We start from the raw sequence: 55,707 nt of genomic DNA, 5'->3' as shown, positions 1-55,707 counted from the left end.
GGGATTTGATCTTACAACCTTTCAGTTACTGGCCCAATGCTCTAACCACTAGTTTTGGCCAACTCAAAAATGTGAATTCATTGCAACACTTGAAATGAAACACTTGTGGAATTGGTTATAATTTTGTTGAGTTAGGCCACCTCTATTTTTTTTTTTACAGTATGTAGAGGAGCTACCCCAGCCAGCTTGATAAAATGATTGCAATATAGCTGTCATGCCATCATATTCAGTATCTCTAATAAAAATACAAATAAATAGTGCTGCTGGAAAAGTCTATGGCAGTTCAGCTAGTCGCCAAAAAAATGGCGAGGATAAGAAGTTTAACGCAGCGGTTCGGTGAGGGATTTTTAAGGAGTCAGATTTCCATGTCCATGGGCCAGTGACTCACTGAAGAACTGAGAATGTCTTTGTTCGATTGGTGGGTTTACTCCAGGCTGTCGGAGAGAGAGAGAGAGAGAGAGAGAGCTTGAGAGTGCACTCAGTCGCAGGAGATGCAAAGGTCCGCAGGAGACAGAGCGCGTGAGAGAGCAGATTCCAACTCTAAGGACCATTTTGAATTCTTGGATTTTGCAAATCGAGCCCACAATGATTATTCGGTAAGGGTGTTTATTTTCATGTTTTGTGCTTAATTTTGAAGACCAAGAAAGATTCGGGCTAACTCACCTAACATCATTTGCTTATCTCCAGCCTGTCCAGGTGGTCTCTGGTTATTCATCTCGTCCTGCTGTATCACTTTTCTACTGCGGTTCAGGTCATTGAAGGTAAGACGTTTTGAAATGTAAGTATTCATAATTAATATAGGTCTATTTGATGTATTTTTTTCGGGGAGATGGGCTACTTGGAAGAGCTGTATGTGATTCAAAAAGCCTAGGCTATTGACCTGCTACGTGTACCGCGGTAAAGAATGTCTTGACTCTGACTACTCTTGGAATGAACATTGGCTAATTGAAAGACAAAGTAGCTTATTTTCAAATAGCCTTCTTTATGTGAAATTGGTTACATACAGTATGTCAAATTGATAAAGGCTATATGATCACTTTGCGAGGAAGTTGATTTAAAGCTTGAATCCTTAGTTGCTAAATCGATTTTTGGACCTATAAATTAATGTAATACTCTATACCCATTGATTCTTGAAGACGATAACGTATAAATGCCTCATGAGCTTAGTTCAACTGTTGTACCCCATCAGAACCAATCATATAAGCTTGTTTTACTCCAATGTTTGTAAACTAAATGTAAACACACACTGTGTAGTCTCAAAACATGATTAAAACTCTAATTTGGATGGCCAGTCCTTGCATCCATAGCTCTGTCTATGAAGTTGATAGTGGTTACATTTCTCCAGGCCATTCCTCAGCTTTTTACCAAAACAGAGGCTGGGCAACTGCTTTGTTATTGTTTCAATTAAAGGCACAGTGCAGTCAAAATTCTGTTATTCCTGTGTTTTATATCATATTGTACAACAGGTGATGAAACTGCAAAAGTGTGAATAAATGTAATCAGTGTTATTTCCTGATACATGCGTTCAGAAAGTATTCACACCCCTTGATTTTTCCACATGTTGTTGTGTTACAGCCTGTATTAAATGTGGATACAATTTAGATTTTTTTTCACTGGCCTACACACACTACCCCAAAATGTCAAAGTGGAATATGTTCATCCAAATTAATTAATAATGAAAAGCTGAAATGTCTTGAGTCAATAAATATTCAACCCCTTTGTTGGGGGAAGCTTAACTAAGTTCAGGATGAAATATGTGCTTAACAAGTCTATATCCCTCCCCCCTTAACAAGTCTATATCCCTCCCCCCTTAACAAGTCTATATCCCTCCCCCCTTAACAAGTCTATATCCCTCCCCCCTTAACAAGTCTATATCCCTCCCCCCTTAACAAGTCTATATCCCTCCCCCCTTAACAAGTCTATATCCCTCCCCCCTTAACAAGTCTATATCCCTCCCCCCTGAAACAAGTCTATAAGTTGCATGGACTGTGTGCAATAATATGGTTTATCATGATTTTTTGATGACTACCTCATCTCTATACTCCACACATCCAATTATCTATAAGGTCCCTCAGTCAAGCAGTGAATTTCAAACACAGATTCAACCACAAAGATCAGGGAGGTTTTCCAATGCCTCGCCATGAAGGGCTCTTATTGGTAGATGAGTAAAAAAAAATCTGACATTGAATATCCCTTTGAGCATGGTGAAGTTATTATTACACTTTAGATGGTGTATCAATACACCCAGACACTACAAAGATACAGATGTCCTTCCTAACTCAGTTGCCGGAGGGAAGGAAACCATTCAGGGACTTCACCATCAAGCCAATGGTGACTTCAAAACAGTTATAGAGTTAAATGGCTGTGATAGGAGAACTAAGGATGGATCAAAACATTGTAGTTTCTCCACAACACTAACCTAATTGACAGAGTGAAAATAAGGAAGCCTGTTCAGAGTACAAATATTTAAAAAAAAAATGCATCCTGTTTGCAACAAGGCACCAAAGTAATACTGCAAAAAATGTGGCAAAGCAATTTACTTTTTGTCCTGAATACAAAGTGTTATGTTTGGGGAAAAACCATTATAACACATTACTGAGTACCACTCTCCATATTTTCAAGCATAGTGGCTGCCTTATGTTATGGGTATGCTTGTAATCGCTAAGGACTGAGGAGTTTTTCAATATTTAAAATAAATGCAATGGAGCTTAGCATAGGCAAAATCCTAGAGAAAAATCTGCTTCAGTCTGCTTTCCACCAGACAATGGGAGATTAATTCACCTTTCAGCAGGACAATAACCTAAAACACAAGGCCAAATATAAACTGGAGTTTCTTACCAAGAAGACAGTGCATGTTCTTGAGTGGCAGAGTTACAGTTTTGACATAAATCTACTTGAAAATCTATGGCAAGACCAGAAAATGGTTGTCTAACAATGATCAACAACCAATTTGAAAGAATTTTGAAAAGAATAATGGGCAAATGTTGCACAATCCAGGTGTGGAAAGCTCTTTAGAGACTTACCCAGAAAGACTCACAGCTGTAATCACTGATAAAGGTGCTTCTAAAAAGTATTGACTCATTGGTGTGAATACTTACTGTCACGGCTGTTATAAGGAGCGGACCAAGATGCAGCGTTTGTGTTCCACATATTTATTATAACCGTGAAACTGAATGCAATACATAAATAAACTTAATATATCAAAACAACAAACCGTGACGCAGAGAGGACAACACACTACTCAAAAGATAATCACCCACAAGGACATGTGGGACAAACATCAACTTAAATATGGCCTCCAATTAGAGACAACGACAACCAGCTGCCTCTAATTGGAGGTCATGCCAAACAACGACCAACATAGAAATACAAAAACTAGAACTGAACATAGACATACAAAAACAGTCACGCCCTGACCACTCTAACATAGAAAATAACAACTTACTATGGTCAGGACGTGACACTTATGTAAATTAGATATTTCTGTATTTCATTTTCAATAAATGTGCAAACATTTCTACAAACATGTTTTCACTTTGTAATTATGGGTAATTGAGTGCAGACTGGTGAGAAAATAAATCACTTTAATAAATGTTGAATTCAGACTGTAACACAACAAAATGTGGAATAAGTCAAGGGGTATGAATACATTCTGAAGGCACTGTACTTGCTGGTTAAAAATACAATCTACACAGGACCTTCTAGTCAGCAGGTTTACATCGGCGGGTGACATCACCATGCTATAAATTAGTTAATAGACCAATAACAAAGAGAGTACCAAATCTCGATACCAATAACAGTGATTTTTTTGGTTTTTCCCTCCCCACTCAGACCACTCCCAGACAGTTGCTAAAAACCTACTTTTGCCCATTTTAATGGTATTATATTACAGTACGGTACTTAATTGTTACCCAGAAATGAAATGATTTGAGGTTGATGTAAAATTGGCTGCATTGTGCCTTTAAGGACTCTGGCTTTAAGGTGTGAGATGTAAGCCTATGTAGTTTTATCTTAGTGTACATTATATTGGACCACCCAGGCTGCAGATGCTTTTCAAATGACCTGTCAGTGGAAAATTTCACCTGCACTCTGAAAGTTGAATGCAACTGTTTTATTGTATGAATAGCTGAAGGCATGTTTTATTCCATCACGTAGATTGTCATGTGCAATAAAGTAGCATTTGATAAACAGATTCAGAGCTAGTCTGAGTTATATGATCATCCTTATGTGGACCTGCATTTTTTGCACATGTATTCAAAATAGTATGAGTCACATACAGTACAATACGTGTAAAGGAACACTTTTTAGAGTGTACATATGCCCCCCCCCCCAATTTAGCATGTCTAATTTATTGAATTTGTTTCAATATGTCCTCATATACTGTGCTATAGGATGTGGTTCTATTGTTTGTTTGATGGGACATGGTTTCCTCCCCATCCTCATGTGTACACAGTGGACCTGGAAGCAGTGGTCTGGTTAAACACAGCACCTGGGTGTGAACTGGTGTGGTCACTTCTTATGTAAATTAGGACTTCCCTCTTGTCCACATGCTTGTAATGCTGACCACACCCGTGTGGAAAAGTGACTTTGAAGTGGGAGAGGAGGAAAACACTCCCATCCCATTCTCTCTATGGGTTTTAGACAGGGACGTGAGAGGGAGGGCTGATATTGGGGTGTTTCTCCCACCCTGTGTGACAGGGTTTAATACGGTCTCTGTGTTTACAGAGCTCCACCTTCACTGGGTTTAAGTCCAACCAAGAAAGCCAAAAACATCCCCTCTGGCTACAGACTAATGTTGATTGAGTTGGTGAGCAGATATGATCCATTTATGCTTCAGCTTGTCATCTCAGACAAGTGCACTATTGTGGCACCTTATGAAGTAAGGTTCACTAGGACATTGTTATTACCACAGAGATAGAACTGTGCTGTTATCTAAGGTTGTTACTTTATCATTAACCTGACTCTGCACAGTACCATCTGTTGAACACAGACGTGGGCTATTCAGAAATACATATTTCCTTTTCAATCTGCTGTCTAATGGAGTGGCTCTGGAGAATATCATGTTAACTATGCCTCGAATCAAATTAGAATCAAAAAACACCAAAAGCCTGTATAATAACATAATTCTGATTCGCAGTTTTGAGATGCCTGCATTAAAACATGGGAATGTGTGTATGTGTAGGAATGTTGTAATTCTAAATATAATCATCACTCGATTACCAAAACATCTGGTAATTAAGATGTGAAAGGCAACAGGGATTGTGTCGTCTTCCCACAAAATCCACTGCTAACTGAGGTTGAAATTTTTATGACTGAATACTTCATCATTTTACAGTCAAGTCTATTTCACAGATTTATACATTTTTTATTGGGGCGAATATTACTGCCTTTCACATTTGATTTTAGTTTAGTTCAGTTCCTCACAAAGGAACTCATGTTTGGTCAATAAAGTACAGTGAGGTGACCCCCAGTGGGAGTTTTCTTTCGAAGCCCAGTTAATATGTTGAACAATTCACAATATTAACCTTATTCACAGATTTATGGGCTAAGAAATTCCCTCCACTTCTTGGAAAGGGTCCCAGTCAGCTCCATTTACAGTATATTGCCATGAAGAACAGAAGTGTGTTTAAAGACCAACTGTAAAAGTTGTCACTGAGCTATAATGTAACGGTTAGCTTTAGTTTTTAGGAGAAAAGCCATTCAATGGAAAGTTATTTTACTTTTTGGGACGTTGACGTGAATACAATATTTTCCATGTGCTCAAAATGTGTTCTTTTGTAGACGTGAGGTTTCCTCCTTGGTTACATCTGTTGAAAAGGCTAGTAAGTACAACCCTCATCTACAGATTATCCACATTTGAATGTGAAGGCAATCTTGTATCTGCCTTAGGAAACTGTAAGTGACATGAGTTCATAAGAGAACCATATCTGATTACAATCATAGAGCAATCTTAGAGTGAAATGTGTTTTTAGACAAACAACACATGAAGCTTTGAATTCACTAGAATTCGTTAAAATCATGTCCGATGAGGAGGTCAAATGAAGGGGAACATACAATACATTGTTCCTGGAGGCTCCATGGGGGGCACTCAGCACTCTCTCTCTCTCTCTGTCTGCCGCTGCTCCGTCCTGTAAAGTTGTGGAAACACGCCCAGTGAAAGGGAAGCCCTGGCCATTATGCAGCTGTGTTGGGGACGACCTGACACAGATTCATAGAGAGATTACACAGGCATGGAGAATGAATGACTACATGTACCTCCTGTCAACACCTCACATTTAGGGTGTATCCCAAATGGCACCCTATTCCCTTTATAGTGCACTACTTTTGACTAGGAGAGTGTTATTCCTTCTGGGTGGTGTCTTCTCTCTCAGCTGTGAACTCTTGCTCTGATTGGTCTGCTTGTTTTTATGCTGCACAAATCACCTATTGTTAGATTATAGCAGCATCTCACCACCTTATCAAAGGGTTAGAGTGCTGTCTCATGAGAACCATTGAATGAACTAGACCAGGTGACACATTTAACATCCCACGTGTGTTCAAACTCTACACTGTTCTCGTTGTTAGGTAGAGGTTAACCAAACGTAGCAGGTGTAAAATAAAAACTGTCAGGAGAGGTTCTCTTCTGCACTGTTCAACCAATCTAGGAGCAGGAGTTAAGATGTCGCCTGGTTAATGTTAAAAAGCAGAAGTCGTGTCAGAGGCTCTCTTTCCATTTCCCCTGAAAACTAGAACATCCGGTTGTTGGGGACTCTAGAGGCTAGTTAGAGGTTAACATGTGCTCAAAATGAACTTGTGAGATCATAAATGCTGCTGGCATATGGGTGAATGTACATAAAATGACTCCAGTCTTCTCCTGTGAGACCATAATTAGAGCAGAGTGTGACAGTGGGGTTACAAATCATTGAGATACCAGTATCAAATCAAATCAAATGTATTTATATAGCCCTTCTTACATCAGCTGATATCACAAAGTGCTGTACAGAAACCCAGCCTAAAACCCCAAACAGCAAGCAATGCAGGTGTAGAAGCACGGTGGCTAGGAAAAACTCCCTAGAAAGGCCAAAACCTAGGAAGAAACCTAGAGAGGAACCAGGCTATGAGGGGTGGCCAGTCCTCTTCTGGCTGTGCCGGGTGGAGATTATAACAGCACATGGCCTAGATGTTCAAATGTTCATAAATGACCAGCATTGTCAAATAATAATAATCATAGTAGTTGTCGAGGGTGCAACAAGTCAGTAACACAAGAGTAAGTGTCAGTTGGCTTTTTCATAGCCGATCTTTGAGAGTATCTCTACCACTCCTGCTGTCTCTAGAGAGTTGAAAACAGCAGGTCTGGGACAGGTAGCACGTCCGGTGAATAGGTCAGGGTTCAAGCAGGTCTGGGACAGGTAGCACGTCCGGTGAACAGGTCAGGGTTCCATAGCTGCAGGCAGAACAGTTGGAACTGGAGCAGCAGCACGGCCAGGTGAACTGGGGACAGCAAGGAGTCATCAAGCCAGGTAGTCCTGAGGCATGGTCCTAGGGCTCAGGTCCTCCGAGAGAGAGAAAGAAAGAAAGAGAAAGAGAGAATTAGAGAGAGCAAATTTAAATTCACACAGGACACCGGAAAAGACAAGAGAAATACTCCAGATGTGACAGACTGACCCTAGCCCCCCGACACATAAACTACTGCAGCATAAATACTGGAGGCTGAGACAGGAGGGGTCAGGAGACACTGTGGCCCCATCCGATGAAACCCCCGGACAGGGCCAAACAGGTAGGATATAACCCCACCCACTTTGCCAAAGCACAGCCTCCACACCACTGGAGGGATATCTCCAACCACCAACATACCATCCCGGGACAAGGCCGAGTATAGCCCACAAAGATCTCCGCCACGGCACAGCCCAAGGGGGGGCGCCAACCCAGACAGGAAGACCACGTCAGTGACTCAACCCACTCAAGTGACGCACCCCTCCCAGGGTCAGCATGGAAGAACACTAGTAAGCCAGTGTCTTAGCCCCCGTAATAGGGGTAGAGGCAGAGAATCCCAGTGGAAAGATGGGAAACCGGCCAGGCAGAGACAGCAAGGGCGGTTCGTTGCTCCAACCTTTCCGTTCACCTTCACACCCCTGGGCCAGACTACACTTAATCATAGGACCTACTGAAGAGATATGTCTTCAGTAAAGACTTAAAGGTTGAGACTGAGTCTGCGTCTCTCATATGGGTAGGCAGACTATTCCATAAAAATGGAGCTCTATAGGAGAAAGCCCTGCCTCCAGCTGTTTGCTTAGAAATTCTAGGAACAATTAGGAGGCCCGCGTCTTGTGACCGTAGCGTACGTGTAGGTATGAACGGCAGAACCAAATCGGAAAGATAGGTAGGAGCAAGCCCATGTAATGCTTTGTAGGTTAGCAGTAAAACCTTGAAATCAGCCCTTGCCTTAACAGGAAGCCAGTGTAGGGAGGCTAGCACTGGAGTAATATGATCAAATTTTTTGGTTCTAGTCAGGATTCTAGCAGCCGTATTTAGCACTAACTGAAGTTTATTTAGTGCTTTATCCGGGTAGCCGGAAAGTAGAGCGTTGCAGTAGTCCAACCTAGAAGTAACAAAGGCATGTATTAATTTTTCTGCGTCATTTTTGGACAGAAAGTTTCTGATTTTTGCAATGTCACGTAGATGGAAAAAAGCTGTCCTTGAAACAGTCTTGATATGTTCTTCAAAAGAGAGATCAGGGTCCAGAGTAACGCCGAGGTCCTTCACAGTTTTATTTGAGACGACTGTACAACCATCCAGATTAATTGTCAGATTCAACAGAAGATCTCTTTGTTTCTTGGGACCTAGAACAAGCATCTCTGTTTTGTCCGAGTTTAAGAGTAGAAAGTTTGCAGCCATCCACTTCCTTATGTCTGAGACAAAGGCTTCTAGAGAGGGCAATTTTGGGGCTTCACCATGTTTAATTGAAATGTACAGCTGTGTGTCATCCGCATAGCAGTGAAATTTAACATTATGTTTTCGAATGATATCCCCAAGAGGTAAAATATAGAGTGAAAACAATAGTGGTCCTAAAACGGAACCTTGAGGAACACCGAAATTTACAGTTGATTTGTCAGAGGACAAACCATTCACAGAGACAAACTGATATCTTTCCGACAGATAAGACCTAAACCAGGCCGGAACTTGTCCATGTAGACCAATTTGGGTTTCCAATCTCTCCAAAAGAATGTGGTGATCGATGGTATCAAAAGCAGCACTAAGATCTAGGAGCACGAGGACAGACGCAGAACCTCGGTCTGACGTCATTAAAAGGTCATTTACCAACTTCACAAGTGCAGTCTCAGTGCTATGATGGGGTCTAAAACCAGACTGAAGCGTTTCGTGTACATTGTTTGTCTTCAGGAAGGCAGTGAGTTGCTGCGCAACAGCTTTTTCTAAAAATGTTGAGAGGAATGGAAGATTCGATATAGGCCGATAGTTTTTTATAATTTCTGGGTCAAGATTTGGCTTTTTCAAGAGAGGCTTTATTACTGCCACTTTTAGTGAGTTTGGTACACATCCGGTGGATAGAGAGCCGTTTATTATGTTCAACATAGGAGGGCCAAGCACAGAAAGCAGCTCTTTCAGTAGTTTAGTTGGAATAGGGTCCAGTATGCAGCTTGAAGGTTTAGAAGCCATGATTATTTTCATCATTGTGTCAAGAGATATAGTACTAAAACACTTTAGTGTCTCCCTTGATCCTAGGTCCTGGCAGGGTTGTGCAGACTCAGGACAACGGAGCTTTGGAGGAATACGCAGATTTAAAGAGGAGTCCGTAATTTGCTTTCTAATGATCATGATCTTTTCCTCAAAGAAGTTCATGAATTCATCACTGCTGAAGTGAGAGCCATCCTCTCCTGGGGAATGCTGCTTTTTAGTTAACTTTGCGACAGTATCAAAAATACATTTCGGATTGTTCTTATTTTCCTCAATTAAGTTGGAAAAATAGGATGATCGAGCAGCAGTGAGGGCTCTTCGATACTGCACGGTACTGTCTTTCCAAGCTAGTCGGAAGACTTCCAGTTTGGTGTGGCGCCATTTCCGTTCCAATTTTCTGGAAGCTTGCTTCAGAGCTCGTGTATTTTCTGTATACCGGGGAGCTAGTTTCTTATGACAAATGTTTTTAGTTTTTAGGGGTGCAACTGCATCTAGGGTATTTCGCAAGGTTAAATTGAGTTCCTTGGTTAGGTGGTTAACTGATTTTTGTTCTCTGACGTCCTTGGGTAGGCAGAGGGAGTCTGGAAGGGCATCAAGGAATCTTTGGGTTGTCTGAGAATTTATAGCACGACTTTTAATGCTTCTTGGTTGGGGTCTGAGCAGATTATTTGTTGCGATTGCGAACGTAATAAAATGGTGGTCCGATAGTCCAGGATTATGAGGAAAAACATTAAGATCCACAACATTTATTCCATGGGACAAAACTAGGTCCAGAGTATGACTGTGGCAGTGAGTAGGTCCAGAGACATGTTGGACAAAACCCACTGAGTCGATGATGGCTCCGAAAGCCTTTTGGAGTGGGACTGTGGACTTTTCCATGTGAATATTAAAGTCACCAAAAATTTGAATATTATCTGCGATGACTACAAGGTCCGATAGGAATTCAGGGAACTCAGTGAGGAACGCTGCATATGGCCCAGGAGGCCTGTAAACAGTAGCTATAAAAAGTGATTGAGTAGGCTGCATAGATTTCATGACTAGAAGCTCAAAAGACGAAAACGTCGTTGTTGTTTTTTGGGGGGTAAATTTAAATTTGCAGTAGACACTAGACAGTGATGATCACAGTGACATTTCATAGTTTGAGGGCACATTACTAAGTTATCTCATCTGTACTTTTGACCTCTTTCACTCCTGTACATTTGACCTCTTTCACTCCCTACAAAGGGAGATTTATGAATGAACTCTGCTGGTGCTGAATCACTGCTCAGTCACTGTAACAAATCTGTCTCAGTCTGATCAATAATCAATAGAGGTTTGTTTTAGTGGACTGTTTTCCTGTGTGGACATAATGTTGCCACATTCTGTTATGACGTGATGCCACCAGCGCTGTATGATTTCTGATTTTTTGAGTGAGCCAGTGAAATGGCTAGATAGTCTTTATAGAGCGGACTGAAAGACAAAACCAGACCCAGAGGCATTGTGTTCTCCTTACCTGCCAAAGTACGTGTGTCTGTGTCTGTGTGTTAGCGCATGCATGTGTATACTTGTTGTTTTTGGATAGGGCTTGCTTGTCTGAACCCTGATACCCTGCTAACTCTTCTGTCCTGTTGTGTGTGAAGGGACCCTTGGCAGACCCAGAGAGACGGCCCAAGCCCTCCTCTGTCTGACCCAAATAAGCATGAGTGGCAGACCACACAATGCATCTCAACAGGTCTCTCTGCCCAGCCATTACTACTAATTGTGGGAACAGCGTTGCAGCAGAAACGTCCCTAGTGAACTGTACTGTACTCCCAGATGTTATTAGGAATCTAGTGACTCTATCAGACACTTTATCAGCAACCTTTCCTTTTTAGTGGATTTGGACATTAGGCCACTTTAAGCACTTAATGATCAAGGACAGTGTTATTTTGGCATGGCATCATACAATATAAGAAACGTATGTTCTTAAACAATTTATTGCATTAATGGTACTGTAGTACTTTAGCTGACCTGACCTCCCACTCAACTTTACTCCAGGTTAGAAGGTATTCATTTAGAATTAGGTAAATAAACTAATCTGATGCTCATTACCGAGCAAAACAGGTAATGTTTCAGAAAACGTTCCTGTTAACTGCACTGATCTTTAAAGGTGTGCCCTTAAGGCTGACCCTGAGCTCTGTTTGTTATTGCTTCCAATGAGGACACTGAATGAAATATGGCCGTGTTAGCCCTTGTAGTGCTACTGTACTGTAGACCTGTGTTCAGGCCAGCCCAGCCTCTATACAGCCTGTGATAGCCCAAATGTAAATAGTTACACCCAAGCACAGGAAGACATGGCCATGAATGAACTATTCTCAACTGAAACATGATGTAGAGGTGTTTTAGAGGTGAATAGGACTGGGGGGCATTTAAATGCAATCACTTAGATTGTAAACAGGAAAGGATATATTATATTTTATGTCTTGCTTGGAAGACCAAAAAGTGACACTATTTACAGTTGAAAGTGGCATGAAACATTTCATAATTTCAGTACTAACAGTACTCTGTGAACATCCTGAAACCAAGAAAATGTCAGCGACTAGCACCTGACCCACCCTCCATCACCACCCCCCCTCCAGTGAGAATGGGATCTGAGGATTTACACTTGTGCTCAAGAGATTCAAAGTTTCAAGATTTTTCAGGCTGAGAAGTTGTGTTTAGATAGTGACTTACAGCTGGGCAAACAGTAGGACTGGCCACAGAAGTGTCTCCTAGCCAACCCCCACAAATGTCCATAGACAAGAATTCAATAGAATTCTCCCATTCAAACTCATGTAAAATCCCACATTTTTTGGGGCATTTGAGCTAGGTCAAACATCTACACAATTGACAATGGGAGTGAACCTACAAGGCCACCACAGACCAAATGAGCTCATAAAGAGAGAGACCACTTGTTTATAGGACTTACCACATTGACTCGCCTATTCAGCTCTCCCAATTATCTGGGGCACGCATTACCCAATGGAAAAACCACATCAATGAGCACATGGCCCTCCTCTGTCCCCTACCACGCTTGTCTTTAGGCGATGGAGGGCTTGGGGTGAGGGTGGGGGTGAGGATAAACAATAAAAACGGAGTCTACTGTATTGCAGTGGGCCAGATGTCAAGATTGACCAAGGCTTAGCCCCGCATGCCAGGCTTAGTATTGTCAGAGGACACACAGCTGTTGAAAGAGACTTGGACATTCAAGAGTTAATTGAAGTTAATACTAAAAGGTTGCTCAAATGTTTCATGCATTGTATTATTCAATCTGTGGACATTAGTGTACACATCGTACAACTGAATGATTCCTGATCAAAATCACATTGTATTGATCACATACACATGGTTAGCAGATGTTAATGTGAGTGTAGCGAAATGCTTGTGCTTCTAGTTCCGACCGTGCAGTAATATCTAACAGGTAATCTAACAATTTCACAACAACTACCTTATACACACAAGTGTAAAGGAATGAATAAGAATATGTACATGTAAATATATGGATAAGCGATGGCCATGCGGCATAGGCAAGATGCAGTAGATGGTATAGAGTACAGTATATACATATGAGATGAGTAGTGTAGGGTATGTAAACATTATATAAAGTGGCATAGTTTAAAGTGACCAGTGATACATTTATTACATCTCATTTTTAATTATTAAAGTGGCTAGAGATTTGACTCAGTATGTTGGCAGCAGCCAGTCAATGTTAGTGATAGCTGTTTAACAGTCTGATGGCCTTGAGATAGAAGCTGTTTTTCAGTCTCTCGGTCCCAGCTTTGATGCACCTGTACTGACCTCGCCTTCTGGATGATAGTGGGGTGAACAGGCAGTGGCTCGGGTGGTTGTTGTCCTTGATGATCTTTTTGGCCTTCCTGTGACATCGGGTTATGTATGTGTCCTGGAGGGCAGGTAGTTTGCCCCCGGTTATGCATTGTGCAGACCTCACTACCTTCTGGAGAGCCTTATGGTTGTGGGCGGAGCAGTTGCTGTACCAGGAGGTGATACAGCCCGACAGGTTGCTCTCGATTGTGCATCTGTAAAAGTTTGTGAGTGTTTTCGGTGACAAGCCAAATTTCTTCAGCCTCCTGAGGTTGAAGAGGCGCTGTTGCGCCTACTTCACCACGCTGTCTGTGTGGGTGGACCATTTCAGTTTGTCCGTGATGTGTACGCCGAGGAACTTAAAACTTTCCACCTTCTCCACTACTGTCCCGTCGATGTGGATGGGGGGGTGCTCCCTCTGCTGTTTCCTGAAGTCCACGATCATCTCCTTTGTTTTGTTGACGTTGAGTGTGAGGTTATTTTCCTGACACCACACTCCAAGGGCCCTCACCTCCTCCCTGTAGGCTGTCTCATCATTGTTGGTAATCAAGCCTACCACTGTAGTGTCGTCTGCAAACTTGATGATTGAGTTGGAGATGTTCATGTGTTATGTGCTCTGATAACTTCCAAAATAACTTGCATTTAACATAGGTTTATATTATTGACCTCACTGTAATGCATTTAATACAAGTCATCCCACTCAATCAGCCAATGCCAGACACTGCATATCTTCTTTACTCAATTACGAATGGCTGCAGGCAACTGCTGTCCACCATCCCTACACGGTTGTCACAGCACACAGCCACACGCTTTAGGCCATTGTCTGTGTCTGAGGAGAGGAGAATGTCTGAGGTTGGGTAATTCTCCTCTCATGACTTCCTTTAAAGCTAATAGAATTGGCTGGACGACCTGCTCTGAACATCTCAACCACTTTGGTCAAAAGAGACCCTCTGTACTCACTCTGTAGAGCGCTGTGTCGCTGTACCCACTAAGTTCACTCAAGGTTATCTAGAGCCAAATCTAGAGCCAAAACTCTGGATTTATGGCATAGAGGCATATCCTCAAATACAAGGCGCCTTTGGGATATTTTAATTTGCTGCTGAGCCACGTTACTGCTCTTCACAGTTGTGACAAAGCCGAAGTGCAAAGTGCTTTTCTGTATAAGTTACCCACTGTCACGACTTCCGCCGAAGTCGGTCCCTCTCCTAGTTCGGGCGGCGTTCGGTGGTCGACGTCACCGGCCTTCTAGCCATTGCCGATCCACCTTTCATTTTCCATTGGTTTTGTCTTATCTTCCCTCACACCAGGGTTTAATTCCATCAATTCCATGTTGTGTATTTAATCCTCTGTTCCCCCCATGTCCTTGTCCGGAATTGTTTCTTGTAGTGCTTGTGTACGTTATGCTGGTGGATACCGGGTTTTGTTTGACCCATTCATTGATTGTTCTGTTTACGGTGGTTTTTATGTTTATTAAACGACACCGTTGTAAATCAGTTTTCGCTCTCCTGCGCCTGACTTCTCTGCCGCCAGTACGCACCCCGTTACACCCACTGTCAACTGAAGACTTGTAAGTAAGCAGTTCGATTAGCCAACATACTCACTCAAGGACATTGACTGTCTATCAGTAACAATCAAGTACTTGGAAGACACCCTCAACATCAGGTTTAGTCTAATGCGACACTCAGTCTGCACTCTGTGCTTTACACAAAATAGGAGGGTCACCACCCAGGCTTGGGTGATGAAGAGTATTTTGGAAATATCGTTTTGTATCTCAACCTCATAGGTTGAGGTCTCACAAGGGTCAGATATTGCTGTGCCTTAATAATCCTTTGTTGGCTTTTCATTCTTTTTCTGAGGACATTCTAGAACAGGCATTCTTATTGTGAGGTCAGCTTTCTGGCCACCCCCAGGTTAGGTAACAACACACCCTCTCATAGGCTCTATCTTCTCTCTGTTTTGGGCCTTTTCCCACCATACTTAGTCTGTCTCCTGGGACCCCTCCTCTCTTCCCAGCCCAGGTTAACTGTGATTGATCCCTGAGTGACAATAGAGGAGCTCCCTAGTTCTAAAATAATTGATTGATGAAAATGCATTCACTCCCCCCCCCCTTTTCACCTGCAGGTGGTCACTGTGTCTTTAGCTGGGTGTTGGGGAGACAGGAGGTGTCTTCAGCTCTAGCATTCTTTACATTCTCTGGATTTCCCCTTCCCTGAGGGAGGCAGTCTGCATCACAATAAGGATGGGCAGGACTGGCCTTAGCCCTACCTAATCACAAACAAAGCCTATGTCAAAACCCCTTAGGGCGGATTTACACACATGGGGTGGCAGGTAGCCTAGTGCTTAAAAGAGCGTTGGGCCAGTAACTGAAAGGTCGCTGGTTTGAATTCCTGAGCCGACTGGGAAAAGATCTGTTGATGTACTCTTGAGCAAGGCAGTTAACCATGTAAATTGCTCTACTTCCACTTTTAATCCAACCCCACATACATAGGTTTTGGCGAGGTGAACTGCCACACTGGGAGCTGTTGTAGGGGTTAAGCGCCTTGCTCAAGGGCAGGACTTTGGCATCTAGGATTTGGGGATTTTTTCCTATTGCTGTTTTCCTAGTAATAGGAAAACAGACCTGCAATCGAGGCTGCATTGAGTTGGATCGCTAGGACGGAGAGTGAACTTATGTGTCTATGTATGGAGGGAGAGTTTAAAAGTGAAATGTTCTATTATTACCTGTCCCAGAGTGGAGAACAGTCACACACTGTCTACCTCTCCACTGGTCTCTACCCCTAGCTCTTATATCTAGACAGGGATTGGGATTTTATGTTCCTCTGACACAATAAATACATTGGCTACCGTATGGACATCCTACATACTCTGTCCTCAAAGTGGATTGGTCTAACTGTAAATTCAAAGGGATGTTTTATGCTTTTTATGTCAAGTTGGCATTTTGTCCATAGTAACACCCTTTTATTTGAATGTCATGTGGCAGTTTTATGCCGTTGAGATTTTATGTCATTTTATTAAAGACATTGGCCAGCCCTCAGATAAAATTTAGGCTGAACTGAATGTATACAGCGCATTCGGAAAGTATTCAGACCCCTTGACTTTTTCCACATTTTGTTACTTTATTCAGCTGTGCTTCCCTTTGTAGTCTGTAATAGTTTGCAAACCCTGCCACATCCGACGAGCGACAGAGTTGGTGTAGTACGATTCAATCTTGTCCCGAAGCCCCTCCTGCGTTGTCTTGGCTGTGTGCTTAGGGTTGTTGTCCTGATGGAAGGTGAACCTTTGCCCCAGTCTGAGGTCCTGAGTGCTCTGGAGCAGGTTTTCATCAAGGATATCTCTGTACTTTCATCTTTCCCTCAATCCTGACTAGTCTCCCAGTTCCTGCCGCTGGAAAACATTCCCAACAGCATGATGCTGCCACCACCATGCTTCACTATAGGGATGGTGCCAGGTTTCCTCCGGACTTGACGCTTGGCATTCAGGCCAAAGAGTTCACTTTTGTTTTCATCAGACCAGATGATCTTGTTTCTCATGGTACGAGAGTCCTTTAGGTGCTTTTTGGCAAACTTCAAGCGGGCTGTCGAGCCTTACTGAGGAGTGGCTACCTTAGTATTTAAAATAATGTATTTCTGTTTTTTATTTATAATACATTCACAAATAATTCTAAACACCTGTTTTCACTTTCTCATTATGGGGTATTGTGTGTAGATTGATGATGAAATGTTTTTATTAAATCCATTTTAGGATAAGGCTGTAACGTAACAAAATGTGGAAAAAGTCAAGGGGTCTGAATACTTTCCGCACTGTAAACAACTGGTGAGGATAGTTACTGGAGAAGGGATCTCCTGAATATCCTAATGTCTGGTGGCATACTAAAAATGTATTATTTAGCAAGGAAAATAATATTCAAAGAAGAATAGAAAATCAGAATGTTTGTCTTGCTACATGATGGAACAAATCTTTTTTTGAGAAAGAGTCTTAGACCAGACTGGACTAGAGGCCGGTGGGCCCACGTGTCTGACTAAATCACCCCAATAAAACCAGACTGCTTTTGATCTGCTGCCCATAATAATGATACAATATTTGAGGGCTCTTGATGAGAGAGCTTCCCAGTGATGGTGATTTAATGTGGCGAAGCTCTGTTTTTGTTCACCCATGAAGCCTCCATGCTCTTCTCTTTAGTGAGACCTGACCCCTACTGACATCACATTGGTCAATCTAAAGTGACAGCGACTGCTGTGATTGGCTGTGGGTTGTATCTCTGTATCCCAAATTCCACCCTATTCCTTGTGTAGTGCATACTGTTGACCAGGGCTTTGGTTAAAAGTAGTGTACTATAGAGGGAATAGGGTGCCATGTTGGACGCAAAGGACGCAGACTGTGTATACAAGGCTGTTTTCATAAGGGAATGAAGTTTTGTCTGTGATTCTAGATATGACCACATGGTGGAGCTAGAGGACCACTGTGTGTGTAGTAGTTTTAGACTTCTCAGCATAAACACTGAATTTACGACTGCTGTAAGCTATAGACATATAGTCCCAGTCGGTGTTCATGTAATATTAAGGAATTCCCCTTGACCACGCCCACAAATTGGGGAAAACGAACATTCTTTCCCATTGACCCCCACTGTAAAAGAGGAAACATCGTCGTTGATTTTTTTGTTATACAGAAATAACAAAACATGTAGAAAACACAGCTATGGTGTTGTTCAATGTACATGTAGACAGGTAAAAAATCACGACCTACGGTTCGAAATGCTCCAACGTAGAGAAAAAGAGCCTGCAAGAAGAGCCCTGTGGCTTCAGGCTATTCGGTGTTGGAGAGGAAAATGGGTATACGGGAAGACCAACAATATAACTTTTCTCTAAGTAGTGAGAACGTTAGGGAGCAGGCAATGTTAAAAAGTCATCATTAGACATATTGTACTCTTCTTAAATGTAGTTTTGTAATTTACTAAAACAAGCAGACAACAGGAATGTTTTTGCTATGAGCCAATGGGGTAACCTAGGAATCCATCTAATACCGACTGGGTCTATGCTGATTGCAATTACACCTGTTACAAATTACACAGTTACCAAAAATCTGAATTCTTATATTAAACACAGAGACATTTTCTGCTTCAAAGAGGTTCCATCGCCATAGTGAAATTGACAGGAGTTTATTACAGATTTGAATGGGTATTCAAACCCATTTTTTATAGTTAGGCTTTATATGTGCTCAATATTTATAGCATCAGTCCATCACTTTGGGCCAAAGCTCTTCTAGACATGTGATGAAGTTGCAGGTGTTACTATATTACTATATTACCATATTGTCAAAGGTCTTGTGTGCTGTTTCCCTTTGGAAAATTACAGTCTCATCTCTGTGTGAATAGATTCACAAAATGCTTCAGCTGATGGCTTGTGACAATAAACCAATTAATGGATGTCGTGGGGCATTGAAGTGAGACTGAGGTTAGTGGTTACCTTCCCTGGCCTCCTAGCCCCCTGCCCCCCTGGCCTCTAGGCCCCCTGGGTAAGACTGGGATTAGAGGGGTGCAACACGGAACCCCAGAACACCCTTACATAAAACACTACCACCAGGGGGCAGGCTAACCAGGGCTCATCTGGTCCATTTAGCAAACATCCAGTCCCTCATTAGGACCACTGTAGCACCAGTGTCCAGTCTCTTTAGTATGGAGTCCATCCATAGCACCACTGTGAATTGCTGTGAAATGATAATGCACTGTCAATTCCAAGTCCTGGTCGAAATATCCAAACATGCACATCACAGTAACAGTTAGTGTTCAATGGATGATTGTGTATAGGTAATCGTACTGTGCATTTTAATGGGTACTGTTACTGTTAATGATACAATATCTGAACAGTGTGTTCCTCTGTTACTTATAAATGATTGGTCCGGAGTGGGCTCATCCTCCTCTCTGTGTGTGTGTGTGTGTGCTGCTGGCAGGGCTGTCAGGACCTGTCCCTAGGCCCCATCCTCATCCCCTCAACACACAACACCAGAGCCATGAGTACTGAGTAGCGGAAGAGGCTTCTCTTTGTCACTACCTTTGCCTGTGTCTCTGCCCAGCCCCTCTGATCACTGAACTGTGCAGGCTTGGCAGAAACCCATCTCCTCTCCTCCTTTCCTCCGTGCCTTGTTTCTCCTCCCCTCTTTTGTCACAGTCCAGCTTTTCACTCTCCCGTGTCAAATCAGTGTCCATGGCCCCTCAAAGTCAGACAGCCACTGATTGGCAGATTCCTGGCCCTGTACTATTTGCCTGAGTTGAGCATTTATGTCAATAATTTAAAAAACTGTGGAGATGTACCTCTACACCTGTACTTCTATTGAGTTTATTAATGGACATGAATGCAACTGACTGAGGATAGGTAATATGTTAAATGCCAAATGTTGTAGAAACCGTTAATGTTACATTTAATTATTTGTTCGTTTGTGGTGCCTTTTTTACAGAATTCTTTTGAGATCTTGTAGTCCTGATTTCTGTCCCTGGGGGATTGAAAAATGTGTGCAGTGCTCACCATGTCCTTATAAGCAGGAAATATCTCATCCAGGAGCCTAGCCAATGTCGCAGTGCCCATTATTGAACATTCTTCCAACTGACCACCATTTGTTTTGTAAGCAAAGACCAGTGATAGACAGTTCCTTCATGTTCAGTAAGCTGTAGTAGAGTTGGTGATGGTGGTATACGGAGGGGGATAGCATTACTCAAGAGGGCTGTGGCTTACATGCTCTTAACACACCCACTGTGATGTGAGCCGGACATAGTGTAGAGCTGCTGCTGTGCCGCCTGTGAAATACCTAAGTCTGCATGGTGCTGAGGGGGTCTGGAGCAGGGGTCACTGCTAGACACTGAGCAGAGCAGAGGAGGACCAGGAAGGGAGAGAGAGAGGAGAGAGATAGGAGAGCGAGCGAGAGGAGAGAGTGGCTCACAAACATACACACACACAAAGAGAAAGAGAGAGAAATAGAGAGAGAGTGCATAAAGTGAGAGAGTTAACATAGACAGAAGCAGGGAAGAGAGGGGAGGCTGAGAGCTGAACTGTTCTGCTGAGAACATACATCTTGTTGAAGTTTTGAGTCAGTACTTGGAGCATCAGGACAGGATGGCTCTCCTGCGTCTTTATAGTCTGCTGCTGCTCATGGCTCCTGTTCATGGCCAGTGGTGGAGTGCTTTCTTGGGGAAAGCACACGAGATGACCACACAGCCCCCCGCCACCATCCCCCCAACCACCCAGGTATTGTGGACCACAGAAGGGACAGAGGTGGGCCAGGTGGGGACTCAGACGGAGGTCTTCACCACTGCACCTGTTCAGAGTACCCTGCTACAGCGCATCCAGGAGCCTACTGGTGCTGGAATCACAGAGATCAAGCCCAAGGCTAAGAAAATATCTCTGAAAATGTGGAAGAGTCGTGGTGAGTTAGTCTGGAGTGTGCTGGGTGATGTAGTTGTTTCAGTTTTATTTCCGTGGGGGGATTCTGTCCAAAAAGTTGTCTTTATGTTGTGGTTAAATAGCAATCAGTTCTGTTACTGGTTCTGCACATTAGTTGTTTGCACTTTCAATGAAAGAGGACCAATGCAGTAACGATTTAGCATAATGCTCTGAAAACTCTTTCCTGAAGGAATCTGAACACACTGACATGTGGCAGCTGTGGAGCTCATGGTGGTTCATTATTTTTGTTAAAGTAGTCTCAAGCTGATACTTGTAGTGGGATCATGACAGGGATTAGTTAGTGTGTTCCCCCACAGCTTGAGTGCGGCTATGCTTTTTTAACTTGTCTAATTGAGGCTGTGAGTTGTCGAGGGGAGTAGGCTTGTGGTTTCCTGCTAGCCCCTTGGTTTCCAATGTTAATCCCTATCACATGATATTATAATAATAGGATTAGGGCCAGGAGACTTCCTGGAACCTGGAGAAATTGGGGTCTGAGCGTGAGCATTGTTTCAGAGCCTCCCGCTGGTCTGGGTTGTGGGGTGAGAGAAAGAGGGGGGGACAGACGGGTGTGGGATGGGAGGGCTGGGATACGGGGTCTGGAGATATTATGTGTACCACAGGATGATGGTCCCGCTGGGTTGTGGGGTGAGAGAGAGAGGGGGAATCAAGGACGAATGGGTGAGTGATGGGAGGGAGGACTGAGATCAAGAGGCTGGGGATGAGAGGAGAGATACAACATGTTTATCATTGAGATGGATGGTGCACCAGTTATAGGGAAATCAGTTACCAACATACCAAACTCAGCAAAAAAAGAAACGTCCTCACAATAAACTGCTTTTATTTTCAGCAAGCTTAACATGTGTAAATATTTATATGAACATAACAAGTTTCAACAACTGAGACATAAACTGAACAAGTTCCACAGACATGTGACTAACAGAAATGGAATAATGTGTCCCTGAACAAAGGGGGGGGGTCAAAATGAAAAGTAACAGTCAGTGTCTGGTGTGGCCCCCAGCTGCATTAAGTACTGCAGTGCATCTCCTCCTCATGGACTGTACCAGATTTGCCAGTTCTTGCTGTAAGATATTACCCCACTTTTCCACCAAGGCACCTGCAAGTTCCCAGACATTTATGGGGGGAATGGCCCTAGGCCTCACTCTCCGATCCAAGAGGTCCCAGGCGTGCTCAATGGGATTGAGATCCGGGCTCTTCGCTGGCCATGACAGAACACTGACATTCCTGTCTTGTATGAAATCACGCACAGAACAAGCAGTATGGCTGGTGGCATTGTCATGCTGGAGGGTCATGTCAGGATGAGCCTGCAAGAACGGTACCACATGATAGAGGAGGATGACAACAAGCTCAGTCAGATGATGCTGTGACACACCGCCCCAGACCACGACAGACCCTCCACCTCCAAATCAATCCCGCTCCAGAGTACAAACACTCATTCCTTCGACGCTAAACGCAAATCCGACCATCACCCCTGGTGAGACAAAACCGCAACTCGTCAGTGAAGAGCATTTTTTGCCAGTCCTGTCTGGTCCAGCGACGGTGGGTTTGTGCCCATAGGCGACGTTGTTGCCGGTGATGTCTGGTGAGGACCTGCCTTACAACAGGCCTACAAGCCCTCAGTCCAGCCTCAGCCTATTGCGGAAAGTCTGAGCAATGATGGAGAGATTGTGCGTTCCTGGTGTAACTTGGGCAGTTGTTGTTGCCATCCTGTACTTGTCCCACAGGTGTGATGTTCCGATGTACCGATCCTGTGCAGGTGTTGTTACACGTGGTATGCCACTGCGAGGACGAACAGCTGTCCGTCCTGTCTCCCTGTAGCGCTGTCTTATGCGTCTCACAATGCGGACATTGCAATTTATTGCCCTGGCCACATCTGCAGTCTTCATGCCTCCTTGCAGCATGCCTAAGGTACATTCACGCAGATGAGCAGGGACCCTGGGTTTTTCAGAGTCAGTAGAAAGGCCTCTTTAGTGTCCTAAGTTTTCATAATTGTGAACTTAATTGCCTACCGTCTGTAAGCTGTTAGTGCCTTAACGACCGTTCCACAGGTGCATGTTCATTAATTGTTTATGGTTCATTGAACAAGCTTGGTAACAGTGTTTAAACCCTTTACAATGAAGATCTGTGAAGTTATTTGGATTTTTACGAATGATCTTTGAAAGACAGGGTCCTGAAGAAGGGCCGTTTGTTTATATGTCTGATGTCTTAACTGACTAGAAGAATGATCGTCCAGTAGACTCTTAAGAAAATCACAATTCAAAGAGGACAAGCTCTCAGAACAAAATGTGTTGTTAGCATTTATTGTAAAAACATGAGCTTCATGATGAAGGCTCTCCTGTCTATTCCTCTGTCTGAGCTGTACTGTAGGTGTGATGCCCTGACAGCTTTTCTCCACCATGGTAATGTACAACAGCTGTCTGTCGCTCCAGTCTACATAAACAGTAGCTCTGCTCCCAGATGTTCGCTCACTCAGTATGACAAGCTACTTAAAGAACTTTACACAGGTTCACACCCTTCACCTGTATGTTATTAGCATTACTCTGTTGATATACTAAGGCAGTGTCCTCATTGAGGACATTGGATGTGCATGTTTCGATATATTTCAACCAAACTGTTATATATGAAATTCTAATGGATCTCTCTCTCTCTCGCTCTGATCCCACTTATAGATGGGCTTGTCTGTGACAGTCTGGGTTGTGTGACTCAGTCAGTGTTTGTGTGAGGCTGCATGTTGTGGGAGGCATTCGTTCCGAGTGGAGGATGTTCAAACACTACCACCCTTCTCCCTAATTGTCATGTCTTTTTCCACTTCGCTAATTTGATGAATTACAGACCCAATCAGAGACCCTGTCTAGCCTAGTGGCAGAGATCAGAGGCCCACTGATGTGTAGAGTAGGGTTAATACTTGACAAGACTGAGGTGAAACTAACGGCCAAGAGGTTACCTCAGTGGAATGTTGGGGTGAGAGTGGTCGTCACGGGAGATGAACTCCATGTGGGAGAGAATGGAGAGAATGTGATCGATCTTTCTCCACTAAGCACTCTCCCTACGCAACGATGATAAGCCCCCCAACGCCAATGAAAGGCTTTTCACCTAGTGTCTGGAGTTATTTGGGGGGAATTAGGGTCTGAAGAGGGGAAGGGGAAGAAGAGGGAGAGCAATGATCCATAGGTGAACGTCTAACTCATTAGGGGTTTATTACTGTCAGTGATGAGGATAGATGAATTTGTGAAAGAATTATAGACCATGGACACATCAGTTACCGCAAGATGAGATATTCTCTACATCTGTGCTTATGCTTTGTGTGTTCTCATGCAAACAATGATGTTACTAGTGATTGTGATGATAGTCACGTGATAGCACAGAAGTATATCTGCTAATTGATTAGTTACATTGGAGGAGATCCAGAAATGTTCAGTGGTGAAATGGCATATCTTCATGACGTATGGTGACATATCTTGACGAGAGCATTGGATGTTATCGTTGTACAGTTATGCAATGCTGAAATTAGAAATCTTGCTGATGTCTATAGTTGTACTGTACCCTTTATATCCTTACATATATATCCAAGATGGCGTAGCAGTCAGACGTCTTTGTCTCGTCCCATGTATATATCTTTTATATCTTTTTCTTCGCATTCTTTAAAAAAAAAAATCCTAAACCTCAACTTCAAAATACTCTCCTGCAACCTGCCTCACCCAATGTGGTGTGGATCTGTTTTTTTTCTAAAGTATTTCTATTTACCTCAACTGTAGCTAGCTAACTAGCTACCAGCTATCAGTCAGCTAACCTTTAGCTCGGAAAGCTCTCGCCAGTTCGTACAACGCATTTCAAACCAGAGCATACCGGACCTATTTTTCTCTCCATATCCCCGGATTCCTACCGCAAACTCTGAACCCTTTCATCTGGATCATGGCAGCTAGCTAACCACAACCCGGGTTGACTACTCCTGGCTAATGTTTCCGTGCCGGAGCAAGCACCAACTAGCCTGGGGCAGCCCATGCTAGACCCATCTCCCAGCTAGGGCTCCTGGGCTACTCCTGAAGCCCACTCCTCGACTACAATATCCGGACCCCTTCTACTGCCGGTACGGGGCACGGAACCCCGCCGATCCTTCACGACTGGAATACCGACATAATCTGCCCAAGGATCCCAACAGGCCCCTCAGGCGTGATGTCCCCTGAAGGCCCATTCTGCTAACCGCGGCCTGCTAGCTATCTATAGCATATTGGACTGTTAGCTGATCCACCGGCCAGTTTCTTGGACCACTATACCCATTTTGCCAATTGGACTTGGACCCCTCTGCTACTTGGAACCCTACTAATTCCACGACCGGTCTATCGACGTCACCACACGAGGAGGCAAAACAGACTTTTCCCCCATCGCGATGTCCCTCTAAGGCCCTTATGCTAGCTTGCTAGTCCCGGCCTGCTAACTGCTAGCTTGCTAGCCCTGACCTGCTAACTGCTAGCTTGCTAGCCCCGGCCTGCTAACTGTCTGAATCGCCGTGTCCCCAGCCAGCCCAACCACTCACTGGACCCATACGATCACTTGGCTACGCATGCCTCTCCCTAATATCAATATGCCTTGTCCATTACTGTCCTGGTTAGTGATTACTGTCTTATTTCACTGTAGAGCCTCTAGCCCTGCTCAATATGCCTTAACCAACCATGTTGTTCCACCTCCCACATATGCGATGACATCACCTGGCTTAAACGTCTCTAGAGACTATAACTCTCTCTTCATTACTCAATGCCTAGGTTTACCTCCAATGTACTCTCTTCCTACCATACCTTTGTCTGTACATTATGCCGTGAATCTATGCTATCGTGCCCAGAAACCTGCTCCCTTTACTCTCTGTTCCGAACGTGCTAGACGGCCAGTTCTTATAGCCTTTAGCCGTACCCTTATCCTAATTCTCCTCTGTTCCTCTGGTGATGTAGAGGTTAATCCAGGACCTGCAATGCCTAGCTCCACTCCTACTCCCCAGGTGCTCTCATTTGTTGACTTCTGTAACTGTAAAAGCCTTGGTTTCATGCATGTTAACATTAGAAGCCTACTCCCTAAGTTTGCTTTATTCACTGCTTTAGCACATTCTTCCAAACTGGATGTCTTAGCCGTGTCTGAATCCTGGCTTAGGAAAACCACCAAAAACCCTGAAATTTCCATCCCTAACTATAACATTTTCCGCCAAGATAGAACTGCCAAAGGGGGCAGTGTTGCAATCTACTGCAGAGATAGAACTCTGCAGGCTATCTTACTATCCAGGTCTGTGCCCAAACAATTTGAGCTTCTACTTCTAAAAATCTGCCTTTCCAGAAACAAGTCTCTCACCGTTGCCATTTGCTATAGACCACCCTCTGCCCCCAGCTCTGCCCTGGACACCATATGTGAATTGATTGCCCCCCATCTATCTTCTGAGCTCGTGCTGCTAGGTGACCTAAACTGGGACATGCTTAACACCCCGGCCATCCTACAATCTAAGCTTGATGCCCTCAATCTCACACAAATGATCAATGAACCTACCAGGTACAACCCCAAATCTGTAAACACGGGCACCCTCATAGATATCATCCTAACTAACTCTCCCTCCAAATACACCTCTGCTGTTTTCAACGAAGAGCTCAGCAATCACTGCCTGATTGCCTGCATCCGTAATGGGTCTGCGGTCAAACAACCACCCCTCATCACTGTCAAACACTCCCTAAAACACTTCTGCGAACAGGCCTTTCTAATTGACCAGGCCGGGGTATCCTGGAATGACATTGACCTCATTCCGTCAGTAGAGGATGCCTGGTTATTCTTTGAAAGTGCCTTCATCGCCATCTTAAATAAGCATGCTCCATTCAAAAAGTTTAGAACTAGGAATAGATATAGCCCTTGGTTCACTCCAGACCTGTCTGCCTTTTACCAGCATCCTGTGGCGTTCTGCATTAGCATCGAATAGCCCCCGTGATATGCAACTTTTTAGGGAAGTTAGGAACCAATATACACAGGCAGTAAGGAAAGCTAAGGCTAGCTTTTTCAAACAGAAATTTGCATCCTGTAGTACAAACTCCAAAAAGTTCTGGGACACTGTAAAGTCCATGGAGAATAAGAGCACCTCCTCCCAGCTGCCCACTGCACTGAGGCTAGGAAACACTGTCACTTCCGATAAATCCACAATAATTGAGAATTTCAATAAGCATTTTTCTACGGCTGGCCATGCTTTCCACCTGGCTACCCCTACCCCGGTCGACAGCCCTGCGCTCCCCACAGCAGCTCGCCCAATCCTCCCCCACTTCTCCTTCACCCAAATCCAGATAGCTGATGTTCTGAAAAATCTGGACCCCTACAAATCAGCCGGGCTAGACCATCTGGACCCTCTCTTTCTAAAATGATCTGCCAAAATTGTTGCAACCCCTATTACTAGCCTGTCTGAGATTCCCATAGATTGGAAAGCTGCCGCGGTCATCCCCCTCTTTAAAGGGGGAGACACACTAGACCCAAACTGCTACAGACCTATATCTATTCTACCCTGCCTTTCTAAGGTCTTTGAAAGCCAAGTTAATAAACAGATTACCGACCATTTCGAATCTCACCGTACCTTCTCCGCTATGCAATCTGGTTTCAGAGCTGGTCATGGGTGCAACTCAGCCACGCCCAAGGTCCTAAACGATATCATAACCGCCATCGATAAGAGACATTTCTGTGCAGCTGTATTCATCGACCTAACTAAGGCTTTCGACTCTGTCAATCACAACATTCTTATTGGCAGACTCAGCAGCCTTGGTTTCTCAAATGATTGCCTCGCTTGGTTCACCAACTACTTCTCCGATAGAGTTCAGTGTGTTAAATTGGAGGGCCTGTTGTCCGGACCTCTGGCAGTCTCTATTGGGGTGCAACAGGATTCAATTCTCAGACCGACTCTCTTCTCTGTATACATCAATGATGTCGCTCTCGTTGCTGGTGATTCTTTGATCCACCTCTACGCTGACGACACCATTCTGTATACCTCTGGCCCTTTGTTGGACACCGTGTTAACTAACCTCCAGATGAGCTTCAATGCCATACAACTCTCCTTCTGTGGCCTCCAACTGCTCTTCAATGCAAGTAAAACTAAATGCATGCTCTTCAACCGATCACTGCCCGCACCTGCCCGCCCGTCCAGCATCACTACTCTGGACGGTTCTGACTTAGAATATGTGGACAACTACAAATACCTAGGTGTCTGGTTAGACTGTAAACTCTCCTTCCAGACTCACATTAAGCATCTCCAATCCAAAATTAAATCTAGAATCGGCTTCCTATTTTGCAACAAAGCATTCTTCACTCATGCTGCCATACATACCCTCGTAAAACTGACCATTCTACCGATCCTTGACTTCGGCGATGTCATTTATAAAATAGCCTCCAACACTCTACTCAACAAATTGGATGCAGTCTACCACAGTGTCATCTGTTTTGTCACCAAAGCCCCATATACTACCCACCACTGCAACCTGTTTGATATCGTTGACTGGCCCTCACGTCATACTCGTCACCAAACCCACTGGCTCCAGGTCATCTACAAGTCTCTGCTAGGTGAAGCCCCGCCTTATCTCAGCTCACTGGTCACCATAGCAGCACCCACCCGTAGCACACGCACCAGCAGGTATGTCTCACTGGTCACCCCCAAAGCCAATTCTTCCTTTGGCCGCCTCTCTGTCCAGTTCTCTGCTGCCAATGACTGGAACGAACTGCAAAAATCTCTGAAGCTGGAGACTCTTACCTCCCTCACTAACTTTAAGCACCAGCTGTCAGAGCAGCTCACAGATCACTGCACCTGTACATACCTCATCTGTAAATAGCCCATCCAATTTACCTGATCACCATACTGTATTTATTTATCTTGCTCCTTTGCACCCCAGTATCTCAACTTGCACATTCATCTTCTGCACGTCCTACCATTCCAGTGTTTAATTGCTATATTGTAATTACTTTGCCACAATGGTCTATTTATTGCCTTACCTCTCTTATCCTACCTCATTTGCACGTGCGGTATTGATTGTATGTTTGTTTATTCCATGTGTAACTCTGTGTTGTTGTGTGTGTCGAACTGCTTTGCTTTATCTTGGCCAGGTCGCAGTTGCAAATGAGAACTTGTTCTCAACTAGCCTACCTGGTTTAATAAAGGTGAAATAAAATAAAAAAATAAATATCCAGCGTTTTCTATACAGCTTTAGGCTCATACGTGTGATGCTGTTCATTTTGTTTAGATCTCCATGAATCTGTTTCCTCCTCCTTACAGAGCGTGGCTCTACAGGACACCTAGACCTGACCGAGTTGATCGGAGTACCACTCCCTCCCTCTGTCTCCTTCATCACCGGCTATGAGGGCTTCCCGGCCTACGGCTTCGGGCCTGACGCCAACATCGGACGTCTCACCAAGACCTTCATGCCTGATCCTTTCTTCAGGGACTTTGCCATCATCGTCACCATCAAGCCCAGCAGCAAACAGGGAGGGGTGCTGTTCGCCATCACTGATGCCCAGCAGAAGGTGGTGCAGCTGGGGTTGGCACTGACGCCCGTGGAGGACGAGACCCAGAGGATTCAGCTGTACTACACCGAGGGGGGCGAGGAGTCCTCACGCAGCCAACAGGTGGCGTCCTTTAAGTTGCCTGATATGAGGAATAAGTGGACGCGCTTCACTCTGTCGGTGCAGGACCAGGAGGTACGCCTCTATATGGACTGTGATGACTTCCAAGCAGAGACCTTCCACAGGAGCAGCCGCCAGCTCAGCTTTGAACCCAGCTCGGGCATCTTCGTGGGCAATGCTGGAGGAACTGGCCTGGAGAAGTTTGTGGTAAGTAATGTCTACCACTTATTGGTCTTCTGTTTCATTTGACCGTGTGTGTGATCACATTCTCTGCGCTATGTAGTGTGAGTCCTACTGTTTGCCCAGTCTTTGTTAGCATGAACATTACTCCAATAACATGATAAAAGACTCAAAGATCATCTGTGTAGAATTATTCTTAACAACTGTACTAAAAGCTCCACAGCTGGGACTTCTTCCAGCTGGCTGTGCACCACTTGTCTAGCATACAATATCCTATTCTAACAAGAATGTTTAGCTATATCATGTATAGTGATTACTGTATGAATGTGCTCAGTCATGGATTTTTGTCAGTTGATCAGTTTTTCAGAATCAGCTCATATAAGGTTGTATAACTCAGCTCCAAACATTCTGGTATTTGACAGCCATCGATAGGACACAGACCTGATTCAAGGCTAACGGGCGGTCTTGGCGGTCTCTCAGAGAGGAAGGGAGAGATATCAGTAAGCCTTGTTTCATAAACAGAACCACCTCTGCATGGTCAGCTCAGCTCAAGGCTTCGCGTTTATGTATCTTGTGATCTCTGTTCCAGTCTTCTCTGAGAGGAGAGACTCTGAGGTTCACTCAAATCAAATTTTATTGGTCACATACACATGCTTAGCAGGTGTTATTGCGAGTGTAGGGAATGCTTGTGCTTGTAGTTCCGACTGTGCAGTAATATCTAACAGAAATTTAACTATTCCACAACTGCTCCCTAATACACACAAATCTAAGTAAAGGGATGGAATAAGAATATATACATATAAATATATGGATGAGCGATGACCGAGCGGCATAGGCAAGATGCAATAGATGGTATAAAATCCAGTATATACATATGAGATGAGTAATGTAAGATATGTAAACATTATTAAAGTGACTAGTGATCCATTTATTAAACAGTGTCTTCCCCTTCTACCCCACATTGACGGTCTTCCAGTGACGTTACAGAGAGTGAGACCATTGAGATATTTCATATAGATTATCTATGGAGACAACTGTACAGCTGTTTCAATATAGTCAATGAAAATATTAATATCATACTTCAAGCCCAATAAGAGCAAAACTTCCCTTAAAGCCTGGCCACTTCAATATGGTCCAACAAACGCTGATGATGATGGAGTGAATGTGAATGGGACTTCCAAATGAACCGTCCTGCAATGTTCTTTATTAGCATGCTGCTGTGCTTTAAGAGTGGTGATGACGGTGGTGGTAGTGGTGTGTGTTTGGGAAAGTGGTTTCCATGGCGATGGCAGCAAAGTGGGCAGCTTTTCCTTTTGTTGTTGTGAGGCACTTTGGTGCAGGCCAGGGGCCTGAGAGGGCCAAGAGGGACAGTGTCAGTCAGTCAGAGCAGAGGGGCCAGAGAGGGAGGGAGGAGAGGGGGAAATAAGGGGGAGAGAGAGGGAAGAGGAGAGGAGTGGAAGCAGAGAGGGAGGGAGGGAGGGAGGGAGGGAGGGAGGGAGGGAGGGAGGGAGGGAGGGAAGAGGGGGGTGAGAGGAGGTAGAAGGGGGAGGGAGGGAGGTGGAGAGGGGAGGAGGAAGATGGGTAGAGGGGTGAGTGAAAGGGGGAGAATAAGGGGGGAAGAGATCCCACAGCCAACAGAACACAGTGGACTGTCATGCTGGGGGATACAATACTGCTGGGCCAAATGCCGTGCCAAGAGATGGCTCTCACCCTTCAAAACCAGCCTGGACAAAGCTCTGGGTTTTGTTCTGATGCAGCCTTCATTAGTTTCACTCGCTCCCTCTGTCTGTCTTTGTATCTTTGGACTTGTGTTCTGCCTCTGTTTCTCTCTATCTCCTATAATATGATTTTATGATTTCACAGTAAATGTGTTTCAGTCAGTAGTTTGCTGTGTTCTGTACTCTGTATTTTACTGATCATAATCTGCTACTAAATCTGCTACTGTACGTGATGTTAATTTACTCATCCTGTTGGCTTCTAGTCCAGGGGCCTTAGCCAATTTTTTTGTTGCCACACTCTTTCATGATCAGTGGCATTCTCTATAATTTCCTCCAATGACGTCATCGTGTTGCACATTACACACTTTAGGTTAATAACGTGGAAGGTGGAAGGAATGCTTGTGACAATGACAGTTAATGAGTGTGTGCCAGGCCCGTCCCTATCAAATACTGCTCACAGATTCAAATGTGTGTAACCATGTGTTGCCTGTAGAAAGGGCCTCTTTCCTCTAAAAGTCAGCATTTTCTACCTGTATAGGAAAGCCTTCAGAATAAACGTTCCTGCTGTGTGACTCTTTTTTCTTCTCTCTCTGTCTCGGTCTCTGTCTCTGTCTCTCGTCTCTCTCTCAATTTAGCCAATTCAATTAGCTATATCAGCACAATAACTCCCTATTATACATCAGCATTATCACATAGCTCTCTTTCTCTCCCTCTGTACAGGGCTCTATCCAGCAGCTGGTGATCAAGCCGGACCCCAGGGCTGCAGAGGAGCAGTGTGAAGAGGATGATCCCTATGTGAGTGTCTACACCACTGCCTGTTCCATAGATATGTATTCATCCATAGCCTTGAGCTCCTGATATTCTAAAGGCCTTGCCAGCACAGATTCTTTAATACGTGTTAAGTGTCTGGCTCTCAAGACTAATTTATACATGACTTGACTCTGCATAGAGCATACTGTTGGCTCCCTCTGGTGTTTAAAATATAAAATACTGTTTACTGGTTGATTGCTTCACTGGCTCTCACTCATATCACTCACTATGTAACAACATTTGAATGTACAAAGCTGCCACTACTCTGTCCTTCTGTGCCTAAATTATGGAATGAAGAGTTAGTTCCCTCTAGTGGTTAGTGAGAGAAATGCTACTTCAATCTCTTCTTTTTTATTTAATTTTTATTTCACCTTTATTTAACCAGGTAGGCTAGTTGAGAACAAGTTCTCATTTGCAACTGCGACCTGGCCAAGATAAAGCAAAGCAGTTCGACACATACAACAACACAGAGTTACACATGGAATAAACAAACATACAGTCAATAATACTGTAGAAAAAAATAAAAATCTATATACAACGAGTGCAAATGAGGTAAGATAATTGAGGTAAGGCAATAAATAGGCCATGGTGGCGAAGTAATTACAATATAGCAATTAGACACTGGAATGGTAGATGTGCAGAAGATGAATGTGCAAGTAGAGATAAAGGAGCAAGATAAATAAATAAATACAGTATGGGGATGAGGTAGTTGGATAGGCTGTTTACAGATGGGCTATGTACAGGTGCAGTGATCTGTGCGCTGCTCTGAGAGCTGGTGCTTAAAGCTAGTGAGGGAGATATGGGTCTCCAGCTTCAGTGATTTTTGCAGTTCGTTCCAGTCATTGGCAGCAGAGAACTGGAAGGAAAGGCGGCCAAAAGAGGAATTGGCTTTGGGGGTGACCAGTGAGATATACCTGCTTCTTTGAATAGAGATGTGTGGTAATGTCTCCTGTACTCCAGGCTTCTGGGGATGGGAGTGGGGATGACACGTTGGATGACCATGAAACAAAGGACAAGTTGATGAAGAACATGGAACGAAAAAAGGAAACAGCACGGGTGAGTAAAAGTGGGAGGTGTGAGCATGGGGTGTAAGAGAGGAATGTGTTCGGTGAAACAGAATGTCAGCGGACGCTGGGTGAGCGTTGGTGGGACAAGGAACGTCCGCACAGCTAAGATTGGCTTGGGCACAAGGCACATTGTTGTCTGAGCAACACTCCCTGACAGACTTCATTGGGCGTCTCTTACATGTAGCAGAACATCTTTTCTGTTTCATCAGTTGAAATTTGTCCTGTTACAAAACACAAGTATGTAAAAGTGAACACTGGGGGATATGTTCCAGGAGGGAGATTCAGTACCTATCTCTCTATCTATCTCTACTCAGAGATAAGTCTCTTCACTGGCTTTTCATGTGTCTGTTATGGCTATGGGTAGCAGTGGTTGTTTATCAGGAAAGCGTGGCTAACCCCCACATCCTTGTCAAATGAAGACAAAACACCGACACAGTGCTGCACTCATGTATCTAGTGAACACCCCTTTGTTGTTGTCCGTTTCTCTTCCTTTGCTGGATTGCTCCAGATTCTGGCTGTGTGTATGCTACATTCATTTCATCCTCCTATCACTAGCCTTGTAACACACTGTACTTGTCATCTCACTCTGCCCCTAAATAAACGCACAATCTGCCCTGACCCCAATTTCTACAAATAAATATATTACATAAGCTGTCTGTTCTTATTTGAATCTTGTCCAGATGTTTTAATTAGCTAGATATTTCCTGTGTTACTCCTCAATTTTTCAAATAAATTAGACATTGCTTTACCAGTTTACTTACTGTTCATTCCTGCTTCCCTCACTCTTTCTACATTCACTTTTTTGTATTATCTATCTCCTTCCCTAATTTTCTTTCCCTCCAGCCAGAGGACATGCTAAGCGTGCCAGTGAGAGCCCCGCCCACAGAGTCAGAGCTAGATGAGTACACTGTTCACCTGACCCCCACAAACAAGGCACACACACATCAGGAGATGCTGCTCAAACGTGGGGAAGGCATGTTCACCATACTCTTATCTTAACCAATCATGTCATTACAGGGCACTTTCAAATAACTTGATAGGCAAGCTTGATTTAACTCACCTGGTGACTATGTCAATTATTTTTAGATTTTCCCTTTGCATTGATCAATCTTATCTGTCTCTCATTGGCTAATCTAGTTCATTATTTTATTTTACCTTTATTTAACTAGGCAAGTCAGTTAAGAACAAATTCTTATTTTCAATGACGGCATAGTGGGTTAACTGCCTTGTTCAGGGGCAGAACGACAGATTTTTTACCTTGTCAGCTCAGGATTCGATCTTGTAACCTTTCGGTTACTAGTCCAACGCTCTAACCACTAGGCTACCTGCCACCCCAGGTAGTCTAGTGGTTAGAGCGGTTGTTGTGGTTGTTTGAATACATCAAATATCCCTCAATGGTTAGCATTATTGAAGCCTCATTGGTGAATCTTATTGGTGTCGCTTTTTCCTCTCTCAGAAACCCGTCAGACAGAGGAGCCAGGGGAGAAATCAGGGGATGTAAGTAATAGCACGTAACGTGCCTCAAAACCTGATGTGCTTTAAATGCTGAAGTTATTCAGCTTAAGTTATTCAGTATTAAGTTATTCAGTATTTAATAGATTTTACACAATGTTCTCCTGCTGATCCTCAGGGCAGGTCTCTTAGCCACGGACAGAAAGGAGAGCGAGGAGAGCCTGGGCCTGTGGGTCCTGCTGGCCCCCGTGGCCCCCCTGGCCCTTCCACTCCCTCTGAGGATAGGGCTGGACACGGCCAGCCAGGACCAAGGGGCCCTCAGGGGCCTTCAGGGGCCCCTGGGGTGCCAGGGAAGAACGGACAGCCGGTGAGCTTTACCTCATTATAATCTCCCATTACTCTGTGATACTAGTACATGTTTGATTATGTTTTCTATTATCTTCACTTCACTTGACAAGATTGAACAGATACATCTAAGGAGTGTTCTCATTTTTCAGGGAAGCAAGGGTGAAGATGGAGACCCAGTGAGTACATCTGGTCTTGTGTCAAATGTGTACGGTTTTGTTATGTTATTATAGAAATATACTGTACGTCTTTAAATATGACCTATGTTAATCTCCACAGGGACAAAGAGGACCTCATGGATTCCCAGGTTTGGCTGGAGAGGTTGGAGTCAAAGGAGATAAGGTACAATAATTACAAGTAAAAAATATATATATACATTCAATGTGTATGAGATAGGCAGTTAGTCTTACCATGTGTTCTCTTCTGTACAGGGGGACACAGGAGTAGGCTTGCCGGGGCCTCCAGGCCCTCCCGGACCTCCCGGACCTCTCAAATCTCACAGTGTACCGGTGGGTGTCAGTGTAACATCCTGGAAACATCGGATTGAACTGGGGATCAAATGGGGATTTGTGTTTAATTGCCTGTTTTCCTTTGAATTGCAGTATGGAGAGGATGCACTCGGCTCTGGCTTTGGGGACCTTGACGATACAGAATTTATCAGAGTAAGAACATTCTTGTAATCTGTCATTCTGCTGTCAGTCTATCTGTTATGTTTTTTTCTCTAATAAAACGTCTCTAGGATGAGTATTTTAGCCTCGTATTACCAGCCTGATCTCGCAAGCTCTCATAAATATGTTTCACGACATGGAATCACATATTTATGTAAGCTTGCGATATCAGGCTGGTAGTAAGAGACTAAGCGTATTCACCTCTCTGTGTTAAATGTGTGCTATGGCATCCCATATCCAGCAGGAAGTGGTGTTTCATCTGATCTCATAGAGTTGAGACCACTCCACTATAGTGATGTGGTGATTTTACAGTGAGGTGTCCTCTCTCTCCTAGGGTTCCCCTGGTCCTCCCGGCCCTCCAGGTCAACCTGGCCCGCCTGGTCCCACCCGTTTCTTCGAAGCCTCCGAGGGCTTGTTCCCTGGACAACCAGGTCCTTCAGGGCCACCTGGCAGAGACGGCCTTGTTGGGAAACCTGGACCACCGGTGAGATCTCTCTGTCCCACGTTATCCTTATTAAGATCCATTATGGATTTTTCCCTTTGTTTCCACCGGTTACCAACTGTTATTGATGTTCCCACTTTTGTTTTGTATTGTAAATGCTATTTTATAGTCTATATGTATATGCATGCATTGTAGCTGACAGTGGTTTCCTATCTACCCTCTGTTGTTATTGACCTGGCTGTCCCTGGCCTTTATTGTTTCAGGTGATTGAGGATTGGTTTAGTGGTTCTGGTTCGGGCTCTGCGTTTGGCTCTGAGTTTGGCTCAGGGTTGTTCGACTCTGGGCTTGGTTCTGGCGAGGTATTGCCCTGGTTCCGTCACTGAACCAGTAGGCTTGAAAAGGCAGACTGTTCTCTCCAACCATGTTTTCTAACAGCCTGGCCCATTTAACTTAGTGTGTGTGTGTGTGTGTGTGTGTGCGTGTGTGTGTGTGTGTGTGTGTGTGTGTGTGTGTGTGTGTGTGTGTGCGCGCGTGCTTATTGGCTTCTGCTTATAGTTGTTTACCCATCTATGAAACCATCAGGGCTCTATGCTCATCCCCCATCCTCTCATTAAATGGGAAACAACCCAGGTTTGACTTTAACTGCCTTGATGGACATTGAGCTTGAGCTACAGTATGTATTTCATACATCAAACATGGTCCAGCTACTTTGGAGAGAACCTTCCTTTTTATATAAGTCTGTTGCCTGCGTGCTTTCACTAACTGCATTGATGGAGCTTGCACTTTATTTTTTACAGTCGATGAGCCATGTTGTTCCTTCAGGAATGGCAAAAGGGAAAATGGTGGCACCGGCTGGCTAAGATTTATTAACATTTTTGTTAAACCTATTTAGAAAGTAGAATATCATATTTTATAATGAAAAGTAACTAATTCTGTTGGATTAAAGTAATACAAAAAATGTAAATCTCATCATGAATAATTATGAGAAACCTTTTAAATTACTTGGAAGTTATCTTTTCAATGGTATATGGTAGCTACTATGACACTAAGAAAAGCAAGACACTCTTGGTCATGGTTGACTAGTCACTTGTGTGACCTTTGTGTAGGAGATTCAGAGAGCGACGGTTGTGACATCACATCTCTCTGCTGTTGATTTCAGGGTCCTATTGGTCTGGATGGGGATGCTGGGCTGACAGGGCTTAAAGGTCTGAAGGTAAGATGACAGTAACTCAGGAGGCTATTGTTTGTATTTTACAAGGGAAATTAGCTGGCTAGATCCCATATTGCCATGTCCATTGCAAATGCTTACTCTAACCTATCTATTTTCCTCACATAGGGTGAACAAGGACTAGCTGGACCAAACGGACCAAAGGTATTTTAACCATCTGACATATCAGTTATCAATTATAAAATGCATAAATCAAACAATGAGAGCTATGCTCCTAATCATGCTGTTGACTTCCAGAAGCATCTACTTTAGGCGTTGTCATTTTAAGTCAAAACTATACTTTGTTCTTCATAGTCAGTTAAATGGGTCTATTCTTCCTCGCAGGGTGAATCAGGTGACCCAGGGCTGACAGGAGCTACAGGACCGAGGGGACCAGAGGGGAAGAAGGGCGACCCTGGACTTCGGGGGCTGCCTGGCCCCCCCGGACCCCCAGGAGGAGGATTCTTTGTCGAGGTGCTGTTTTGTTGATTTTACTGTTGAGTCAGTTTCCCATCATACTGTTATCTTGTTTTGTCTCTATTGATTCTGAATGCAATAATATTGTGTGTTGGTGCTTGCAGGACGTGGAGGGGTCTGGGAAGAATGACATGGTCCTTGGCACAGAATTCAAAGGCCCTCAGGTGATTGAAAGTGGTATATGTGTGTGTCTCCTGTAGTTTTGAAGTCCTTTTACATTGTATTTCACCTTGAGATCCATGGGAATAACTGTTGTTATCTACTCTCTTCTGTAGGGACCTCCTGGTCTCCCTGGCCCTCCAGGACCAAAGGTAGGATTACAAATGAGGAAAATAACTAGGCTGTGGAAAAAACTAGGTTCACATGGAAATCTGATCAGTTGTATATCCTGTCTGTTTTCCACAGGGTGAAGATGGGAAAGATGGGGCTCCTGGGTTGTCAGTGAAGGTTGGTTGCATCTCTCTTACACCACCTTCTACAATATTATTAGTGGACATTGGTGGACGTGTCTTCACCTTTGTTCTGTCTCTTTTCAGGGTGAGCCTGGTGCTTCTGGACCTGAGGGACTCCAAGGGCTAGCTGGGTTACCAGGCGCCAGGGTCAGTATTGAACCAGAAAGTATTGCATCATCTGCAGTAACCATGAATTTAAAGTTTGTAGCTAGCTAAACCTCAACTACTACCTGGCTACTATTTTTAACTGTTTTGTGTGTGCTTGTCTATGCAGGGATTGAAAGGAGACAAAGGTGATCCAGGACCAAAGGTATGTTAGTGTTAGACAGCAGAACGACTCCAAACTAACCCTGATGTGGGCTTTTCTTCTGTTCATCATATAATACTTGTGGGTGTATAAAAGCCTGTTACAACATTATAGACCATCTTTGGTTGTGTCATTCAAATGGCTTCTTGAGTTCATGGGGGTTCTTTGTCCTAACTCTCCTGTGTGCGGTGTCTTCCAGGGGGAGTGTGGTCCTGATGGACACAATGTACCTGGTCCTCCTGGTCCTCCCGGGCCTCCAGGACCAATCATCAATCTGCAGGATGTACGTCCACCCCGCACACCTCTCATCCCCTGTCTGAGTGCTGTTTCACAAATAACACACACACATTGAACAGGAATAGAGCTGTTGTGGTTTATTAAGGGTTATTAACTTCATGAGCATTCATAACACAACGTTACTTGAGTTGTCTGTCACCATCCACATGGTTTTCATATATTTATAGTTTGTACAGTATGTAAAGTTTATAGCTAGTATAGCTACAGTAGATATGCTACTGTAATCAATATGTCATATGTGTATCCTCAGCTCCTCCTGAACAATACAGAGGGCATGTTTAACATCACTGAGATACGTGGGCCCCCTGGCCCAATGGTGAGTAGCACAATGTTAATTTGATGTATTTCTAAAACTAGCCCATTATATTTAAATGGTAATATCCATTATGCTTTACATTAAATAGTCTGGATGCTGGAGCATGGCACATATCAATATGCCTCAAGGCAGTTCGCATTTATTGCTATTTTATGCATGAGCAATGATGCTAATTATTCATTCACATCTGTCACGTGTGAAGCCAGAATGGCCTGTTTTCAATTGCAATGCCTATTTACTAGAGATACTCATCGGCTCAGCTAACGGTCAACCTAAACACCCAACCAACCATTAACGCAACCATAATGCATACTTGATCCATAATACAGGTTACTTATACAATGCATATGCTTCGCCTACTTACATAATGCATACACTTACACTTAACTATGATGTTATCAGGTTTAAAAGCCTGTTCTTACATTACAGCCTTGGAAATGTTTGTGCTGTATTTTGTGAGATGGATGCTATCATGCTAGTATATTCTGCAAAGACACTGCATGCTACTTTATTATTGCATGTGATTGACAGCTACGCTATCCCAGTCCTGCTACCTGCCTGTGTGTGTTTTGTTGCATGTCACAGGGCCCTGAAGGCGAGCCTGGCAGAGCAGGATTCCCTGTAAGAGCAACTCCATACTTAATATGTGATTACTGGGTTGTTCCACGAAAAGAGTGCCCATTCTTTGATATTTTAAGTAGAAATTGTGCACTAATATTGCATTTTAAAAGTCTGTGCCATTTAATATAGACCACATGGAGAATTCAATAAATCAGGTTTTTTATATGAGTAAAGTCTTGCTAAAGTGCCAATATTCAGCATTTTGACATGTCCCTCCATCAACCCTGTATCACTTCTAGGAAGATTATAACCCACTTAATCCCAAAATGTCTCCAAGTTTCACCCTCATTGAAAAACCCTAGTTATTTTGTTTTTCTGATGATGATTATTTATTTGATGGGATTAGTGATCCATTTACAGTACGTCTGTCCCTCAAGGTCAAAGCTGTTACGTTAACTGAACTCCTAATATGGTGAAACAATTATTTATTTTTTTCAAAAGAAACATTAAACATCTAATATTCAAATCATAGAGTAAAAGCGGGTGAGCTGGTTCTACTATTTTTGGCCATTTTCTGGTGTTTTGTGGTGGAAAACTGAGTGGGTCGAGCATAACAGGTCAACCCTGTCACCCATAGATAGACAGGCCAGAAATTATTTAACAATTACATTTTTTGGGGTGAAGCTTGCATTTAATTGCCCCTCCCTGTTGCACACAACAAGCTTCCATTCCCCCTTTCACAACGGGATTTATGGCTGATTTAAGAAGAAATCGTCAACGGTCAACCCTGTTACTTTAATTGGCACTTAATAGGCTCTTACTATAGTCTTTTTTTAAATTAACCTCTTAGGATGGGAAAACATGTTTTTTTATGAAGTTAGACATGTGCTCTTTATGACAGAATGTTCAAATTAGGTGAAATCAACAACCAAAAAATTTACAATTATACACTTCTCAAAAGGCGCCGAATTGGTGGAACGACCCAACCCCATGTATAACATTCAGGAGGGATTGTATATTTATGTACTACTGTAAATACCATGCTGATTTAATTTTGTCTTTGCTGCCATGGGAAGGAATTGGGTAGGTTCCTTATCATAATGATAAGAGTCTGTAGTTCTGAATATAACATATATTTTGACTCACCTACTATAAGTAAATATGCTCTAATATGCTTATCTTCTCTGTCCATAATTATTATTGTGGTCTTTGCCCAGGGCCCAAGAGGACCAAAGGGTGACAGTGGGCTTCCTGGTTTTCAAGGTCCACCAGGAATGAAGGTAAGGATCAGAAGCTCCATGCCAGATAAGTACTACTTCATGGATCTTACATCAGATAGGACTTTAACAACCTAATCAAGACCTGATGATCATGTCTATGTGTCTACTATGTCTTTCCTCCTCATAGGGTGCGAAAGGGGAAGCTGGTGTCACTATCGCTGCCGATGGAACTGTGTTGTCAAGTGTCAGGGGCCCTCGGGGGCCAAAAGGAATCAAGGTGACTCCTCTCTCTACCTCTAGGGTTAAAGGTCACTGTATGGTAGTGGTTTTCTGATGATTCAGTGCTCTGACCATGTCGGTGTGCTTTTCACAGGGTGAACGTGGCTTCCCTGGAGCTTATGGTGTCATGGTAAGTCAATGATGCCTTGTAAAAGCATAAAATAATGCTCTATAAAAATGTACACTTGTATTTGCTATATATATTGGTATCTGTAACAACTGTAAACATCTACTGTCTACTAGTGGGTGAAATTATAGAAAACCATGTTCTTTTTCAGGGACCAATTGGACCAACTGGACAAAAGGGAGAATACGGGTTCCCTGGTCGACCGGTCAGTGCTTTTTGTCAACCCTCTGCTGTTTTCATTTGGTTGAGTAAAAGATGAGTCACTGTAATTTTCCCTGTGTAAGTGTTGGCCTTCTTACCTCCGCAGGGGAGACCTGGAATGGCAGGGAAGAAGGGAGACCAGGGAGATGCCATTGGTCAACCAGTAAGAATCGCTATCTTGAAACATGATTTTATGCGATTACAGTACAAGTGATAGAAAAGTGAGGTGTCATTGACTGTGATTGATTGATCTGTTTAATTGTGTTTGTAGGGACTTCCTGGTCCTCCTGGCCCTCCCGGACCCCCAGGACCAGTAACAGGACTCAACGGAGTAAGTACAGTATGCCTGTATAAGTACACATTGATGTCATTGCTGCAAAAGTACACATTGATGTCATTGCTGTATAAGTACACATTGATATCATTGCTGTATAAGTACACATTGATGTTTCTCTACTATAATTAAGTGGAAAGGATTGGTCCTTTGATTTAGTAGCAATGTTCATATAGAAGCAACAAGACACACAAAACAAAACAACAAATTGGTAGTTTGTCTCCAGTAATGATCTAATGTCAACACATGAAGAACTCTCTTTCACTGGATATCCAGATGTCGTCAATGATGTCAATATCAATGCTGATGTCATAATTTTCCTCTGAATCTTAAAGACAGTTTTTCCGGTCCGTCCCAGACCGTTCTGCAAAACACCAGTAAGTTTGTGTTTGAGCCCCTTTAATAAGGCTCTTTGGGTGTGGCGGCGCATGTAAGTCCGTGGGCTCTTACCCCTAACAGGCAGCCCCTCCCTTCCCTCCCCTCCTGTCTGCAGCCGTGCTGTCTCCCTCCATGTTTCCTGGGTTTGTGGTGGTCCTCACGACAGCATAAAGCTGGCTCCTGTTTCTCCGCAGGTCAGAAGGTCATGTGACATCATACAGTCACTTTACATATATTTATCTATCTCAACCACACTGACTAGTCATATTGACTTCACTACATCAATTTCAGAATTTCAGAATTAATTTTTTTTTTCCATTTCTGCCTGCATTATGCTGACGGTGTAAAAATTCCCCTTGAGTGTTCCTTTAACTCTGAGCCCTGGTTTGGCGTGGTGGAAGGTCTCTACCCCCGGCATGTTGCATGTGGTTTTATCTGTTGTTGTTTTTTTAGCTTTACAGCGCTAAAGTGTTAAGGCTAACTCCTGTGATTCAAGGTGACCAACCAAAATATGAACATTAAACCAAGTTCCTTACTACCTCTTGCCATCCTTGTCCTCATTCTATGTTTAACTTTTGTGTGCAAGGCTGACAGGGATGTTTTAAAATCCAAATGAATTACAAATCTCTCTCCTATAACATGTCTCTTTTGATTTTCAGACGTTTTTGAATGGCCGTCTTGACTGAAACAAAACAACTATACCTGTTATGTGTGTGTATAGGATGTAAAGCTGTTTTATTGTTGATTATTTGGTGGTTTTGGTGGTGGATCTGGTTGTGGGTATAATTTCATATTTTAACCATGTAGTTTGTGAAATCCTTGCACAATAACAGCACAATAACCATACCATTTTGACTTGTAGGTTAATGGCAGCAAAGGGTCGTCACAAGGTAAGTCATCAGATATTCCATTGTACGCAAGACATACATTATACTCTTGTGATAATGAATCTGATCATACAGGGTGATCATCATAACAGTATGATCACTAGTCTATGGGCAAATATTTTCAACATATACATACAGATGAGCTCAGTGGTCTCATACACCTGTACTGTATTTCTTTGAAGGTGGCAGGAGAGGAAACGGAGGTGCTAAAGGGGAAAAGGGAGAGGTTGGACTTCCTGGAATGCCTGGAGAACCAGGTATGCATGTGCAGCCAGGGGTGCAGTTTCTCCTCCATTTAACTTGTTTATTGGCAATAATCACACTTGATTAGAACCGAAACTGTATACATGAGCGTCCTCAGACGTGTTTGCAACCGACATACAAGATGACAGTTCAATAAGATGTGTTCTCCCTCATCAGATGATATTCTACCAGAAGGCTTTGTAGTGAGTATTTTACCTTAACTTCTTTAAGGAACATTTACCAGTTCAAAACTCAAATATTGTATGAGTAGTGGAAATGTATGTTATGTAAAACGTATGCATGTGATAATATATTAACAGTCGGATTCAACCAAACTGTTTGTTCTTCAGGGAGAAAAAGGAGATGTGGGCTATGAAGGAATGAAAGGAGAGCAGGGTGAACCTGGGTTGCCTGGCCCTCCAGGTCTTCCTGGGAGATCAGGCCTTGTGGTGAGTAATTCCAGGCTCAAAATACTCAACAAAGTACAGTATACATTTTGCAAACTATAGTCAATGTAAATAGCAAAGACTAATTTGCATACATGATAAACCTATTACTTAGACATTTGTGTAATGGTCAGAGACACTGTCAAATGTACATTTTGTATATGCTTATGTAGGGGCCAAAAGGTGAGTCCGTCATTGGCACTGTTGGTCATCCTGGAGCTCCTGGTGAACCAGGGGTTCCTGGCATTGGGCGACCAGGCTCTCGGGGGCCCCCTGGCCCTGCCGGACCCCCTGGACCACCCCCTGTCTATGGCTCAGGTAACTGTGCACTGTGTGCTCGCTAAAATACAACATCTTAAACTTAGCATTGCTGTCAAGTTCCATATGTATGCATTTGAAAAGCACAGCTGTATGTTTTGTAGACCTACAGTACACTGCGTTACCTTTGTATGACTGTTCTATTTTTCAGCAGTGAGTATTCCTGGCCCACCTGGGCCTCCCGGTCCTCCTGGGATTACTGGCCATGAAAACCCGGTAAGGCAACCAGTAGGGTACTTCCTTATCCTCTTACATCTAGATGTTCCGCTAGCGGAACGTCTGCTCCAATATCCAATGATGGGCGGGGCGCGAAATACAAACTCCTCTAAAATCCGAAAACTTCCACTTTTCAAACATATGACTATTTTACAGCTATTTAAAGACAAGACTCTCGTTAATCTAACCACACTGTCCGATTTCAAAAAGGCTTTACAGCGAAAGCAAAACATTAGATTATGTCAGCAGAGTACCCAGCCAGAAATAATCAGACACCCATTTTTCAAGCTAGCATATAATGTCACAAAAAACAAAACCACAGCTAAATGCAGCACTAACCTTTGATTATCTTCATCAGATGACACACCTAGGACATTATGTTATACAATACATGCATGTCTGTTCAATCAAGTTCATATTTATATCAAAAACCAGCTTTTTACATTAGCATGTCTTGTCTACTTCCGGTTTGGAGCGAGCAGTCGCACTACGCTTCACTCCACAGGTAATATTACACTTCACTACATTACAACGGTTTGATTTGTTTGATCTGAGCAATTTTTTCTTAGCTAGCTACATAGCCGTCTTTGCATCAAAGATAATCGTGTAGCTTAGAGTAATTATCGAAGTTAGCTATCTTCGTCCTCCTAACGTAGTCATCACTGCTAGCTAGCTAGTCAACACTGCTAGCTAGCCAACCAGCCAACTTCCACCGACTAGCAGCACTGTAGAATCTATTACATTACAACGGAACGACTTGACTAGTGTAGTGTTAGTGAGCCAGCTACATAGTTGTCTTTGCATCTAAGATAATTGTGTAGTTTAGAGTAATTATTAGTAACTAGCCAGCCGCGACGCGACGCCAGACTTAGTCAACACACCTAGTCTTCATTAACCCACTGCTAGCTAGCTAGCCAACCGTTACCGACTAGCAGCGCTGTAGACACTAATACTTTACAACGGAACGACTTGATTAGTGTAGTGTTAGTGAGCCAGCTACATAGTTGTCTTTGCTGTCTTTGCATCTAAGATAATTGTGTAGTTTAGAGTAATTATTAGTAACTAGCTACCGCGACGCCAGACGTAGTCAACACACCTAGTCATCATTAACCCACTGCTAGCTAGCTAGCCAACAGCTAGCCAACCGTTACCGACTAGCAGTGCTGTAGATACTAATACTTTACAACGGAATGATTTGACTAGTGCAGTGTTGGCTAGCTAGCTACATAGTTGTCTTTGTCATAGCTTGATAATTGTGTAGTTTAGTAATTACCGAGGTTAGCTAGCTAGCTATTGCCGTCCCCCACGACGCCATTTTTCCAAACCCAGCCAACTATTACCGACGAGTAACACTGTAGAAACTAAATACATTACAAAGGAACGTCTTGATTAGTGTTATGTTAGCTAGCTACAAAGTTGCTTTTGTATCATGACAAGGTGTAGTACTGAAACTATCGAGGTCACCTAGCCAGCTACACCTAGCCAGCTACACGTTCAAACAAAGTCAACAACGCAGCCACTGCTAGCTAGCCTACTCCACCAGCCAGCAGTACTGTGTCATTTTAGTCAATAAGATTTTTTGCAACGTAAGCTTAACTTTCTGAACATTCGAGACGTGTAGTCCACTTGTCATTCCAATCTCCTTTGCATTAGCGTAGCCTCTTCTGTAGCTTGTCAATTATGTGTCTGTCTATCCCTGTTCTCTCCCCTCTGCACAGGCCATACAAACGCTCCACACCGCGTGGCCGCTGCCACTCTAACCTGGTGGTCCCAGCGCGCACGACCCACCGGCAGCCTCTGGAACTGCCGGTCTGCGGCCAACAAGGCTGAGTTCATCTCAGCCTATGCTACCCTCCAGTCCATAGACTTCCTGGCGCTGACGGAAACATGGATCACCACAGATAACACTGCTACTCCTACTGCTCTCTCCTTGTCTGCCCACGTGTTCTCGCATACCCCTAGAGCATCGAGCCAGCGGGGTGGTGGCACTGGAATCCTCATCTCTCCCTAGTGGACATTCTCTCTTTCTCCCCTGACCCATCTGTCTATCTCCTCATTTGAATTCCATGCTGTCACAGTTACCAGCCCTTTCAAGCTTAACATCCTCATCATTTATCGCCCTCCAGGTTCCCTTGGAGAGTTCATCAATGAGCTTGACGCCTTGATAAGTTCCTTTCCTGAGGATGGCTCACCTCTCACAGTTCTGGGTGACTTTAACCTCCCCACGTCTACCTTCGACTCATTCCTCTCTGCCTCCTTCTTTCCACTCCTCTCCTCTTTTGACCTCACCCTCTCACCTTCCCCCCCTACTCACAAGGCAGGCAATACGCTTGACCTCATCTTTACTAGATGCTGTTCTTCCACTAATCTCATTGCAACTCCCCTCCAAGTCTCCGACCACTACCTTGTATCCTTTTCCCTCTCGCTCTCATCAAAAACTTCTCACTCTGCCCCTACTCGGATGGTATTGCGCCGTCCCAACCTTCGCTCTCTCTCTCCCGCTACTCTCTCCTCTTCCATCCTATCATCTCTTCCCTCTGCTCAAACCTTCTCCAACCTATCTCCTGATTCTGCCTCCTCAACCCTCCTCTCCTCCCTCTCTGCATCCTTTGATTTTCTCTGTCCCCTATCCTCCAGGCCGGCTCGGTCCTCCCCTCCTGCTCCGTGGCTCGACGACTCACTGCGAGCTCACAGAACAGGGCTCCGGGCAGCCGAGCGGAAATGGAGGAAAACTCGCCTCCCTGCGGACCTGGCATCCTTTCACTCCCTCCTCTCTACATTTTCCTCTTCTGTCTCTGCTGCTAAAGCCACTTTCTACCACTCTAAATTCCAAGCATCTGCCTCTAACCCTAAGAAGCTTTTTGCTACCTTCTCCTCCCTCCTGAATCCTCCTCCCCCTCCCCCCCCTCCTCCCTCACTGCGGATGACTTCGTCAACCATTTTGAAAAGAAGGTTGACGACATCCGATCCTCGTTTGCTAAGTCAAGCGACACCGCTGGTCCTGCTCACACTGCCCTACCCTGTGCTTTGACCTCTTTCTCCCCTCTCTCTCCAGATGAAATCTCGCGTCTTGTGACGGCCGGCCGCCCAACAACCTGCCCACTTGACCCTATCCCCTCCTCTCTTCTCCAGACCATTTCCGGAGACCTTCTCCCCTACCTCACCTCGCTCATCAACTCATCCTTGACCGCTGGCTACGTCCCTTCCGTCTTCAAGAGAGCGAGAGTTGCACCCCTTCTGAAAAAACCTACACTCGATCCCTCCGATGTCAACAACTACAGACCAGTATCCCTTCTTTCTTTTCTCTCCAAAACTCTTGAACGTGCCGTCCTTGGCCAGCTCTCCTGCTATCTCTCTCAGAACGACCTTCTTGATCCTAATCAGTCAGGTTTCAAGACTGGGCATTCAACTGAGACTGCTCTTCTCTGTGTCACGGAGGCTCTCCGCACTGCTAAAGCTAACTCTCTCTCCTCTGCTCTCATCCTTCTAGACCTATCTGCTGCCTTTGATACTGTGAACCATCAGATCCTCCTCTCCACCCTCTCCGAGCTGGGCATCTCCGGCGCGGCCCACGCTTGAATTGCGTCCTACCTGACAGGTCGCTCCTACCAGGTGGCGTGGCGAGAATCTGTCTCCGCACCACGTGCTCTCACCACTGGTGTCCCCCAGGGCTCTGTTCTAGGCCCTCTCCTATTCTCGCTATACACCAAGTCACTTGGCTCTGTCATATCCTCACACGGTCTCTCCTATCATTGCTATGCAGACGACACACAATTAATCTTCTCCTTTCCCCCTTCTGACAACCAGGTGGCGAATCGCATCTCTGCATGTCTGGCAGACATATCAGTGTGGATGACGGATCACCACCTCAAGCTGAACCTCGGCAAGACGGAGCTGCTCTTCCTCCCGGGGAAGGACTGCCCGTTCCATGATCTCGCCATCACGGTTGACAACTCCCTTGTGTCCTTCTCCCAGAGTGCTAAGAACCTTGGCGTGATCCTGGACAACACCCTGTCGTTCTCCACTAACATCAAGGCGGTGACCCGATCCTGTAGGTTCATGCTCTACAACATTCGCAGAGTACGACCCTGCCTCACACAGGAAGCGGCGCAGGTCCTAATCCAGGCACTTGTCATCTCCCGTCTGGATTACTGCAACTCGCTGTTGGCTGGGCTCCCTGCCTGTGCCATCAAACCCCTACAACTCATCCAGAACGCCGCAGCCCGTCTGGTGTTCAACCTTCCCAAGTTCTCTCACGTCACCGCGCTCCTCCGCTCTCTCCACTGGCTTCCAGTTGAAGCTCGCATCCGCTACAAGACCATGGTGCTTGCCTACGGAGCTGTGAGGGGAACGGCACCTCCGTACCTTCAGGCTCTGATCAGGCCCTACACCCAAACAAGGGCACTGCGTTCATCCACCTCTGGCCTGCTCGCCTCCCTACCTCTGAGGAAGCACAGTTCCCGCTCAGCCCAGTCAAAACTGTTCGCTGCTCTGGCAGCCCAATGGTGGAACAAGCTCCCTCACGATGCCAGGACAGCGGAGTCAATCACCACCTTCCGGAGACACCTGAAACCCCACCTCTTTAAGGAATACCTGGGATAGGATAAAGTAATCCTTCTAACCCCCCCCCCCCCCCCCCTTAAAAGATTTAGATGCACTATTGTAAAGTGGTTGTTCTACTGGATATTATAGGTGAATGCACCAATTTGTAAGTCGCTCTGGATAAGAGCGTCTGCTAAATGACTTAAATGTAAATGTAAAGCATGTGACGTTCAGAACTAGCATTCCCACAGAACACTTCCGGTGAATTTACTAAATTACTCACGATAAACGTTCACAAAAAGCATAACAATTATTTTAAGAATTATAGATACAGAACTCCTCTATGCACTCGATATTTCCGATTTTAAAATAGCTTTTCGGATTAAGCACATTTTGCAATATTCTAAGTACATAGCCCGGCATCACAGGGCTAGCTATTTAGACACCCAACCAGTTTAGCCTTCACCAAAATCACATTTCCTATAAGAAAAATGGTCTTACCTTTCCTGTTCTTCGTCAGAATGCACTCCCAGGACTTCTACTTCAATAACAAATGTTGGTTTGGTCCCAAATAATCCATCGTTATGTTCCATCAACGACGTTTTGTTTGTGCGTTCTAGACACTATCCCAATGGTAAATCACGGTCGTGCGCATGGCGCAGAATGTGACAAAAAAATTCTAAATATTCCATTACCGTACTTCGAACCATGTCAACCGCTGTTTAAAACCAATTTTTATGCAATTTATCTCGTAGAAAAGCGATAATATTCCGACCGGGAATCTGCATGTCTGTAAACTGAGGGAAAAACCGAAAGACGGGGGCGGGGCAGGTCGCGAGCCTAAGCAATTCTCCACTGATTGCCCACTTAGCTTTTGCTCTCGTGTGCTTCAGCCAGGGCTTTGAATTATGTCATTCCTGTTTTTCCCGGGCTCTGAGAGCCCATTGGAGACGTGGGAAGTGTCACGTAAGAGCAGAGATCCTTTGTAATAGATAGAGAGAATCAACAAGGGCAAGAAATGTTCAGACAGGGTCCTTCCTGAACAGAACCTTCTCAGGTTTTTGCCTGCCATAGGAGTTCTGTTATACTCACAGACACCATTCAAACAGTTTTAGAAACTTTGGAGTGTTTTCTATTCAAAGCTAATAATTATATGCATATTCTAGTTTCTGGGCAGGACTAATAATCAGATTAAATCGGGTACGTTTTTTATCCAGCCGTGAAAATACTGCCCCCTAGTCATAAGAGGTTATATACTCACCAAGTCAACATTGGTAAACACACAGAGAAATGTGTGTATGTGTTTACCGACTTGTGTGGGTTTGCGAGTGTACTAGTTCTCACATTGTCACCATGGATTGGCTTGAGCAGCGTTGTCTATGTCCAGAGGATTCAGTGTGAACTTCCTCTCTTCTCGCACCAGGTGTCCACATACAGGAACACCAACAGTCTGATGAGGGAGAGCCACCGTGCTGCAGAGGGCTCGATGGCCTACGTCTCAGACAAGGGAGAACTCTATGTTAGAACTAGAGATGGCTGGCGCAAGGTTCAGGTACTGCATGCCTTTACAGTCCCACAGTGATGTCTCCAGTCAATTAAAGCCTTTGATATGGCTAAATGTGGCAAAAAAATTATAGAAAATGTGATGTTGCCTGTGCTTATTCAGTGAGGTGTGTCCTGTCTCCCCAGCTTGGTGAGCTCATCCTCATCCCAGCAGAGAGCCCATCCTCTGCAGTGTCCCAGGCCCTGAGCAGACCAGGAGATCGCACCAGACCCCACAGGCCACACAGCCAGGTACTGTGGTTACACTGCACATTATATCTGCTCTCTTCACAGTTTGTTATGAATGTTTCATTTATGATTTCATTATTCAGCGTCAATCTGTCAATCTGTTTTTTTTTAGGAACTAGTTGGAACTAGCTACGTGCCCAACTATAATGTCCTACCTCATACAGTACACTCAGTACCAGCGGTAAGGTGGAATTTATACCTCTCAGTTGCACATTTATACCTCTCAGTTGCACAGTCACCTTGAACTAGCTTGAGCTGTGTTGTCTATGGTTACGTCCATTGAATTTTGCCCCCCTCAGCTGCACCTGGTGGCCCTGAATGCTCCGTTCTCTGGGGACATGCGTGGCATCCGGGGGGCAGACTTCCAGTGCTACCAGCAGGCCCGAGCCATGGGTCTCACTGCCACCTACAGAGCCTTCTTGTCCTCACACCTCCAGGACCTGGCCACCATCGTCAAGAAGGGAGACCGCTACAACATGCCCGTCATCAACCTCAAGGTACAGTTGTCTCGTATGACAACTAAAACATAAACAATGGACTGATAGGTCCTGAGTTTTTTGGTTATGATGCGGTTGTTGAAAATAAAACGAAGCCAGTTCAAAAAGGGAACCCTAAAACCGGCTAGCTGATGCGTCAGCAGAGATTGCACCAATTTGATGCTAGTAACAATCACGCTTACCTTATTTGGCGGTCTATTTCATCTGACCGGTTCTGCTCACACATCCTGCTGCTGCTTGCTGCTAGTATGCGTATGCTTCTTTTGCTCCCACCACCCCAGCCTCCACATGTTAGGTTCTGTTTTCCTGCTACGGAATTGGAATAGCCATCCGCTGCTTGTAGGTCATTTTATATATTGATACTTGGCTTGGACAGTGAGCTACCCTGAAGGAGCAGAGCCTATATTACCAATATTTGCATTATTCATTCTTTAATAAATAATGAAATATACACTGCTCAAAAAAATAAAGGGAACACTTAAACAACACAATGTAACTCCAAGTCAATCACACTTCTGTGAAATCAAACTGTCCACTTAGGAAGCAACACTGATTGACAATAAATTTCACATGCTGTTGTGCAAATGGAATAGACAACAGGTGGAAATTATAGGCAATTAGCAAGACACCCCCAATAAAGGAGTGGTTCTGCAGGTGGGGACCACAGACCACTTCTCAGTTCCTATGCTTCCTGGCTGATGTTTTGGTCACTTTTGAATGCTGGCGGTGCTTTCACTCTAGTGGTAGCATAAGACGGAGTCTACAACCCACACAAGTGGCTCAGGTAGTGCAGCTCATCCAGGATGGCACATCAATGCGAGCTGTGGCAAGAAGGTTTGCTGTGTCTGTCAGCGTAGTGTCCAGAGCATGGAGGCGCTACCAGGAGACAGGCCAGTACATCAGGAGACGTGGAGGAGGCCGTAGGAGGGCAACAACCCAGCAGCAGGACCGCTACCTCCGCCTTTGTGCAAGGAGGAGCAGGAGAAGCACTGCCAGAGCCCTGCAAAATGACCTCCAGCAGGCCACAAATGTGCATGTGTCTGCTCAAACGGTCAGAAACAGACTCCATGAGGGTGGTATGAGGGCCCGACGTCCACAGGTGGGGGTTGGGCTTACAGCCCAACACCGTGCAGGACGTTTGGCATTTGCCAGAGAACACCAAGATTGGCAAATTCGCCACTGGCGCCCTGTGCTCTTCACAGATGAAAGCAGGTTCGCACTGAGCACGTGCCAGACGTGACAGAGTCTGGAGACGCCGTGGAGAACGTTCTGCTGCCTGCAACATCCTCCAGCATGACCGGTTTGGCGGTGGGTCAGTCATGGTGTGGGGTGGCATTTCTTTGGGGGGCCGCACAGCCCTCCATGTGCTCGCCAGTGGTAGCCTGACTGCCATTAGGTACCGAGATGAGATCCTCAGACCCCTTGTGAGACCATATGCTGGTGCGGTTGGCCCTGGGTTCCTCCTAATGCAAGACAAGGCTAGACCTCATGTGGCTGGAGTGTGTCAGCAGTTCCTGCAAGAGGAAGGCATTGATGCTATGGACTGGCCCGCCCGTTCCCCAGACCTGAATCCAATTGAGCACATCTGGGACATCATGTCTCGCTCCATCCACCAACGCCACTTTGCACCACAGACTGTCCAGGAGTTGGCGGATGCTTTAGTCCAGGTCTGGGAGGAGATCCCTCAGGAGACCATCCGCCACCTCATCAGGAGCATGCCCAGGTGTTGTAGGGAGGTCATACAGGCACGTGGAGGCCACACACACTACTGAGCCTAATTTTGACTTGTTTTAAGGACATTACATCAAAGTTGATCAGCCTGTAGTGTGGTTTTCCACTTTAATCCAGACCTCCAAGGGTTGATAAATTGGATTTCCATTGATTATTTTTGTGTGATTTTGTTGTCAGCACATTCAACTATGTAAAGAAAAAAGTATTTAATAAGATTATTTCTTTCATTCAGATCTAGGATGTGTTGTTTAAGTGTTCCCCTTATTTTTTTGAGCAGTATATTTCTATGTGGCGTTTCCTTTCTGAACTACAGGAAGTCTGTGACTGTAAATGTGGCTTTAACCACATCTTTTCCACAGGGAGAGGTGATCTATAGCAGCTGGATGAACATCTTCTCTGGGAACGGAGGCGTGTTTGACCCATCCATCCCCATCTACTCCTTTGAAGGACGGAACGTCATGACGGACCCTACTTGGTGAGTGACCAGCTTTGGCTGACCCCTTAAAACACATACAGAGAACAATCACAGATTGGGATATTTAGGTGAACATTGATGCAAGTTACTGGATAGGAGTGTCTGTTTAACTCTGTGTGTTTTTTGTGAATGCAGGCCTCAGAAGCTGGTGTGGCATGGCTCCAGTACGGTGGGCATCCGTATGACCACTAACTACTGTGAGGCATGGCGGGCGGGTGACATGGCGGTGACGGGCCAGGCCTCGCTCCTCCAGACAGGCAGACTTCTGGGCCAACACACCCGCAGCTGCTCCAACCATTTCATAGTGCTGTGTATTGAGAACAGCTACATTGACCACAGGAGGTCTAATTAACCTCAACACACATACATCTAGTATACACTCTCTCTCACAAACACACACACACACACACACACACACACGTCTCCTATTAACATAGAGCAGCTATGTGCTGGACTACATGAGGCGCTATCACACACCACAGCACTCACCTATCTACCACAAAAAGACAGAGCAGCTTCATACTGACCACAGATGAAACTCCCCCTGTTCATTCACCTCTCATTATTAAACTCCCATCAACACAGCATCACTGCATTGCACTGATCACTAATGTATGTTTACTGTTTCTTTAAGAAAGGTGTAAATATAATGTAAATTGCTTCCTGTCAAAAGCACTGCATCATTCCAATTCATTGTGTTTCCATTTGACTGAAGAAGGAATGCCAAAGAACTGGTGATCAACAACCAACCGACTAACCCACATTGTTTCTGCAGGAGTAGCCTTTAACACAGTTTATTTTTGTTGGTTTGCTCATTCGAGTCTTATTCTTAAGTGCCTAGTAGAGTAGTTTGCGTAGAGACAGCAACCATTCTAACCTTTTGTGGTTAACCGTATCGGACCCCAAAACAATATGATGAAATTAGGACGACTGGTCTTTTCTGTTTTCCGTGATAAAAAAGAATAATGAAATACCAGGATCTATTCAGACAAGGGAACCATGTGTTGCTCCCTCAAGCCTTGAAGTCATTTAGATGCACTTTGAGTTTATTTGAACAGTTGGGGTTTCCATATCCATGAAGGCTTTTTGTCTGCGAAAATTAAGGGTTTTTCTGTTGCGAGCGACTTTGCCTTAGTATTTAAGTTGAATTCTATGTTTCGTTTTTTATTTATACTGTAACAGCACATAATCTTAAAATGAGGCAGCACATAGGTTCACTTTGAAAATGAAATTGAACAATGTGTGTGTGTGTGTGTGTATATATATATATATATATATATATATATATATATATATATATATATATATATATATATATATGCTGTTGTTCAATCTGCCTGCGCTATCACCATGAAATAGTTGTTTTTGTACGGTATTCCACTAATTGACTTACTGTAGATGTACTTTCAACAAATCTATGATTGAGAACAAGATATTTGAATGGCTGTTACAGTGATTCAGAGAAATACTATGTAATTGACTGGTGCTCAGTGAATAAATGTTTGTTTTTTTAAGACTTGACTATTAATTTAATTGGAGCTTAATTTAATGTGGGTCAATAAATGCATTTACACCAAATGTGCACTAGATGGTAGCACACCATCTCACTTTACCGATAGTTTTGTTGAAAGTGGGACTGGGACGTGAACCTCAAAAAAGAAAACACCTCAGCATAATTTGATATGAGCGCTGATACAGCTTCATGAATCTGGGTGGTGACATTTGAGAAATATTTCTGGTTTGTGGCTCAAAGGGTTATCAAAACGGTCTTACTGGATAACTTACTAGGTGTTTCTTACATGTGCAATGATACAGTACCACCTCAGTGCAAGTTGAAGACTTCTATGTTTCTGTTTTGAATTATTCATTGACCAAAGTCATTTTATTATATAGATGTTCTTCTTATTTGTAAACAGTGTTTTCTCTGAATGTCTCTGAATGTGTCATTGTTTCCCTGAATTTAAAACTGCCACGCCCTGATCTGTTTCACCTGTCTTTGTGATTGTCTCCACCCACCTCCAGGTGTCACTCGTTTTCCCCATTAGTCCCTGGGTATTTATTCAGGTGTTCCGTTTGTCTGTTGCCAGTTTGTCTTTTCTGTCAAGTCAACCAGCGTGTTTTTCTGTGCTCCTGCTTTTTCTTATCTCTCTTTTGATAGTCTCCCGGTT

At 44.2% G+C, this 55,707-nt stretch overlaps 1 protein-coding gene across 6 annotated transcripts; it reads left to right on the top strand.

Annotated features, from left to right (window-relative positions):
• Positions 1 to 464: 464 nt before the first annotated feature.
• LOC115157086 (collagen alpha-1(XV) chain) lies at positions 465 to 55,055 on the top strand. 6 transcript variants are annotated; one of them, XM_029705002.1, is made up of 44 exons: positions 465 to 596; positions 688 to 761; positions 29,209 to 29,762; positions 32,174 to 32,248; positions 33,224 to 33,319; positions 34,174 to 34,303; positions 34,787 to 34,827; positions 34,961 to 35,149; positions 35,280 to 35,306; positions 35,407 to 35,469; positions 35,559 to 35,636; positions 35,730 to 35,789; positions 36,130 to 36,279; positions 36,501 to 36,596; positions 37,397 to 37,450; positions 37,574 to 37,609; positions 37,790 to 37,918; positions 38,026 to 38,085; positions 38,197 to 38,232; positions 38,327 to 38,368; positions 38,458 to 38,520; positions 38,648 to 38,683; positions 38,880 to 38,963; positions 39,228 to 39,293; positions 39,879 to 39,914; positions 41,072 to 41,134; positions 41,262 to 41,351; positions 41,448 to 41,483; positions 41,632 to 41,685; positions 41,788 to 41,844; positions 41,953 to 42,012; positions 42,351 to 42,392; positions 43,256 to 43,283; positions 43,463 to 43,537; positions 43,701 to 43,726; positions 43,874 to 43,972; positions 44,143 to 44,287; positions 44,439 to 44,503; positions 50,469 to 50,597; positions 50,735 to 50,839; positions 50,949 to 51,017; positions 51,136 to 51,333; positions 53,424 to 53,539; positions 53,675 to 55,055. In XM_029705002.1, the coding sequence occupies exons 1-44, from the start codon at positions 586 to 588 to the stop codon at positions 53,889 to 53,891; spliced, it is 3,960 nt and encodes a 1,319-aa protein (XP_029560862.1). In that variant the 5' UTR covers positions 465 to 585; the 3' UTR covers positions 53,892 to 55,055. The 6 variants fall into 6 exon arrangements, with proteins under 6 accessions (XP_029560862.1, XP_029560858.1, XP_029560857.1 ...); XM_029704998.1 differs by lacking the exons at positions 465 to 596; positions 688 to 761 and adding an exon at positions 20,496 to 20,904 and having other exon boundaries at positions 44,442 to 44,503; XM_029704997.1 differs by lacking the exons at positions 465 to 596; positions 688 to 761 and adding an exon at positions 20,496 to 20,904.
• Positions 55,056 to 55,707: the final 652 nt, after the last annotated feature.

Source organism: Salmo trutta, chromosome 21, assembly GCF_901001165.1.
Source record: "Salmo trutta chromosome 21, fSalTru1.1, whole genome shotgun sequence".
NCBI classification, from domain to species: Eukaryota; Metazoa; Chordata; class Actinopteri; order Salmoniformes; family Salmonidae; genus Salmo; species Salmo trutta.
Note: the sequence above shows the minus strand (reverse complement) of the source record. Positions and strands in the feature narration are given on the sequence as shown.

What these genes read in the sequence shown, in the direction of transcription:
- LOC115157086 (XM_029704997.1), top strand. Translation starts at nt 20,595, where the DNA reads ATGGCTCTCCTGCGTCTTTATAGTCTGCTGCTGCTCATGGCTCCTGTT. An exon ending in GAAAAAAGGAAACAGCACGG is followed by an intron (nt 33,320 to 34,173) that starts GTGAGTAAAAGT and finishes CTTTCCCTCCAG; the next exon opens with CCAGAGGACATGCTAAGCGT. An exon ending in CAATCATCAATCTGCAGGAT is followed by an intron (nt 38,964 to 39,227) that starts GTACGTCCACCC and finishes GTGTATCCTCAG; the next exon opens with CTCCTCCTGAACAATACAGA.